We start from the raw sequence: 71,128 nt of genomic DNA, 5'->3' as shown, positions 1-71,128 counted from the left end.
GGGGGGAATTGATGACAGAGAGAGTAATTTTTATTCTTAAATACTGATGAATGAAGAAAAAAAATTGGGCTCCAGCAGAAGGGGCACTTTTGTCATCAAGGGCTAAAGGGCTGGTGCTTGAGCACCACTAGGGGTCTATCTGTGCACGTGCCTGAGTGTATGGAAACGAACCAGAGGCACATTTGTAATTTCAATTTTGAGCTGTACACAATAATTGTTGGTCAGTCAAGCCACCACTTTGGTCCAGACTGAAATATCTCAACTACTGTTAGATGGATTGCCATACAGATCCCTGCGGAGCTCAGATTCCCCTCATGTTTATCCAGCACCACCGTGTGGTTGACGTTTGTGGTTTATGCATGTGCATGTGGGTGAAGAAATACATATTCCTGCCAATGATTTCACAAGTTACTGATCGTAAGTTATGACACAGTCTCACGGCAGTTCGTGAAATAGTCAGGAAATTGATTTGTGTAAATGGACACGAGCTTTCCTTTAGTTTTTGTTTTGTTTTGCTCAGCAAAACTTTCAAACGTATTTCAATTCGGGAAGCTGTGTTTTTTTTTTCTCTTTTGTTATTCTTTTATTCCTCCTTTTGAAAACTCTAACTGCTACATTACTCAACATATAATTAACATAGCATTTATTTATTAAAATGTTCTTTTATCTCATGATATTAGAGTTATTTGTTATGGGTTGAGTGATCATATTTAGTATTTTTTTTGAATGCCTTAATTGATGTCCAGATAAGATGGGCTTACATCACAATGGAAGGACATCCCAGACTCTGCTGCTTGTGAAGGGAACAGCTTGATGTGTTTAGTGGCTGTTAGCTGACTTTTCATCACACATTTAGTGTTGTTGATTTACAGCCATATATGAGGTCACAAGTTTACATCCCATATTGAATTGTTTTTATACGTGAAGGCCCTTATCAGTGACATTTTTTACAAACACGGCTCTGACAACTCACTTTGCAGATCTTAAGTTATTATTACATTACATTGCATATAATTTAGCTGACGCTTTTATACAAAGCGACTTACAATAAGTGCATTCAACCATGAGTACAAACTCAGAACAACAAGAATCAAGAAAGTAACGTTTCTGCAAGAAAGCCAAGCTACAAAATGTTATAAGTAAGTGCACTTTAAGTGCCACTGAAGTTATTAATTAACAGTGGTGTTCCCTCTTAAAATAGGTTTCATATAGGCTAATATTTACACTTTTCACATCATCATATTGTTCATCTGATTCTAACTCGACCCTTTGGGCCTTTCATGTTTAACGATACATGAGCACAAGTGTCCGGCTTCTATGAAATAACAATCACTGACGCTGTATGCTCTTAGAAAGCATGACACTGCCTGAGGTGGTTCTCTCTCTACACTGACTGTATATTGCTCTACTTTGGTCCTCCTCACATCACACATCAAGCTTGAGCTCCTGATTAAAAGTTTCATTAGAAGATTCCTTGTGATTGTGTGGGGAGCAATGTTGACATGGTCCAAAAAAAAAATACTGTGCTTTTTCATTTGTTAGATTTAAAAGGACCCCACAATGACATTTTAAAAGAAATTTCTTATGTACATTTTAAACTTGCTTCAGCAAATTCTGTCTTTTTCGCAATGCCACTACTGTCTGATGATTAATTGACTTGCTCCTTGTCTTCTGAACATGTGCTCTAATTGATGACTAGTTCACGCGTTTGTTACTTCTAGACCAGATCACTGCAACTTATTGTCAGGCTGCTCTAATAAATCTCTTTAGTCCCTCCAGTTGATCCAGAATGCTGCAGCTCGTGTACTCACAAAAACTAAGAAAAGAGATCACATTACTCCTGTATTAGCTGCTCTGCACTGGCTCCCTGTAAAATCAAGAATCACATTTAAAATTCTTCTCCTCACCTACAAAGCCTTGACTGGTGATGCACCATTATATCTTAAGCAGCTTGTAGTACCATATTGCCCCACTAGAGAGCTGCGCTCACTAAATGCGGGGCTACTTGTGGTTCCTAGAGTCCTAAAAAGTAGGATGGGATCAAGCCCCTCTTTTATGGAACCAGCTTCCACTTTCAGTCCAGGAGGCAGACACAGTCACCTCATTCAAGAATAGACTTAAGACTTTCCTCTTTAATAGTCCTTATAGTTAGGGCTGAATCAGGTTTGCCCTGACCGTATGTCAAAAGGTAGTGAACTGAAATGAATCTGTGCTCTTTGTGTTGACTATCTCTGTGACCATAAGTCATAATAATAAGTCATCTGATTTATAGTTATCCCAGACACTTTATCTCGCATGAGTTCTGTCATTCGACTCTGTTTGGGAAGCTGACGTTGACGGTTAGCTTCAGCGAGTACTTAAAAGTCACACTCAGCTGTTCACTCTTCAACTAGCGTGGGTGGGCTGACATGTCGCTGACATGTCGCTGTCATGGGATATTTTTTGTGGTGGCGTCTTCAATTGATAACCTATGCAGTCCCGCGACCCACAGGGGCAAAACTGAAAGTTGCCCTCTAGGTGGAGCTCGCGGCCCCATGGTTAAGAATCACTGCTTTAGAGCCCAACTGATACTGGATTTTGTGGCCGATGCTGATATTTGAGAGTTTAAAAATCTTTAATCTATCAACAATATCCAGTATCCAGTGGCCCGTAGTTTGTTGTTCTTGCAAGTTTTACTGCCTCACTGTTCTTACGATGATGCTGCTGATTGAGGCAACCGTTCCCGCTTTATGACTATTATTGCACATTTCTCTGGGCCATGGTACCTTATGCACGCTTACTGAGTCTTAAGTCCCCAACTGTGAAAATTTAGTTTTTGAAAAGCTAAACACCAACAAATATGTAGCTCAATATTCAATTAAATAAATGAAAGATCTATTTTTTTCAATAGATTTTAACCTTTTAACCCTCCTGTTGTCCCGGGGTCCAACTGACCCGCATATATGTTTATACGCATACACACGCATGTATAATACATCCCTCCCGTTGTCCCCCGGGTCAAAAGGACCCACGTCACAGGGAGCACGTCTCACAACCCTCTCGTCTCACAACCCTCTCGTCTCACAACCCTCTCGTCGTCCCTCCGGGGTCAAACTGACCCACGTCGTAGACTACGTTTCCCCAGTCGTCGCCTTCGGGGACCGGCGCTCTCCCCTCCGGTGAAGCAAGCGCGTCGATTCGGGAACGCGTCGCCCCGGCACAAAGCGCTCGACTTCCAGGCTGCGATCGGAACATCGGCGAGCGTCTCCCCACCCGGCGTACTCCAGGCGAACCGACGACTGACGCTCGACTCTCTCTCGCCTTTGTCGTCGCCTCGGCCTTCTTTCTCGTCGAACCAACGCGTTTGGACTTTTAACGCGGAATCGTCACAGGTCGGTGCATTTACGCCTCCGTCCGCGGCCTCCGTCCATTCCACGCGATCGGACGCGTCGGGGCGAACCGCCGGCTCGTCGTTTGCCCACACCTCAGTCACAGCCTTGGTCGCTGCCGCTGCCGCGGCCGTCGTCGCAGCCTCTTCGGGTACGTTCATCGCGATCCTCAAACTTTCCCCGTCGCACACGCGTAGCATAAATGTACCACGAGTGCACTGTATATAGTTGAATTTTTAAAAAAGCGTTTTGAAGACGACGACCGCGACGACGAGGCCCGCCGAGCCCACGGGGAGGTTATATCGTTTCGGGTAAAACAAAAATGTAATAAAAAAAATTTACAAAAAAAGACTGCGTTCGCGTATACAATACATATTACTAACGGCGTATTCCGTGCACGGTGTCCAGATATTTTCCGTGCCGGGCGCAGGTGGTCCTCTCCGCAGCTCTGCCAAAAAAAAAAGAACAAAAAGTCATCATGACGCCGTGTCGATTGACCAGAAGTCAGTCAAAATGCTGGCGAGCGATGCGTCGCCGTCATTAGAAGGTCGAGGTCGCGGTCCTCCCCGTCACTCTGCCAAAGACATCACGAGAGCGCTTCGCTTCATCAGAAGTCAGGTTGTGGACCCGACAGCGTCGCCTTCGGGAGGAGGAGAAGGAGGAGGAGGAGGAGGAGGAGGAGGAGGAGAAAAAGAACACGAAGAAGATGAAGATGAAGAAGACCAAGAACAAGAAGATGACAAAGAACAAGAAGATGAAGATGACAAAGAACGAGAACGAGAACAAGAACGCGGTGGTCGCGGTGGTCCTCTCCAACGCTCTGCCAAAGACACCGTGACGTCGTTTCGCCAGAATTCAGGTTGTCAAAATGCTGGTCGACCCAGTGCTCGATGCGTCACATTCAGGAGGAGGAGGAGGAGGAGGAGGAGGAGGAGGAGGAGGAGGAGGAGAAGGAGAAGGAGGAGAAGAAGAAGAAGACCAAGAAGTAGACAATGAAGAACAAGAAGAACAAGAAGAAGAAGTAGACGACGATGGGGAAGAAGAAGAAGTAGACGACGGGGAGGAAGTGCGCGATAGATCGTCTTCAGAAGAAGAAGAAGAAGAAGAAGCGGCGGCCGCCTCGGCAGACGGAGACGACGCCTCTCGATGTTGGTCTCGACGGCCGTCGAAACGATCGTCCTGGAGATGACCAATCTGGAGGGCTCGCGAAAATACGGCTGTAACAGGTTTCCCTGTCACCCGGTGAGTCGCGGACTTTAACAGAGGCAGCAACACAGCTTGAGGTAGTTTTAAATGTTCTTTATTCGCCACACACAAATACAGGCTCCGTGACTGCTTCGGCTTCCTCCTCTCCTCTCAGTCCCTCCTGCTCTTATTTGGGGAGAGACAGCCAGATTAACCCCAGCTGAGGCTGATTAACCCTCAGCCCCAGCTGAGACTGATCAGACATCATCCCGGCACTGTTCCCTGAACCACACCCCCGCTCCACCCACTCTACAGCTGAGTCCAACCACACCCCACTGCCACAACGGCGACGACTGGAAAAGGATGGACGTGACCGACCTGCGGGCCTACGTCGGGCTGCTGATCCTAGCGGGAGTGTACAGGTCCCGGGGCGAGGCCGCGGCTAGCCTGTGGGACGGCGAGAGCGGCAGGGCGATTTTCCGCGCCACAATGCCGCTCAAACGCTTTCACGCGTACTCCAGACTGCTGCTTCGACGACCGCGAGACCAGGGCCGCGAGACCAGGGCCGAGAGACGCGCGAAACTGGCCGCCGTGAGAGAGGTGTGGGACGCGTGGGCCGAGCGGCTGCCGCTCCTTTACGACCCGGTGACGGTGGACGAGCAACTGGTTCCCTTCAGAGGTACTCGAACGATTGCGACGACTGCGATAATAATAATAATAACAATAACAATGATGGCGATGATAGATGTAATATACGATAATTACAACAATATTGCCAAAGCGCGAGATGTGGCAACGCAAAAAAATACAATTCATATACGGATAATAATAATATTAATAACAATATGACAGAAATAATTACATTGAAAGAAAATACAGTTGTGTTTCTCGGGACACAATAAAAGGTGTGTGTGCGTGTGTGTGTGTGTGAGAGACGTCTTCTCGTCAAAGTTTGCCTTCACGCCCACCGCCACGCTCGTCTCCTACCTCGCCAAGAAGAGCAAGAACGTGCTGCTCCTGAGCACGCGGCACGCGACGTCAGCGATCGCGCCGACGCCAAGCCCATCATCGTCCTGGACTACAACCGCAACAAAGGCGGCGTGGACAACCTCGACAAGGTGACCGGGACGTACAGCTGCCGAAGGATGATGGCTCGCTGGACCCTGGTCGTCTTCCACAACATCCTCGACGTGTCCGCCTACAACGCCTTTGTGATATGGCGAGAGGTCAACCCCAACTGGATGCCCGGCAAGCGGAACAAGCGGTGGTGCCGCGCGGGGCGGCGAGTAAGCGAAAGAGGTGTCAGATCTGCCCCTCGAAGAAGGACTCTAAAACGTACACCGTGTGCAACGGGTGTAACAAGTACATCTGCAAGGGCTGCTTGCTGGTGTACTGCCCGACGTGCGCGCGATAATCCGGCGAGGTTTAGGGCCCCAATCTGGCGTGAGTGGCGTGAGTGACGTGAGTGACGTGCGTGGCGGCGTGCGCCTGGGAGATCATCCTCTGTCACTCTCCCGGAAGGTTTCTTCCTCCTTTTTTTCCTCCCCCCCCCCTCTATGAAAGTTTTTTAATTTAAATTTTTTTTTTTCCTTCCCGATCAGATGCGAGGTCCTGGGACGGACGGGGATGTCGCTCGCGTGTGTACAGATGGTAACCCTAGCCCCTCTGAGGCAAATTTGTAATTTGTGATTTTTGGTGTGCTGTACCTGCGAAAAAATAAACTTGACCGTTTGAATTGAATTGAATGAGAGTGCGAAGAAAAGATCTCCGTGGAGCGACGGAGAGTTTTTTTTTTACATGTATATATATATATATATATATATATATACATACATACACAATGAATAATTGGAGTAAACTCATGAGCGTGCGTCAATCGTGTTTTTACGCCCCTGTCAATGCCGCACGAGGTTGCGACGTCGCGCGGTTCCTCATCGCAACTGATACGGATGGCCTGATCGGAGGGCCTCGCGATTGAGTTTGTAAGAGAGAGAAGTTTTGATGATGATGATGATGATGATGATGATGACGGTGATGATGAGGAGGATTAGGATGACGACGATGATTTAGAGGAAGAGGTTTTAGAATGCAAGGAATCGCATTTATGAAAATTCAGAATCCGATTATGTGTGTGTGTGAACGCGTGTGTGAGTGCGTGTGTGTGTGCGTGCGTGCGTGCGTGTGCGTGTGTTTTTGTGTGGAGGTAGGGAAAGAGTGGCGTTTGCCGGCAGAGACCGCGTGATCGGTCTCGTCGTCGTCGTGCGTGCTTGCGCTGACGGAAGGCTCCTTAGCGACGTGCGGGACACGTGCGGGACACGGGGTGTATGCTTGCGAGTGAGGACAACACGAGGGTTAAGACCATAAAAATATGGAGCTTTGAGGCAATAAAGTCATGAAATCATCAGGTATTCATGAAAATGTCATGAAACTTGTAAGTATTGTGTTCTGAGACACTTTCTTGAAGAAAATCAAGAAACTTTATATTCTTTAGGAACAATCAGTTTTGTTTATGGCCCTCTATGGCATGACTTTTTATTTTATGGGGTAAAAAATATTTGATCCCAATTTTGGGGAGCTTGGGGCTCCCTTACACAATATCAATCATAAAATGTATGCCCCCCCCCAAAAAAAACTAGATTTGGGTTTGTTGCCTCAGGGCAACAATGTGCTACGAGGGTACTGAAACACCAAGGTTTTCTCTTGTAAATATAATAAGTGAAATAAGTCAAACAAGCAATGTATGGATTTAGAAAGAGTTCATTTGGACAATCCAAACAATGACAATTAGAAAATATCAAATAAATGAAATTACCAACACTGTATGTACAAAATCCACATACAAAACATGTAAATTCATTTAAACATTCAATTAACGTGTGTGTGTGTGTGTGTCCGCGCTTGTGTTTAGTGTGTTTGAGTTTGTGTGGGTTAGGGTTTGAATCAGTGACAAAGAACACATGTCCTATTCTGTCCCATTCACAGTCCAGTCACGTGAACACATGTCCTATTCTGTCCCATTCACAGTCCAGTCACGTGAACACATGTCCTATTCTGTGTGGAACCTCAAGAAGCAGTTATTGCTGGATGTGAAGCAGAGGTGGACACCACATTTCTGGCACTTGGCTTTTGGTGTACCTGTGCACCCTGGTACTTTGCATCTCCCCTTCTTTTCAACCATTATCATCCAGTGGGCTGTGGCATCAAGGCGCACATCAGGGACTGGAATGGGAGCAGCAGGTCCTCTTCTCCTCGTACTCACCAGCAATTGTGGAACTGGGACGACCTTTCCTGCGAAGGCCTTCAGCGATGTAGGATTTGAAGGTGTAAAGCTTCATTTGGTCCTTCTTCGTCATTCCGTTCCCTTCACAATCTCTTCAGTAAAGCAGCCAGGCGGTCACAACGATTAAATCCAAGAAGTGGAACACCAGACGGCGGTACCATTTTTTTAATCTAATTTTTGTGCGGTACAGTGCAATAAGGGAGTCAAGAAGATCCACTCCACCCATATTCTTGTTGTAAATCTTCACCACAGCAGGGCGGGGGACTTTGAGGAGCATCTTCTTCTTGCGATCCCACCTCTGAACCTCTGTGACTGGGTGGGCTCCAGTGTAGTCACTCAGAATAGTGACTGAGCGGTTATCATACCATTTGACAACATGCAAGGTGGTTTCTCCAACCATGGCCATCTTCTGCTGAAAGGATCCACGTCCTGTTCTCTTCAGCTCAGCATCGCTCATCAAGCTGACCCCTGGTAGTCGGTTGCAACGGACAGTACCAATGCTGTGAATTCCCTGTTGTGCCAGTGTGAGCACAAGAGGGACACTCGTGAACCAGTTATCAAAGAAGAGCTTGTAGTTCTCGTGCTTTGGTATAGGCTGGGCCAGGCGGAGGACCACATTGCCGCTTGCTCCTATATCTGCCAGCTCAGGGGGTTGCACAACTCTTCCTGTATAGATTTCAAAGTTATGGGGGACACCGTCGGAGCCAGCCAGGACGAGTAACTTATAACCCCATTTCTTTGGTTTTGATGGCAGGTATTGCTTGATCCTGCTTCTTCCCTTGAATGGAACCATCTGCTCATCAACAACCAGATTCTCGCTCATTGGGATGGACGTCAGTTTGGAGTTTAGATGAGTAACCAATGGTCGAAGCTTATATATTGGATCATTTTCCTCCTGCCTCTCTTCATTGTTATTGAAGTGCAGGGCTTTTTTGATGGCCTCCCATCTATTGAGTGTCATTGTATCGGCTACCTGGGACACTCGGCAGGCCTTGTTCCAAAACATGCGGGTGCCTGGTAATCCAAACAATGACATGTAGACCACAGTACCCAGGAACTGCTCCAGTTCCTGGGTACTGAGGTTAAGGGGCTTGTTTGGGTCACATTGTATGGCATACAAATTTGACTGCCCTACTATATCCTGAAGAATGTCTTCAGAGAAAAAATGCTGAAAATACTCAAGGGGGGACATAATATCATTAAAAATATTACGGCCCTGCCATTCTGGGTGAGCATAGAATGCATTGTGGGGTGTTCTCCACCGAGGTAGGCTTGGATTTTCAACTACAACTTCATCCTCATCCTGATCCACAGACTCACTGTCACTGTCATCAGACAAGCATTCTCCTGAAAGAAATAAGAAAGCACACATTTTAATGTGTCATATTCAAAATGAATGATTATGAATGAATGACACACATTGTTCTACTGACTGACCCCTGACCGACCCCTAATCTCCTAACTGTCTGGTAAACCTGTTTCAGGGATCCACTCTTCCTGACTTCTTTTAAGCTCACTGTCCTCGTTGTCACTGTCATCAAGCTCACTGTCCTCACTGTCAGAGGGAACGGCCCTAGCTGCTTGATCCTGAACCTTTCGGCCATAAAATGTTCTTGTGTCCATTCCCTGTCAATATCAGTAGTTAGTAAAGCAAAAACATTGACTATGGTCATGATTATACACCTGGGCACACATCCCTACACTACAGCATGATAGCCTTAACAAAAGTGGTCTAACTGCACAGTGTTGCCTATAGGCAACGAACCAAAAAACACAATTTTAGTAAAGAAATATTAACAAAATAAGTATTTAAACTATCAAAGATACTTCATGGCATAGTTATGCACATGTAAACATTTTTAAAAAGAAGTTATTTCAATTTAAACAGGTTAAAAAGTTAAATTTATCTTACCGATTTGTGGCACTGTGTCCCATGCAGCTTGGCAGCCTGAAAAGGATGCTTCACCCCAAGAGAAAAGGCCACACCCACTTTGGGCCCTCATTTGATTGGACACAGACATATCTGGTGACATTATAGACATTGTTTTTTTTTTTTTTAATTAAAGGGGCAGTGTAAGGTCCTTGCATAAAAATACGAAGATGCAGCTTTGAGGCAGTAAAGTCATGAAACCATCAGGTATTCATGAAAATGTCATGAAACTTGTAAGTATTGTGTTCTGAGACACTTTCTTGAAGAAAATCAAGAAACTTGGTATTCTTTAGGAAAAATCAGTTCTGGCCTGTTCCAAGGCTGAAACGTCTTTTAAGACCATAAAAATATGAAGATGCAGCTTTGAGGCAGTAAAGTCATGAAACCATCAGGTATTTATGAAAATGTCATGAAACGTGTAAGTCTTTTGTTCTCAGACACTTTCTTAAAGAAAATCAAGGAACTTTGTATTCTTTAGGAAAATTCATTTTTGACATTCCAAAACGGTACTCTGATATTCTGGAATGGAACTCTGACCTTTTGGAACCAAGACTTTTTGGAACCCAAAGATTCCGGAACAGAACCCGAAGATTCCGGAGAAGAACTTTGACATTTCGGAGTTGAACTCTGCCATTCCAGAACACTGACATTCCGGGACAGAACTTTGATTGTCCTGGACGGAACTTTGACATTCCGGCATGGAACTCTGATATTCTGGTATGGAACCCAGACCTTTTGGATCCTGGAGATTCAGGAATAGAACCCCGACATTCCGGAGAAGTACTTTGACATTTCGGAATTGAACTCTGACATTCCAGAACCCTGAAATTCCAAAAATGGAACTTTGATTTTCCTGGACGGAAGTTTGACATTCTGAAATGGAACTCTGACATTTCATAACGCTGACATTCCAAAATGGTACTCTGATATTCTGGAATGGAACTCGGAGCTTTTGGAACCCTTAGATTCCGGAGAGGACTCCATTAAATCAAAACAATCAAAAAGGTCCATCCGTAAACTCAAAGCGTCCCGGAGGAGAAAAGGGTTCCTTTAACCAAAACAAAACAAAAATACTATATCACAAAGTTCCAGTTACAAGATCCTCTTCGTAGTAACTGTTTTACTTTCCTGCTCCACAGAGGCGTCCACGCCTCAATTAGGTGGCTTAAGCACCGGCAGCTGGGTGAGTGGTGGGGCAGTCTGGGAGATGTAGTGCCGCCCACGGCGGCCATTTTGGGGTGTTGGCGCTGATCCTGCGTGGGGATGTAGCGCACCTCCACTACCTGTCCCCTGGTGATGCCACAATATATATATATATATATATATATATATATATATATATATATATATATATATATATATACACACATGTAAAAACTAGTGCTGGGCAAAGATGAAAAATGTTTTATGATTAATCGCATGATTTTTTTGTGATTAACTGCGATTAATCGCATTATGCGCAAAATTCAAGTATTAATTTGAGTGGTTATAAATAACTTTGCTTTTATCAACTACGCCGTCTGGTAGAGATTTTAAATGAAAATGTCGATTTAAAAGTGCATTTCTCTGTGTTCTCGGTCAATGTATAATATTAAGCCCCTCCCAGTGCAAAAAAGAAAAATGCGTTAAGGCATGATAATGCGTTAATGGATTAGATTTTCATTTTCAATAATTTTTTAAGTGAAACAAGATTTGTATTCATATTTTTCCTCCTCAAAGGAAAACATAATAATAATAATCCTAAAACACCCACCAGGGGGTGGCATCTACCAGAGTAAAAGACACAATGTAATCACACAGGCTTTTGGTCTGTTCATGCAGCAGGATGTTAACATAGACAAACGACTTCATCAGTGTAAAAATATGCTTTCATCACCTTTAAAGGGAATACCGGCCTATTCCAGAGTCGCCTTCATCACCAGTTTAGCTTGTCTTTTGTTTGTTTTTAAAGCTGTGCATTGCATTTGAGTAGCATTTCATGCTAGTTGACAGGACGGACCAGCAACCAATCCAACCTGAACAGCAGGTGTTGAAGGAGATTCCTGTCAAAAGTTTCTGTTACTTCCTGTCTGAAACAGTTCAAGATTTGATTATCAAATGGCTGCTTCTGTGCATGTCACCAATAAACAATTCCAACCTAAATAAACTCTCATACATTATCATTGTTTATTTTTGTATTGTGTTCTATGTTCTTAATGTTTCTATGCTGCCTTGATGCATGAAGGATATCCTCCAGTGTAATAAAGATCTCAACAGCATTCATGGAACAAACTCAAATCACACACACATGCGCACACACACAAGCACAGATTATTGATTGTGTTGTTCTTTGCAGCTACACGTATTTCTTAGTTGGCTGTCATTAAGGAAACCGAGAGACATTCCCGTCCAGGACAAAATAACTGCCGACCTGAACGATCGATAGATGTGTATGAGTATTTTCAGATTGGTGATTTATAAATCATTCATTACTTACCGGTGGACTGAAATAGAGTCCTTTAAGTGCGTGCTGCCCGGCCATGAGCTAATAGTGCCGGGAGCCAGTCAGTGTGATGTCAGCGTTTTTTGATCATATTCCTTTCAGATGAAGGAATATGACAAAGCTTGGTATCCAACATCCAACTCAACCGTCACGATCAGTTGCATTCTTCTCTTTAATTGCTGAAGCGGATGGGGGCGCCTGGCATACCGGCCTCCACTTAGAATCCCACTGTGCTTTAAATCAAGTTTTAAAAAAAACTTAATTCTTCTAGATGATATGTTTTGGAGAAGAAGTTATGATTGGCTACTCAGTTTGTGAATAACACTGTGTGACAGCCAGTTGAACAGCGGCACCACAGCTGACTGCCTTTTCATACTTCAGTACACATTTGAGCCACGAAAGTGGGACACGGATCAGCGCGTCCCACCCCGGCTGGAGCCACCGCCGAGGACACTCTGGGTCACGTCCTCTCTGTCTTTTCTGAGAATGTTGGGATTGTTTCAGTGGCCTAATGAGCAAGTTGCATTCTACAGTTTAGACCTGGACGTGGTGGGGGTTATATGTGGGGTTTTCTTTTTTTTATTGTATAATCAGAATCTGAAAAGTAACTAAGAGTAAATGTGGTGGAGTAAAAAAGTAGGCCAACAATGTTTTATATTATATGTTGCCTCTGAAATATTGTGACGTATAAATATTTAGTAGCATAAAGTGGAAGTCATTTCTCAATGTTGTAAATGAAGTTCCCCGAATGGCAACAAAAATAAAATCTTAGCAATTGATGGAATGTAACTAAGTACATTTACTAATATATAAAAAGTGCAATATACAAGAGATTCAGAACATTAATAATATAGCAGGAATTTATATCTATCTAAATTACTGTACTTTTTTTTACTGCACTTTATTTATTTAATTGTGGATAGCTTTAGTTACTTGGTACTTTACAGGAATTATTTACTAATACAAAATATAAACCAACCAATAAGTGATGATGCATTACTATAGCTTAAAATCACAAATTAGTATGGAAGACCAAATCCACCACAGTGAGAAAAAAAATAGGATCCTGTAAATCATAATTCTTGAGATAAAATCTCAGAATTATGACTTAGCATTTCAGAATTATGAGATACTATCTCATAATTTCAATTTACTATCTCATTATAATGAGATACTATCTCATTATTTCGAGTTACTATCTCATTATAATAAGATACTATCTCATTACAGGATCCTAATTTTTTTCCCAGTTTCAGAAATGGGCTTCCATAAATTAGTGGGCTATATAAAAGAAACTAAAAGTAGCTCCGGCTTCACCATCTGCAGCATTAAAGCGACTGTACACATTAACGTGTCAATAATTACAATCCAATAATATAATGCCCGTATAGTACTCTAAAACGGGCCATTCTGCGTTTGGTACTCTCACTATATTGTGATGCTCACGCTTTCACTTCTAGCAGAGCCCTGTGCTCCACGTATTTAGTCAAATGCGGCAAACGGTCTTCACAGGGTGGCGAGGCTCGTGTGATATGTTATTATTATGTTTTGTGGAGGGGTGAAGCACTCAACACGTCTGGAAAGTGCTCCGCTACTCGCATGCTCCGCTACTCGCATGCAGCTTGATTTGTGTTGTCTGGGCGGATTGCGGCATCTTGTAGCTCCGCCCTCGATTACCCAGCCTGGGTCGATTTGCGGGCTCGCTGCGCAGCCAGCGCGTGAGGGCAGAAGCGTCCGAGGGTTGGAGAGCAGCGAAGCGGAGCTCAGACCAGTGCTGCTGTAGATATATAACTAACTATATATATATATATATATATATATATATATATATATATATATATATATATGCTCTGCAGTTTCACACGCTGCGACCTCTGGATTAAAAAAAAACACACACTGCTGTTTCCTCTCATGTTTGACTGGGAGGAAGGAGGGATGTGTGTACGTGTATGTGTGTGCGCGCGCGCGCGCGTGTGTGTGTTTCTCTCTCTCAGAAGTTTTGGACGCGGAGTTGTGAAGAGTAGTTTTCTGCTGGGCTGCCTGAGTTAGCCTGGCTGCCCCGCTACGCTCCATTCCTGCCCCTGGCCGGCAAGCCCCCCTCCCGCTAGCCGCTGTCCTGCTCTCCCTCCTCCCAGCCGCAGCGAATCATGGCGCTCAGAGCCCGGGCGCTGTACGACTTCAACTCGGAGAACCCCGGGGAGGTGTCGGTGAGGGAGAACGAGGTGCTGACTCTGCACAGCGAGCAGGACATCGACGGCTGGTTCGAGGGATCAAACAGCCGCGGGGAGAGGGGGCTGTTCCCCGCGTCCTATGTGGAGGTCCTGCAGAACGACGTCGCCTCCGCGCTCAACAACAACAACAGCAGCGGCGGAACATCTGGGGACACTTACCCGGACTCCCGGTACGCTAACATCCCGCCGGCAGGCTTCGACGACTCGAATAAGCAACCGAATAAAGCCGAGAACTTTTCTAAACCACCCGCGCCCAGTGTCGCCACTTTATCGGCCCCCACGCAGCAGCCGCAGCACACGTACCAGCAGCCCAGCCAGGGGAGCGACGACGACTGGGACGACGACTGGGACGACAGCTCGACGGTCGCAGACGAGCCGGGCACCGTGGGTGGAAGGTATCACGACTTCGAGGGCAACGGGCCGTCCACTTACCGGGTGTCGACGTCCTGCGCGGCAAGGGGCAACGCGCAGCAAGCCAAGAGCTCCGCCACGGTCAGCAGGAACCTGAACCGCTTCTCCACCTTTGTGAAGTCCGGGGGGGAGGCGTTCGTGCTCGGCGAGGCGTCGGGCTTCGTGAAGGACGGTGACAAGATCTGCGTGGTGCTGGGCCCGCACGGCCCCGAGTGGCAGGAGAACCCGTACCCGTTCGCATGCACTATTGACGACCCCACCAAGCAGACCAAGTTCAAGGGCATGAAGAGCTACATCTCCTATAAGCTTACGCCCACGCACACGCAGACTCAGGTGAACCGCCGCTACAAGCACTTCGACTGGCTGTATGCACGACTGGTGGAGAAGTTCCCCGTCATCTCGGTGCCGCACATCCCGGAGAAGCAGGCGACGGGGCGCTTCGAGGAGGACTTCATCTCCAAGCGCAGGAAGGGCCTCACGTGGTGGATGAACCACATGACCAGCCACCCGGTGCTGGCGCGCTGCGACGTCTTCCAGCACTTCATCCGCTGCAACAGCGCGGACGAGAAGGCCTGGAAGCTAGGCAAGCGGAAGGCGGAGAAGGACGAGATGGTGGGGGCCAACTTCTTCCTCACCATCAGCACCCCGGCGGCGCCGCTCGATTTCCAGGAGGTCGAGAGCAAGATCGACGGGTTCCGGGCCTTCACCAAGCGCATGGACGACGGCGCGCTGCAGCTCAGCGCCACCGCCAACGAGTTCGCCCGCAAGCAGATCGCCGGCTTCCGGAAGGAGTACCAGAAAGTGGGGCTGTCGTTCAAGGTGCTCGGCCAGGCCTTCGAGATGGACCAGCAGGCGTACTCCGCGGGCCTCAACCAGGCCATCGCCTTCACCGGCGACGCGTACGATGCCGTCGGGGAGTACTTTGCCGAGCAGCCCAGCAAGGACCTGGACCCAATCATGGATCTGTTGGCTCTCTACCAGGGACACCTGGCGAACTACCCAGACATCATCCACGTGCAGAAAGGTAAACAAAAACACCGACAACACCCGTCATACACATTTTGTACACTTGTCACACACTGGTTCATTGCTTTGCATGTGTAAAGCTGCTTTCACGGACATAAGGACACTTCTGTGTTTCGTAACTTGGTTCCCCCTAGAATATAATGAAAGACTATAGTATTGTTGAAAAATGACACTAAAGAGAAGGCCCATTATAGACCCACAACTCCACAAAGGTGAAGATGATAAATGCAGACACAATGATAACACAACATGGTACATGTGGGATCTTAAATCTCACTCTGCACCACAAGTTTAGCTGATGCTCTGTGTTTAAAGCGATACAGTGTGTTTTCTGGCCTAGGAAATAGTCAAACAAAGTGGCTTTTTGTTTGAATTGCTGTCCACAGCAAAAGGAAGCTGCCGGGTTCCAGGTAAAAATAAAATCTTGTGGCATGCAAAACAAATATGAATGAGCCCGGGGCAGTATGAATGTTGCTTCCCCGTTTTGTCACAACCGTGGGTTTGGAATTTCCCATTACAGGGTGTCCCATCATAAAGGATTAGTGTAGGCTCGGAGGGCCTGAATCCCCCATGTGTCCTTGTGTTGTGTTGTCTCGTGCACAAAAAGTCAGGGTTGGATCAACGTAAAGGAAACGTGCAGCTCCAACCACAAAAATCGCTCCTCCCCACTGTGTTGGGTTGACCGGCCCGCTTTATGGACACTTGTACATGGCTTTGTGCCCCTCCAGTCTGAATATGGGCCACCTAGGCCACCATACAGGAAGATGGGGCTTCATATGCACAAAGGATGGTGTGATCTAATCCTTCTCGTTACATGGCCTATCATTTAGATAATGCTCTAACTTGTATATATATATATTTTTTAAAGGGCTGATTATTCAGTGTGGCACATCGTGAGGCACATGTAATGCGTCAAAATTGATCAATAACAAGCACATCATTTCTCTCAATTTGTCAGAAAGTCTGCTGTGAAATATTTTGGTTGGGGAAATATCGTTTGAAGATTTAGTTTTTACATCTCACTTTACATGATTGTGAAAATATCGTCTTAATCAGATTATTCTGGGTTTGTGTTAGTGTATCGCTGAAAATACAATTTTTTTGTATTATTTTTGACTTGTCAATGCTGCACTAAAGTTCACAATTAAAGGAAAGGATAAACCTTGTCTGATGACATCTCGGTTTATCACTTTTAGAAACACTGGGCCCAACTGTGTTTAGGCTGCAGCTAGGACACAAAAACTTCCCAGTCAGCTCAAAATCAAACACACACACAGCCCAAATAAAGCATACAATAAGGTGTGACAAGCCGAGTCCTGATGGCTCGAAGAAGCCTAGTATATATATTGGATCCCAAATTACATGTTTTCTTTTGTGGGCAGAAGACATTTAGGTCCTCCAGTTCTTCCCACCCCCCTTTATCATTACGCCAGTGAGACTTCTTGGTTACCTCGTTCTTGACAGCCGAAATGGCCGCTTGCTTCTCAAAAATTGCCTTTCGTGTTTCCAGCGAGTGTTTGAGAAGGTACTCGACATCCACGCTCTCCATCTCCTCATCTGGAATCACCCACCACTTGACATTTGTTAACACGCCATGCAGGACTGCAATTAGTAAGAGCAGGTGTGGTTTTTAATTTTTTTTATGAAGCCATAAATACAGATTTTTTACTTGTGTGTCATTGTGTGAATACTTTTGTCTGCCCTTTTCCCCCTTTTTTATATTTGAATAAAACACTTCCTCTCCGCCCCCCTGAAAAACGCGTGGAGAAAAAACGTTCAGGGGTGCCTTTGCTCCGTCACGAGGTGAGCCTCGTGACATTCCTCTCTCCCGGTTTGGACACCCGGAGACCAGAATGCACATTTCCATGACAAAGTGTCCAGCAACCGGCAACGTGGGTCAGGTCGGCTGGGACTCAGCTGTGCTTGAATTGCGCGATAATCAAGATTTGAGGTCAGTAGGGGAAATCGCAGAAGCTTTGTAAGTGCAGGCTCGTGAGCGCAGCCTCCGACCCTGTTTAGGAGGTTATCTCTTCATATCACTGCTCCTCTCTTCATGAGGAAGCCTGCCAAAGCATCAGCCTTATCGAAAACTCAATTCCATTTTCAGCCCCCCTCCCGATGTCTGCCACATCGCGGCCGCAAACAGGTTTTTATTCCTCTCCTTGGAAATGGCCAGCGAAATGGGAGCCGCCCCACAGAGGGACGCCGGACATCACCACATTGATTGCCACCTCCTCGGGGGGCACCATTAGCCATTAGCGTGGTGGTGGGGATGCCCATTATATCGACATCATACCTGGTGTTGCTTTCAGAAAACTTTTCGAGCTCCACGTCTCTTTTATGTTTGGACATTATGTTATTTTTGTCCTGATCTGATGTTGCAGCAGCGGTTGGATCCGGACTGGAGGTTTTGTTGTTGTGTCTGCTTATTACAGGCTCTTGAGAAAGAGGAAGGGAGGCGACGGGGGTTTCATAAGAACTTGCTGTTCGCAACCCAAAGATAGAGTTCACTTTGTCCGGTTACAAGAGAACAATGTAATTTCTTTTGTGCTCCAGCTCACGGAGAGTGTGAAAAACATTGTGGTCACATCTCTGTTTGTCAGGCGAATATCAAAACGCTACCCGTTCTTGTTCAAACATTTACTCAGAGGGTAATTATTGAGGGTTTATTGATGTTGCCTCCAATGTTACCTTCAAGGAAGGAAAAAAAAACGTGTAGTGGACTTTAGACTAGGGCATGTTATCAATTTAACTAAAATGATAGAGCGCTTTATGATAGAGCTGTAATTGAATCAGTTTGCCGTCCATCAAAGACATCGAGGGTGAATCCGTGATGCGTTCGGGTAAAGCTGAAAAGTAAAGCTTTCCTGCTTCGTTCCCGTCGCCTCCCTTTCCTCACCAACTTAAATCTACGGAGCAGATAAAACAATGATCCGGCGAGTTAGGGGAAAGCGCCGGTTCACAAAAGATGTTGTGTTTTATCCTGCTGAGTCACCCCTCTGACTCCCCCTGTGCAAACACAGCGGGGTCTCTCTGGTGTGTTGCTGTCACGGGCCATTTAAATGTCCTCCGGTGCGCGAACGGATGACGAGATGGGCTGGGGGGGATTGCCTCCTGCTGATCAGGTCACAGGCATCGCGGTAGCTCGGTGTTGTGTAACAGTGAAGGGGGGGGGGGTGTAAGAGCTGAAGCCGCTGCCTACTAACTAAGTCCAGGAGGGCCGACTGCCACCTCGGTACGCCCAGGGAGGATTTCCTCTCATCGGTTTTCTTTTTCAGAGCCTGACACCGCAGCATTCTGCAGACCTCATCGGCTCATCACCCCTCACAGTAGCCTGGGGGGGTGATGCTGTGATCCGACATCCATTCCCACAGCGCCATTGTATGATCTTCAAATCTGAAAATGTAATTTAAGAAATTGAATTGATTTAACGTAACCATAAATATGATACATACGCTGTGGGGAGAGACGAGGACGGGGGGTCTGATGAGAGCGCGTTGACATGTTTTTGTTTCATGGTGTAAGGTTAGTCCCAAACAGTCTTAGAATTGGCTTTGAACCGATTCAGGCTGATTCTAAACAGTAGATGTCCTTTGGAGCCATTTTTCCACCATGAAATGTGAATATTAACACAAGTGGAGTTATATTGTTTAGTTTAAGGCTTAAAACATGCTGAAGGGTGCAGTTCCTCTTTAAGTAAGAGATAATGCAGGACATTGTTTCAAAAATGAAGAAGAAAAAACAAATTACCCCGAGGCCCATTTGCAGCCCTGCACTCGACCGACTCTGCGTCTTATTTCCGCTGCAGATAGAAGAATACAGTGGAAACAATGCGGCTGTCTGCATGTCACAGTTTGCTGACACCATGTTCTCTGACTGAACTCTTGGCTTTTTTCATGAAGTCTCCATGGCAACAACCCTTCCGCCTCAGTTCAGCCTTTACCTTTAAGGTAAAACACCTTTGGGGATCGGCATTTAAGTCTTTGGACAGCTGTGTTTGTTCCCGTCTCTCTCTCTCTCTCACACATTCCAAGAAAAACACTAACTGTGTAACCGTGGAAGCACACATGCGTCGGCATTCATGTCACAAGCCCTGCCCGAGAAAGTTGTTTTTTTTCTCCTTTGACACCAGCCGTGACATTGCTAAGTAGTTGGATCAGACAGAAGGCACAACCTGTCAGTTTCTCTCAGAACTCATTACATGCGGCATTTCTTCCATGACTTTTTTTAAAGAATGGCGCTTTGAGCACCGCAAGCCGAGTGCCATCTCGTCCCATAATATTGCCAACAAAATACCCTTAAATGGTTATTTAGAAAAGGCCAATAACGTGACATACTGTAATAGATATTATCAAGAGTCGGGCCCCCTCACATTTCCAAACCATAGACTCTGGATCTCAGGGAATTTGGAACAAACTGTTCATCAAAACTATTTTCAGCCGGTTCCCTGAAGTTATAAATGTACTGTTGAGCTGTGCTCTTGCATCTTAAGAGCCAATAATCTCGAGAGGATTCATTAACTTTCCTGACAAAAAGAGTTTGTTAGACGAGTTAAGTGTTTTTTGTTTGTTTTTTATGTAGCCTACTTGTGAGCTGATTCTCCACACTGGTAAAAATAAAGTAGTATCTGGACGATTCAAAATTAATAAATAAATGACGTGGGTGAAGCACTTACAACAACGAAATGAATCCTGATTCTAGTTTTTGCTTTCTCACCCCTTCCCCACACACACACAAAAAAACAGGAGCCCTGACGAAGGTGAAAGAGAGCCAGAAGCACGTGGAGGAGGGGAAGATGGACCGGGCGCAGGCGGAAGGCATCGACGAGCGCTGCAACATCATCTCCTGCGCCACGCTGGCTGAGATCCAGCACTTCCACCAGATCCGTGTGCGCGACTACAAGGCACAGATGCAGCACTACCTGCAGCAGCAGATTGCCTTCTTCCAGAAAATCACGGGCAAGCTGGAGGAGGCCCTGCAGAAGTACGACGACGCATAACTCGGGGGGGGAGACCTCGGCAATCGATGGCTGCGCACCCGGCCCTGTTTTGGCAAACAACCGCCAGTGCCACACATACTGGTGAAACGCCGTTCAACCAGCTGCAGGGAGAGACATTCTAGGGGATGATGCTCTGGTAATATCGGCATTTCAACTGAATCATTGTTGTGCGTGTTGGCCACATTATTTGTTTTTTGGAGGGGGAGGGGCACACTGGATGTTCTTGTTTAAGAGAGGACGTCTAATTTAATGAAGTAAGGCCAACTTGTAACTGATGGCCGGTGGGGGGGATTAAATCCAATCAGCGCTCAGAGCCTTGTGTCTGCTGCTGCGTACGCACACCAGCGTAAACTGACTGCCACTCCAGGAGCAAACACGCTGCCTTGTGAAAAAAAACTCTCTCTCTCCCATCACCCATCACCCATCCCCCGCGGAGTCACCACTGTCTCGCTGTGCCTTCTGATTACATCTCCGGTCTTCTGTTTATTCTTCTTCTTTTTACTAGCTACTAAAAAGCTTTATATACTGTAAATGTAGAAATATATTCTATTTGTTTTTACAAAGCTACACATTTTTGCAGGCTTGGTAGAAATATAAAAATCAAATGAAAAATCCAAAGTCAAAAATCATGTTGCCACATTGTTCGATTGTGCGGTTTGTCTCCCTCCAAGTGGCCCCGGGATTGATTTTTACCACTCAGAGTGTGACTAAATCAGGATTAAGAGAGGATTACCTGCTTCGACAATAGGAGCCCGTGGCCTTACACGGGGCCCAGCCGGCACCGGTGCTTATTTGAGGGTATGATGGTCATACCTGAATTTGTGTCGACACAACGTCAGTTTTTTTAGGCTTAGATTGTTAGAGGCAGGCTGTTATAATAATGCACTCTTTTTTAATAGCACACTTCTAGACAGCACTGCTGTTTGTTTGTTTTAACCTTTTATGATGTTGGTCGCATCGTAAAGAGATTAGTATAGAAGCAAATAAATTCCTCCTTCACAGACATTTTTTTATTTGGTCCTGTGTGATGTGCTAAAAATGTGAAGGGGTGTGTGTCATGTCAGTGTTTGATGCTAAGCTCGCGCCCTGTCGGCAGATCTGCTGATGGTGCACCAGCCCGGTCAGCCATCTGGGACATCTGGCCGCTGTTAAGAAGTGCCGGAGCATATGACAGCGTACATGGAGTTAACAGGAAAAAGGTCAAAGAATAGCTGGGTGAGGTTTTTTCATGAGCTGTCATCTCTTATGACCGAGATAACAACGTTCCCCTCGCACAAACAGTCTGACTTGTTAGAAAGATTGTCGTCAACAGTTCTGCTCCAAACCATAATAAATACTGATTAAAAGAAAGGTGCATTTGAAATGGACTATGATACTACTTAGTGCTGTGATAAAAAACATTGGAGCTTCTTCATGCGTAGTGATGATCGAATATCGGTACTAAATTTCAAGGCAGATATTTGACAGTTGCCAAGATGCATTTCATTAAAAAAAAAAAGACTTTCATTTCACCCTCTCTGCATGATAATTCTGGATTCAAGCAGCAGACCGACCGGCGGACCGACCTGGCCATCTGTAGACCACTCCACCGCTAGCATACCTAATGATATCCTGTCACGTGGGAACTAGATCCACTTGGAAGCTCTCACCAACTCCATCTCCTCTATTTTTTGTAATAGTTTTTTCCCCGACTTTCTTCACAAACTTGACAAGATGCACACAGCCTCAGGCCTTCCGTCAATACTGCCAACGCCCGGGGAAATGGTTGCTCCCGTTCTCACATTCGTTCACTTCCCCGCCGCAAGCTTGGGTTGTTCTGAATTATGTATGTCGGGCGCACAACATAGCTCAGAAAAAGAATGTGGTTGAGAACATTTTGGGGATTTGCAATTTATGATAAGAACAGTATCGTGAAAAAACTGTCTTTTTAAGGCTTGTGCAAAAACAGACTGTGGTAATTTTAGAGCAGCAACTCAAAAGAGAAACCACAATCTAGCATGCAGGAAACGACGGTGCTCTGTTTCCCTTGAGACAGAACCGTGTCAGCAGCCGACCACATCCCACAGACACAGACGTACAGAGCAGCGCTGGAGATACCTGCCAGAGCTGCAGTGTTTTGCAGGGCAGTGCCATGAACTGAGCCGGACACAAGTGTGATTGCTGAGGGGTGAAAATGTCCAGGGCACAAGAGAGTGAGTGATTTTGTTTTTAGGATTTACTCAGGAAGGGTTTGCTGTCGAGGCAGTCGTAGCATGTCAGCTCTCTTAAGAAACATTGCATGTCAAAAAAACCATTAAAGGGCACTCAAGTCGGGTGCAGACCTCCGCCAGGCGAGTCTGCATCAACCACTGCTGTATTGTGTAATTGATTGAATACAACCCACAATTGTCTAACCCCCTAAGCACTAATGGGCTGTCATGCGTCGTAAAACACTCAAAAACTAAATGTAATCCACCAAGCTGTCTGCCCGCCTGGAAGCGGCTGAGTGGCGGTGAGGTACTCAGCAGTGCATGTACTGGAACTACCGGTACATACTAAAGCAATCCAACTGAGCTGCAGAGCAACGACCGAGAGGTACGCAGCAGTGTGCTCACACTGGTAGTTAGCAATATTAGCTATATTGAGCATGCAGCCATAGCCGGACACCCACGATATTACGCAGTTTGCAAGATTAGACGTGGACGGACATGGAGGTGCACACACATACGTATCTCCGGCCCGCTGCTGCGGAGATAATAGCAAGAGGTCCTCACCGCTTCTCTGAGACTTAACTCTCATTCTTTCGGACTTGCAGTGGCTCTCTGGAATTCACTGACCGTAACCCAGAAGCACACAGTACCTTTTGTCGTCACTAAGTTGACGAGCCAAAAGTGAGAACATCTGGCTGAACCACCCTCCCCAGCTGCTCTCACACATTTAAAAATGGAATAATGCGACAGCTGTGTTTACGCCTCAATCGCAGCTGTAGCAGCAGTTCTCAATCAGTTTTTCACTTCTTCACGCACTACACCGCCTACAAATTGGTTTGTTTTCCCTCTGCTTCAGTAGTTGGCACCAAGAGGCATTCGAGAGAACAGGGTTTTCCCTTCCAATGACGCCATGCCACAACTAACCACATTGCTCTCATAACGACTGAATCAGCGTTTTGAGATTCTTGTCTAGATTACACCCAATTCCTGTTGCACGTTGTTGCAACACTCAGCAGATGCCAAGACACCGGGACTCAAACCTCCTGAACTGGGAGCTCATTTCTGCTTATAAAAGTGAACCTGCTCCTTCAAAATCACTCATCTCTGCTGAGATCCCACCATGGCCCCCTCAGCTCACCACCTCCGTCCTTGCAGTGCTTACATTCCCATGACATCATTTCAAAGTCTGACCTCGACTTCCTCTCACTGCTTCAGCTGATTAAAGCCGTCATAATGCCAGGAAATGCCCACGAGGCAAACCACAAAGATTTCATCCCTCGTATTTCTTCATGTAATATTATGCTGAAATAGGAAGTGGAAAAACATAACACAGGATTTCTGTTCAAAGGAAATGGTTTGTTCGAGGTTGCAGTAACTTATTTCAAGCTAAGGAGGTACTTTAAAAAAACAGGACATTTTGTTTTTTTTGCATGGTGTGTTGAAACAGCTGCTGTCCCGTGCACCGGTAGGATGCACCGGTATAGATGGTCAAATATAGTTGTACATTTCAGTGGCGGGCCACCTATTTGTACTTAAGCTTGTTAAAACTTGCACACTGAGGATTTTGGGGCGTTAACGCAGGATCTTATGACAGTACTCAGGTTGTGATGTAATCCACCAGCAACGTGCAATTTATGTATTTAATTGGCCAATGGCAGCTGGCTCGCCAGATCGCATCGCGTTGACCCCCCGTTTTCTTTTGCCGGGAAACTCATGTGTTGGAGGCCTTGGCCGTGTTAATTATGACAAAATGGATATGAACCAGAAGTCAAACTCAACGTGGCATAATGTGTCAATGAGGACATGTTTATTAACATGTTCATCACTTCAGGTGTGCATCTTGAAAAAGCCCCCGCACATTCAGAAACAGCAGCACTTCATGGTGTCATCACTTCAGGTATGACTGAGTGTTGCTCTTCGGTGTCATGCCGTTAATAGAAGACGAAACATTATGTTCCCATTTTATGATTTCAGGAACTTTTGTTCTTTAGTCCTATTTATGTTTTACAGTGCTGCCACTAAATAGTAACACACAGGTAGATTGAGACATTGCAAGTCCCCCCCCCCGCCCCCCTCCTCTCTCTACATGTAAGACAGAAGCAAACATCAAGTGCTGTTTCTCTCTCATTTTTTTCATGCGTTCCCGCACTCAGCATATTACTGCCGGAGGTGGATTCTGGCTGGATCTGTTTTCAATTACAGCCGGTCTGTACTGGCCTTTCATCGGAGTCTGGGCCGGCTGAGGAAGAGGAGGGGGAAGACCCTGTCCTGACACAGCTGACAGACTCAGGAGCAGAGGGGCTACTGAGCACAGAGGCTCTGGGCCAAACAGATTCTCAGACTCTGGGGAGGAAACACACAGAACCACAATACAGTCTCAGTGGTACAATCCCTTCATGAGAAACAGAGTGTGTGTGCATGTGTGTGGGTTTTAGGTCTTCTTGGCCGTCTCCTGAGACTTGTTTTGAAGTCGGTCTCCTATGACTTTATCATTAAAGTTTCGCTTTTTCTAAATCTTCTTCACGCTACTCGTGGTTTGGAGCTGATAACCTCCTCTTCAACATGTCTGAGTTACCACCGCATGGCTGTATTCAATTCAATTAAATTCAGTTTATTTTGTATAGCCCAATATCACAAATTACAAAGTTGCCTCAGAGGGCTTTACAATCTGTACACATACGACATCCCTGTCCCAGGACCTCACATCGGATCAGGAAAAACTCCCCAAAAATAACCTTTCACAGGGAAAAAAGGGAAGAAACCTTCAGGAGAGCAACAGAGGAGGATCCCTCTCCCGGGATGGACAGATACAATAGATGTCATGTGTATCCCTCCATCCATGTCTGTCCAAAAATGTCATCACTTTATTCTATCCTACTAGATGCTTAATGTATCATAACTGTCATAATTAGCCAATTCATTCTGGAGTTCTCTCTAACCAGTGTAGCATTAAAGTAGACACGCTAGCTAGCTCTCTTCCCCGGTCCTTCATGACCCCCCTGGCGGATGTTGTCGTTATAACAACTGACCCATTTTCTGCTGCTCTTTTCAACCACTGAAAACAGTTCAATGTTAGTTATATTCCTATTTATTACCTATAACACAATGCCTCCAGCTATGACGGTTGCCGACGGGGCGGCATTAAACTAAAACTAAAAACGTCTAGAACACACAATTCACATTTGAAATGTCTATCTATATAGCGTATCTCCACTGGTGTAAAAAATGACATCTCCATTGTTTCCTGTCACAGCCCTGAACCTGTAGCTGTCTAACTGGAAGGGGTTGGTCGCTATGCTTAGCGGCAGACAGCTGATGATTCAAGTGTGAGGTTCCTTTTTTTTTTTTTTTTTAAACCAAGATTACATCATTGTTCTTTTTTCTTGCTCTGTTGTTTAGCTTAGCACGCACCATGTCTGGAATGTTAAACGCCTGTCATGCGAAACTGAAAGCACGTGATTGTTTAAAGAAAAGCAGCGCGTGTCTATCCTGTCGGGGTCACACTGCTCACCGCTCATCACGTCACCGCAATTTAGTCCAAAGATATTCTGTTGATTTTGATTTCTGCAATGTTCATATATATATATATATATATATATATATATATATATATATATATATATATATATATTTATGATTTGCTCGTCTTGTCATAACTATTTTACTGTGTGAAACAACAGAAAGCAAATATCATCTAGAGCCAAGTAAAGATGATATTTCTCAACTTTATCTTGAGGTTCATATCTGTTAAATAAAGACGATGAACCTCCTCCTGTACATCTACAAGCACATCTGGTGTGAAACCAGAAAAGAGCGGAATCTTTTTTTCCTTCTTCTATTTTCTCTGTTTCGATTTGATGCGATAAATCTGATGACACGCACTTCTTGGTTTGGCACGAAGCGTGATGAGACAAACGTGGGCCTGGTCAGCAGCTCACATGAGATCATCCACTGACCTCAGCTCAGCAGCACCCCTGCCCTTTCTCGGGGGGGGGGGGGGGGTGCGAGGCCCTCAGTACTGGAAAAAGGCTCAGACATGCTTATAAAACATTATTTTTAGGCTAAAATCACATTAGCTGAGTCTTAAATTGTGCACTGTAACTCTGACTTAATACAGCATAGGACAGTTTTTCTATGGTTTGAAATTGCTGAAGAAACACAGCAAAAGATGTTGCCTTTGGGTTTGTATGCGTGATGAAATCAACATCCTGCCACAGCCACACCCATTTTCAGTGCTACTGGAAACTGCAGAATAAAGTTGTTTTTTTACAACTAATCAACTAATCCTTTTTTTTTTTGCAAGAAGACTTGTCTCAATTAGTTTTTCCATTGCTGAATTACTTCCTTGTAAAAGTAGCAGCTACTTGTGCTTTCTTTCTTTCTATAGATTTCGCCTGTTCATAGTCCTCAGAGGGTTCATTTTAAAGTTTTTGGCGACCTCCCTGACCTCTTGCTTAAACTAAATATCCAAATCTAATGGCAGATTACTGGGGCATTTTTGTTAGTATTTTCACGTTTGCCAGAGGATGAACCTGCTCCGTTTTGGACACTCACTCTGGGCAAAATGTGACCTGTACAGACAAGATATTGAATATTCTAATTCGCAGGCTTTTTGTTGGAGGCATGCATGATCTCGAGGGGATATACCTGTTTGAACCAGATGCAATTAAAGAAAGACTATTTTCAGCCATATAACTGCTAGGGCATCTCAAAAAAGAAAAAATATATGTATTTGTTTTATCGTGGGATGTAATGAACAAGGATGCCAGCAGCAGGGCTACAAACATGTAGTCTTAGATGGAGCTTTTACCTTTTGAGATTTTGTAGAGCATTTGTATGTTTTCAATCAATGGCTGTGCATCATGGGAATTGTTGTATTTTTTTCAAGGCTAGGAGGACATGCTGGGAGTCCTGTACCTGGCAGTATGTCCAGGAATGTGGGAGCACTCTGCATTCTTTAGCCCCGGTTTTGTTTTTATAGCCCCTCACACAGGAAGCTCACTCCGGTGGGGCCTCATTCATGTAGCCTGAAAAACGCTGACTGCTCCCCTCTCCCTCTGGCTGCTCTCCAAGATATACCCACACAACACCAACACACATTTCTTTTTGTCTTTGTGTGCATTCTCCCCTCCCCCTTCCCCATCAGAGAGTTTCATTTATAGCTTTAATTACAATAAACAAGCCAGAACAACTCAGCAAGAGGCCACTTCCCCCTTCACTCAGGAATAGAACCACCGAACTCCTGTCAATCACACATACCAGGCTATATATGTTCCTTTTGTCAAAATTAACTGTACATTAAAGTTGTTGCAGTAAAGAGCCGGTTACTTGTCAAGGCCATTAGATGAAATGTGAGGATCCCATGAAACATCTGGGTCTCCAATCTGCATATGCTAAAGTCAATTTATAATTGTAGATTGTTTTTAACTGTATTCTAAAAGCAGAATGACTAATTAAGTTATCTGGAGAGGGAATACTTGCTCAAGGTCCCTCAACACTAATGCAAACATTTTGATATTTTCTTTTTCAGAACTGATTAGAACCTCCGTCCACCTTGAATACTTGTTTTGTTTCTCACAAGCTGAAACAGAATGCACGTGTTCTCTTAGAGTTTGCATATTGTAATCTTAAAAATAACCTCTGAAAGAAAGTGAGACCAGAGAAATGTCACTGATTTCAAAGGATTCCCTTCATTTTTCTCTCTGTGTGACTTATTTGTCCTAATGTGCATGGATGGATTACTTAAATGGCTCATACAGTGACAACACACACCTCCTACTCTTACAGGGGCTTTTGGGGGGAAAGGGGGGGGGGGGAATTAACTTCTGTTAATGATCCCGATGTGCAGGAATCTATTCACAGCGAGGTTCCAAATCCATGGACAGCGGGAGTTGACTACGTGTGCGTTTGTGTGTGTATGTTGTTGCTCTGTGTGAATGAGTGTGCCTGAGGCTGTTGGATATTAGATTACACTGATGCACCTTTATGTCCCAGATGTAATTTATTATGAAAAGCAACATTTTGAAGGCCTTGTATGTTGCAGAAAAACACAACTTGGATAATGTCGTTAAATATATTTCAACAAAACAACTTCATTAAAAATGTTCCAACCGTGTTACTGAACAGAATGGATTTGCATTTATAGAGCACCAATCTACTCACACATTCATACTGATGGCGCAGCCTCCAGGAGCAATTTGGGACATTGTTTTGGGGGTAATTTTAAGAGACCATAAATAGGGTTTGTATGCAATTGTATTCAGTTCCAAATTGAAGTACAGATACTAGAAATTGTCATCATATACCTAGAAACTAATGCAGGACCATTACCACACATACATTCTATATTCAGTAAACACCATAGCAGGCCTTACTTTAGATCTGTTTCTCTTTCAGATCAGCCTCGTGCAGAGCAGCTGCCAAAAGGAAGAGAGAAAAGCCGTCTAGGAATCGAGCAGCTAATCCTTCCCCCTGCATACGCACAAGGACCCAGTTTAGCAGCAGATAAAACAGCCACTTGGGTAAAGAGCTCTGGGAAAAGAAGAAGAAAAAGAGACAAAAATAAATAAGCCAGATTGCAGAGTGTCGTCTTTCTATTTCACTTCATCCTTAGCGACCTCATGACTTTCCCCTAAAAGTTAACTGCCGCAGCTTTCAACACCAGCGCGCCACATTCTGAAGCCCTTTGCAGTATTTTACGTGCCTTGAGCTTTTAACGAATAAACTAAATGACACTTTGTGGACGATACGTTCATGGTTCTTCACACAAGTTGTTGTTCTCGTAATGGTTTAGAAGAGGAGTCTTTTTTTTAAAGTCTTTGTAAAATACAACTTGCAGTTTGAAGTGATCTAATTAACCATCTGGGTTTGTCTCAGTGGAACCGTGTTAAACTAAAAGGAGCCGGGACTGCTTTGTCTCGTAGTCTTGTCTCACAGGGCGCCATTGTTCTGCAACCCTCTGCCCCACAATTAGCAACGCCGAAATAACAATGATCACTCTGAGATCTAATATCTGGGGGCAAGAACTCATCTCAGCACTTTTCTCTCCGCCAGTTCCCTCTTCCTGAGACTAGAGTTTGACCAGTTCATGGAAGCACAAACTGATCACGCTTGCACTGTCATGTGTGGCACTGAGTGCCAATTTGGATGCATTATTTTCCAATTTCTTATTTATCAATGGGCACGATGCGAAAAATAGCTTTTTTTAATGAGTTGTAATGGATTGAATTATGTACGGACATGCATGGTTCCCAGAGGATGAAACCTGATGACCCTGATGTGTTTTAGGGAGACGCCATCAGCATCTCAGAAGCCAACACTACTTGTTGTACCGGGTGGAATAGCCGATGTGGCTGTATAAACCTGGGCCCTATTTCTCATACGTGGCTAACATGTTTAACAGGATAATTTACACAAGATTACACAAGCCAGGGTTTTCGGTTCCTCAAAGCAAGTTTGGAAAAATCACCATAGCAACACGTTAACGTTTTATAGGGAAGGAGTTCTTATGACGTGATGATGACTTCCTGTACAAGCGCTATCGATTCTGCCCACAAGGAATCATTTATTAAAGACCTTCTCGAGCCGTACATTGAACACGAAACGCCGCAGCATTGACTGTCTCACAGACTGTTTGCAGAACCTTGTGGTACATTGTTGTACAGTGTCGGCGATGCAGAACATCAGGAAAGCCGCTGTATGCCGTGGTTTTGGTGGAACTCATGGATGTGTTCAATACGTTCCCTGGCCATGTCCGTGTAAATGCAATACAAGTTCTATATGGTCATCTCCACATACATGAATATACACATATATATTATCTACTTGTTCTGAAAGAGTTGAGATAGTTATTTTAGATCTCATTGGATGATGCATTCCATTACACCGACTACCAGCAGGCACATTTAAAGAATGAGGCACTTAAAATGATCCGATACATTTTCCCAACTCTGATGCTGCGTTGCGAGTAGATTCCATGAAAGTCAATGCACAGAAAAATAGATGTGATTTGTGAATAAAGAGGATTTCCATCCACTTATCTAGACGTATAGTCGGTGAAAGTCACCGAGCTGTGTGAGCCTACGGGTGATGTTGTGTATAAATATATACATATGATTTTAATGTTATGAACCCAAACACGAGGGCATTAGATGTTCCGACGTTTGTGGGATTTCCACAACAAGTATAAAGCAAAAATAGTGGTTATTTGTTCCATGGTGAATGGCGGAATACATGTTTCCATCGAGATAATTCAATTCAATTCAGTTTATTTTGTATAGCCCACAAATTACAAATTTGTCTCAGAGGGCTTTATAATCTGTACGCATACGACATCCCTGTCCCAGGACCTCACATCGGATCAGGAAAAACTCCCCCAAAATAACCTTTCACAGGGAAAAAAGGGAAGAAACCTTCAGGAGAGAAACAGAGGAGGATCCCTCTCCCCAGATGGACAGATGCAATATATGTCATGTGTACAGAATGAACAGCATTACAAAGTTACATAAACACATTACATGAAAATGACAATGTATGAATGGAACTCCAATCCATGAAACAGAAGGAGGGGGGGCGGGGCGATCAGCAGGGGCAATCAGCAGGGCCAACGTGAGACCAGCTCACCAGGCACCAGACACCGCCAGGTCCAATGGACCCTATGAGATGTGAAGTCACAACGACTCCGGGGAGGAAGCAGAGTTAGTAAGGTGCAATTGAGAGATGTAAATGCATCCATAAGTAGAGAGAGAAGAGGAAATAGGTGCTCTAAAACATCCCCCAGCAGCCTATAGCAGCATATCTTGGAGCTTGACCAGGGCAAACCTGATTCAGCCCTAACTATAAGCTCTATTAAAGAGGAAAGTCTTAAGTCTATTCTTCAATGAGGTGACTGTGTCTGCCTCCTGGACTGAAAGTGGAAGCTGGTTCCATAAAAGAAGAGCTTGATAACTGAAGGCTCTTGCTCCCATCCTACTTTTTAGGACTCTAGGAACCACAAGTAGCCCCGCATTTAGTGAGCGCAGCTCTCTAGTGGGGCAATATGGTACTACAAGCTCCTTAAGATATGATGGTGCATCACCAATCAAGGCTTTGTAGCTGAGGAGAATTTTAAATGTGATTCTTGATTTTACAGGGAGCCAGTGCAGAGCAGCTAATACAGGAGGAATGTGATCTCTTTTCTTAGTTTTTGTGAGTACACAAGCTGCAGCATTCTGGATTAACTGGAGGGACCTAAGAGACGTATTAGAGCAGCCTGATAATAAGGAGTTGCAGTAATCTAGTCTAGAAGTAACAAACGCATGAACCAGCTTTTTTGCATCTTTTTGAGACAAGATGTGCCTGATTTTTTAAATGTCGTGTAGATGAAAAAATGCAGTCCTTGAGATTTGCTTCACATGGGAGTTAAAGGACAAGTCCCGGTCAAAGATAACGCCGAGATTATTTACAGTGGTGTTGGATGCCAGGGCAATGCCATCTACAGAAACCACATCACCAGATAATTGATCTCTGAGGTGTTCAGGGCCGAGTAAAATAACTTCAGTTTTATCTGAGTTTAACATCAGGAAGTTGCAGGTCATCCATGTTTTTATGTCTTTAAGACATTCTTGAATTTTAGCGAGCTGGTTGGTCTCCTCTGGTTTGATCGATAGATATAATTGAGTATCATCTGCATAGCAATGAAAGTTTATGGGAGTGTTTCCTGATAATGTTGCCCAAAGGAAGCATATGTCCAGACTCTGTCTCCCTCGCCACCTTGAGGCATTGTGCTGACCAGCTGTCTCCGGTGTTCACGGACATCTTCAACACCTCCCTGGAGACATGCCACGTTCCAGCCTGCTTCAAGGCCTCCATCATCATCCCCGTCCCCCCAAAAAAACAGGATCACGGGACTAAATGACTATAGGTCGCTCCGACCACTGTGGTCATGAAGTCCTTTGAACGTCTGGTCCTGGCACACCTCAAAACCCTCACCGATCCAATACTGGACCCCCTGCAGTTCGCCTACAGAGCCAACAGGTCTGTTGACGACGCCATCAACATGGCCCTCCACTACATCCTCCAGCATCTGGACTCCCCAGGAACCTACGCCAGGATCCTGTTTGTGGACTTCAGCTCGGCCTTCAATACAATCATCCCGTCTCTGCTGCATGAAAAGCTCTCCCTACTGCACGTGCCCGATTCCACCTGCAAGTGGATCTCAGACTTCCTGTCTGACAGGAAGCAGCACGTGAGGCTGGGAAAGCACATCTCATCCACTCGGACCATCAGCACCGGATCCCCCCAAGGCTGCGTTCTTTCCCCTCTACTCTTCTCCCTGTATACCAACAGCTGCACCTCCAGTCACCAGTCCGTCAAACTCCTGAAGTTCGCGGATGACACCACCCTCATTGGTGTCATCTCTGGTGGGGATGAGTCCGCCTACAGGTGGGAGACTGACCATCTGGTGACCTGGTGCAGCCAGAACAACCTGGTGCTCAACGCCCTAAAGACAGTGGAGATGGTTGTGAACTTCAGGAAGAACGCAGCCCCACCCGCCCCCCTCACCCTGTGTGACTCCCCCGTCAACTTGGTGGAGTCCTTCCGCTTCCTGGGCTCCACCATATCCCAGGACCTCAAGTGGGAGCTGAACATCAGCTCCATCACCAAAAAGGCGCAGCAGAGGATGTACCACCTGATGCAGCTGAAGAAATTCAACCTGCCAAAGACAATGATGGTACACTCTTACACGGCCATCATTGAGTCCATCCTTTGCTCCTCCATCACCATCTGGCACGCTGCAGCCACTGCCAAGGACAAGGACAAGGCCAAGCTGCAGCGCACCATTCGCTCTGCAGAGAGGGTGATTGGCTGCAATCTGACGTCCCTCCTGGACCTGTTCACCTCAAGGTCCCTGAATTGGGCAAGAAAGATTGTAGCCGACCCCTCTCACCCTGGACACAAGCTGTTTGAGTCCCTTCCATCTGGCAGGAGGCTGCGGTTCACCAAGTCCAAGACTGCACGCCACTCAAACAGCTTCTTCCCGTCAGCAGTCAGGCTTATCAACGAAGCCCGGATCCCCCACTGATTGACTGTCTCTTCCATCCCCTGGTCTACTTACCACCCCTGGACTATTTATTTACTACCCCTGGACTCTTTCATCCCTTGGTCTATTTTCCACCGGTCACTCCTCTGCACATACCAGCACACTTAAATAATACACATGTCACTTTTGCTAAAACATTACATACACTTTACAATTGCACTTCATCATACACTGTACATACACTTTACAATTGCACTTATCTTACACTGTACATTTTATTCTATGTCTCGTCTGCAGTTTGTTGATTGTGTATTTGTTGTCTACTGTTGTTGCGTGTTGTTGTTTGTTATGTTTAACGTCCTATGTTGCATCACCCACCACGCTAAGTTCCTTGTAGGTGTAAACCTACTTGGCTAATAAAAAAGTTTCTGTTTCTGATTCTGATTTCTGATTCTGATATAAGGTAAATAAAATTGGTTCAAGCACAGAACCTTGTGGAACTCCGTGATTAACGTTGGTGGTCATTGAGGCTTCATCGTTTACAAATACAAATTGAGATCGATCTGATAAATAGGATTTAAACCAACTTAGTGCGGTACCTGAAATGCCAATCGACTGATCCAATCTCTGTAATAAGATGTCATGATCAATGGTGTCGAACGCAGCACTAAGGTCTAATAATACCAGTACAGAGATGAGTCCTTTATCTGATGCAATTAGGAGGTCATTTGTAATGTCACCAGTGCTGTCTCTGTGCTGTGGTGTTTTCTAAATCCTGACTGAAACTCCTCAAATAAACTATTCTGATGTAGAAAGTCACACAACTGATTTGCGACTACTTTCTCAAGGATCTTAGAGAGGAAGGGAAGGTTAGAGATCGGTCTGTAGTCAGCCAACACCTCTGGATTAAGAGTGGGCTTTTTCAGGAGAGGTTTAATTACAGCTACTTTGAAGGAACATTAACTATATCCAACAGAGAGGTGCCAATTAAAGGCAACACGTCTTTAAGCAGCCTCGTTGGGAGATAAGAGATAGACGGTTTAGCAGTAGAAACCGTTGAGGACAATTGGTCTAGGTTAATGGGAGAAAAGCCATCCAAATATGCACCAGGGCATACAGCCGTTTCCAAGGCCACTCCTCTTGATGACAGATCGGCAATGGATGAGGGCAAGAGATCATCAATCTTGCCTCAAATAGTTTACATCTTTTTATTAAATAAATTCATGAAGTCATTACTACTGAGGTCTATTGGAATACACGGCTCCACAGAGCTGTGACTCTCTGTCAGCCTGGCTACAGTGCTAAAGAGAAACCTGGGGTTGTTCTTATTTTTCTCTATTACTGATGAGTAATACGCTGCTCTGGCATTACGGAGAGCCTTTTTATATGTTTTCAGACTATCTCGCCAAACTAAGCGTGATTCTTCCAGATTGGTGAAACGCCATATGCTTTCAAGCTTTCAGGAAGTTTGCTTTAGTTTGTGGGTCTGAGGGTTATACCAGGGAGCAAACCTCCTTTGCCTCACTGTCTTTTTCTTCAGTGGGGCTATCGAGTCTAGTGTCATTCTCAGTGAGCCTGTAGCACTATCGACAATATGATCAATCTGGGACGGACTAAAGTTAGCACAGAAGTCCTCCGTCACATTGAGACGTAGTATTGAATCAAATGCAGAAGGAATCGCTTCTTTAAATTTAGCTACAGCACTGTCAGTTATACATCTGGTGTAGAAACCTTTCACTAACGGTGTACACTCCGGGAGTATGAACTCAAAACTTATGAGGTAATGATCTGACAGAAGAGGGTTCTGTGGGAAGACCTCCAAATGCTCAATGTCAATGCCATATGCAAGAACAAGGTTGAGGGTGAGGCCAAAGCAGTGAGTGGGTACTCTCTGACAGAAGCCAATCGAGTCCAATAATGAGATAAATGCAGCACTAAGGCAATCATTATCAACATCAACATGAATATTAAAATCTCCTACAATAATAACCTTATCAGTTTTAAGGACTAAACTTGATAGAAACTCTGAAAATTCAGATATAAATTCAAAATATGGACCTGGTGGCCGGTACAGTATAACAAATATAATTGGCTGTAATGTTTTCCAGGTTGGATGTGAAAGACTAAGAACAAGGCTTTCAAATGAGTTGTAGTTTAGTTTAGGTTTAGGATTCATTAATAGGCTTGAGTCAAAGATGGCTGCTACTCCACCTCCTCGGCCGGTGCCTCGAGGAATGTGAGTATTAATATGACTTGGAGGAGTTGATTCATTTAGGCTGACATGTTCTTCATGGCTCAGCCAGGTTTCGGTAAGACACAATAAATCAATGTGATTGTCTGATATTAAATCATTTACATTACATTACATCACATGTCATTTAGCTGACGCTTTTATCCAAAGCGACTTTCAGTAAGTGCACTAAACCAGTCCAAACTCAGAACAACAAGAATCAAGCAAGTACAATTTCTTCAATAAAGTTAAACTACAAAGTGCTATCAGTAAGAGCCATTTAAGTGCTACCAAAGTGCTAATACGGCGCTACCTTCCCTATTCAAGGTATAGTCGAAAAAGATGTGTTTTTAGTTTGCGACGGAAGATGTAGAGACTTTCTGCTGTCCTGATGTCAATGGGGAGCTCATTCCACCAATGAGGAGCCAGCACAGCAAAAAGTCGTGACTTCGTTGAGTGTTTAGCTGGTAGTGACGGAGCTACAAGCCGCTTGGCAGTAGCGAAGTGAACGAGGTGGGGTGTACGGTTTGACCATGTCCTGGATGTAGACCGGATCCAATCTGTTCGCAGCACGGTACGCAAGTACCAATGTTTTGAAGCGGATGCGGGCCGGCCACCGGTAACCAGTGAAGGTCGCGGAGTAGTGTGGGTAAATTTCGGGAGGTTGAAGACCAGTTGAGCAGTTGCATTCTGGATGAGCTGTAGCGGTCGAATGGCATTAGCAGGTAGACCTGGGAGTTGCAATAGTCTAGCCGTGAGATGACCAGAGCCTGGACCAGAACCTGTGCCGCCTTCTGAGTGAGAAGAGGTCGTATTCTCCTGATGTTGTACAGGAGTGTGTTATTTACTAATACAGCTTTAGATGACAGAGATCTAATATTTAGAGTCCACATTTAATTATCCTGTTTTGTTGCACTGTTGCAGTAGTGTTGTTAACCTGTATGAGGTTATTTTGTATGACTCTGGTTACTTTTGATTTAATTAATTTAAGTTGCCGTGGGACAGACACAGTCTCTATAGAGTTAAGGTTAAGGGTGGGTAACTGCTCGGATGGAAGTGCAGAGAAGGGTGGAAGACTACAACTCTGCTTCTGCTTCCTGATCTGAACTCTGTGTCATGGATTAAGTCGGTTAATCAACTTGGCCATGTTTGCAGAAATGAGGCGTGTATTATAATCTTACTGTAACTACGCTCAGCTTTAGCCAGCAGTTTTAAACAAAATTCAATGTCGCCTGCTCTGGCCCCTTTGGTCCATGGCTTCGCTATCTTCACGTTTCTGACTATGGAGCTACCTATAACCAGAGTGGGTTTCTCAGCGGGTGTGTCGGTGAGTGGGGAAAACTGGTTTGAAACGTGAAGAGGTTGGTGGTGCTCAGTGGGCTTCTGTTTAGACTTAAAACTCCTTCGAACAGTTATCCAGCCATCCGGATGCTCGGGGGCTGCCGGGGAATAGCTACCAGAGGCTACCGCTAGCGGCTCCGTGCGGCTATGGGAGGGGGCGGGCTAACTAACGTAACTGTCTGAGCTTCGATGGTGCGGAGCCGTGCATCTAACCCACTTAGAACTGCCTCCAACCTAGCAAATGAACTACACTTGTTGCATGTACTGTTATCATTAAGGGAGGCAGAGGAATAGCTATACATGAGACTCCCCCGGATACAAGCGGCCGAAATGAGCTTCCTCCGTAGGGTGGCCGGGCTCAGCCTTAGAGATAGGGTAAGGAGCTCGGACATCAGGGGGGAGCTTGGAGTCGAGTCGCTGCTCCTTCGTGTCGAAAGGAGTCAGCTGAGGTGGTTCAGGCATCTAGTCAGAATGCCTCCTGGACGCCTCCCATTAGAGGTTTTCCGGGCACGTCCAACTGGTAGGAGGCCCCGGGGAAGACCGAGGACACGCTGGAGGGATTATATCTCCCGGCTGGCCTTGGAACGCCTCGGGATCCCCCAGAATGAGCTGGAAAGTGTTGCGGGTGAGAGGGAAGGCTGGGTAACTATCCTGTGAACTGACGTCTGGCTCGAATTAACGAGATGGTTTGAGGGCGGGTCAGCCTTTGAGAAACCGGGATAGCCTGATGTCAATCATCTTGTTAATTTTAGCTCGCTAATAGGACATTTGATCGACTTTGTTGAGCCACGTACGAGAAATAGGGCCCTGGTTAGCATGACAACTCCCTGGTGCCCGTGAAAAAACTATTAGTATGCTATTTATATCCGACCTTTGTGTACGTTAGATACTGTGTAGCCTCCCGTAGGTTGGCTATCTATATCTTTACTAAACCTAACCAAACTGCTACAGAAAACTGAAAATAATGATGAAAAAAACAGAATGTTTTGGCTAGCTACCTATCTTGACTAGCTAACAGTTGCTAAATTGGGTAGCATATCTAACTTTTCTGCGTATAATTAGTGTGACTATTCTCACTGTTGTGACAATAATACTGCCGTTTATGGCGGTCATTTTATCTAGCGGCACTCGGTTTGGTTTCTGCAAAACCAACAACGTTCCTATCAAACTCAGCTCCACTTTGTTGCTCATTAGTGGGTGGGTTGGGCTTAAAACAATTAAGGAAACTAAATACAGCGTAAACAACATAACACAAGTACAGAAAGCACTTCGTAAACACCCATCCATCCATCCATTTTCAATACCGCTTATCCTCATTAGGGTCGCGGGGGTGCTGGAGCCTATCCCAGCTGACATAGGGCGAAGGCAGGGGACACCCAGGACAGGCCGCCAGTCCATCGAGGGCACATGTAGGGACATACAACCATTCACTCTCACATTCACACCTATGGGCAATTTAGAGATCAATTAACCTGCAGCATGTCTTTGGACTGTGGGAGGAAGCCGGAGAGCCCGGAGATAACCCACGCTGCCACGGGGAGAACATGCAAACTCCACATAGAAGGACCGCTCCGACCATCACTAATGTAACTCCAAAACAGCACTTTGGGACACAAACGCCTGTCACCTGGTTGAAAGTCCTGGTTTGACTCCATTTCAGTCAGTTTAACTAGTTTAACTAGTTCACTGTTCACTGTTCCCTCCGTGTCCACCCTCTGGACGGCCTGATGTGCTCCACCAGACGAGAGACTGTAAATCGGACACAATAAATAAATTGAGAGCGAGCCTCTGGGTGATCTTTCAGATCCAGTGAGTAACAGCTGTGCATCACTTCACCTCCCTGGCTGTGAGGATGAAGGAGCTCAAACAACATGGGTTTTTTCGCCGCAAAATAACAACGCTGGTTTGGGGATTGAGGTTGGAGCTCAGTTTTGGATTCAGAATGGGGAAGTACAGGGAAGTACAAAGACTGTGTGTTTGTGCGTTTATTTGCATTTGTGTGTTGAGGGAGGGAGCTGAAATTTGCATTTGTGATCTGGCTGTAATCTTAAATTAAAAACCTGTCCGCACATGACAGACACGTCCAGCATTTTGTGGGTTTGCCGTTGTGGGGGATGGGGACTAAATTGGCACGATATAGTAAGTCATCAGTAAAAAAGAGACGCTTGTGTCTTTCCTTAAATCACATTACACCTTTAACCTCGGATTCTTAGCAGACGTTTGGGGAAAACACTCAACACCTCTGTGCCGATCACGTCCCGTCGATTTTAGCTTTTGTGGCTGTGAGAAAACCACTATTAGGGTAATTGCAGGAAACCGGGAGAAGTGATGATGATAATTTATCTTTTTCTAATTGGTCCTCTGGTGCAGAGCATCCTTTGTTGCAGTGAGTGAAGCTCTATTAAGAGGGCAGCAGGCTGGAGGTACAGTGGAAATTACAGTGATGGAGAAAACCGCCACGCACGCAAAAAAGTGATTCCTTTGCGAATGTTTCAAAGTGGTTTATTAAAAATACAGTATAAATAAAAATGACACTTCGTAGGTTACATCATTCAGTACAAAACGATGCTGTAACATTATTTTTGTGTTTTTTCTGCAACAGCAATTCTTTCTCATCTCCCATAACCTGCTGGAACACATGAAAACATGCTGTTTGAATCTTAAACACGGAGGGGCAGGTCCGTAGAATCCAGTGTAGTTTTGTGTCATTGTTTAAAAGATCAGTGCCTTAATTTTTCAGTACGCTCTTTCTTAATATATAAATACTGTGCATAATAGAATTTTAAAAATAAAATTAAAAACAGTGCTACATCATTTGAACCAGTGTTGTTTGATCAGGCATATAAATAACTGTTTTTAATAGCAGTACAGAAACCCAACCGTTTCAATATACAGCCATGCTGGGATAATATTCAATGCTGCTACGTTAAACAAAGACCTCGATTATTGATGATACGTGCAACCCTCGTTTAAAAAAGGTAACATGAAGTAAATGTTAACAAAATACCTGAGTTACAAAAAGTGAATACACTCTAATAGATCATACAGAACAATGATATAAAACCTGCACAATCAATTGAAATGCTCAGACTTTACATATTTGTGCCAGCGTCAGTCTTCAGTAATTTCAAGCTGTTTGTTCGCATGGCTCCTCCCCTCTTACGACCATTACCCAGAATGCAAGCGACTTCGACGTGCATGCGGACCAGATAACAAGTGGCACCGGACACAGTTTATGATTTACCACAATGATGACTCAATAGTGAGTGACAAAACAAACTGTGCAACTGCTGAATAATGTGACTGCTTTCTGCCGTGTCCATCCTTAAAGCTGCTGCAAATCAATCAATTATCAACCACTAGGGGACAGAAGAGAAGAACACAAAAACAAGCCAACACAGCCTTTATAAAGTTGGTATTTGAAAATGTTCAAGCAAACAATTGCTTCGTTGTTCATCCAGTAGACGCAGAGTGAGCGTCATCATCCCATTGGAGCCGTTTATGGCCGTATGATCACCGCTTAGCTCCAGCTCTTCACAAGAATTCCTGATCTTTTGTTTGCTAAATGTTTGCCGTTATGCAGTAAAAACCAACCCAATAAGCTGAATGACACAAGAAGAAAATGTCCATAGAGCTGCAAAGTTAGGTGATAACATTACACATGACACTGTAACTTGCTTGAGTATCAATTAAAAATATTGATTAATGCAGCTTTAAGCTGGTTCGTGGCAGCTTAAAACCACATTTCAATTCGGTAATTAACCTGCATCAGCATTTTCCAGCACATCTTGGTTCATAGATGATCATACCCAGTACTGGTTCGTCTGCAGCGTGGGGGTGGTGGTTCTAATAATTTGGGAAGATGACGCCGGGGAACCGTTACTCCAAGAACTTATGAGCATGTTTGAGTCAATGGTGTCGTACACTGAGGCCTGATTCCATGTCAGTGACCGGTCAAGACCGGGGCTACCTGGGCAGTTGGGGTTCAACGGCGTGACGGTCACGGTGGGAACTGCCGTGCTCCTCTGGGGTTGACCCTGGTAGGACGCACCGCCCGCAAGACCAGCAGAAGGTGGCTCATTAGGCACGGCGGTGCTCTGCTTCCTCCATCTGTGGTGTCGGAAGAAGACAACCAGGACTACAAAGATGACTATGAGCAGCAGCAGGGCCAGCAGAGGTAGGATAACCAGGAGCGGACTGGAGGTTTTTTGAGGGTAGGACTCTACACGTACGGGCGTGTTCCTAAAGGGAAAGTCCTCAGGACCACGCGTTGGTTTGCCAAGAGTAGTGCTGAAAATGCTTGTTCGGTTGGAGTTCCCCCAGCGGTTGCGTGCCTTGGACTTTTGGTGGTTTTTGCTCGGTTGCTGGGTAGAGAGGAAAGCTGTGGACGGGACCGGCGAAGCACTTCTGTTTCTGGAAGCCTGAATCGGTGTCCGAGGAACGGACGACGTGGTCGGGACCGGGCCTTCCGTGGTCGGGGAAAGCACCAGATCGTATGGCACGACAGTAAATTTGAACTCTCCTTTCGCAGGTTGGACGTTCTGAGCTTTCAGTACAAACGCCAGCGAGTCGTTCAGCTCCTGGACTCCGGTCATGTTGGCATTCAGCTCCAAGGCTACCTTCTCCTGCATCAGGTCCTGAAAGGTGAAGGTCTCAACTAGTACAACTTTCCTGGACGCGTTAGGTTTTGTCCAAACCACCTTCCCATACTTTGGATGGGAGATCATCTCAAATACAGGGTCACCATCACTGATATTGGCCAGTTCGGAGGCATTGAGGAAGCTGGTGTCGAGTTTGACTGCAATCCCATTGGGAATCCTCAAACCTTTCCCGACCTGGATCAACGGTCTGACGGTTATGTTAAACATTAGGCCGGTCACATTTGCCTCTGAGGTGAAGGCACTGAACTCAAAGCTGTCCTCTGCAGAGGTGAGGGAGAGCATGTGGTAGGTCAGCCTTCCAGCCTCTAGATCCTCCTGTTCAAACTGCGCAGCCTCTCGGTTGTCCTTCAAAAGTTTGCCAAAGTTGGGAGGCTTTGTAATCTGGTAGCGAATGGTGATGTTTTTCCCGTTGGTCTCGGCGGAAAGGTTGTTTTGGGTCAGTGCCACTGACGTCTTGCCTTGCTCCAGAGTCAGTCCGGTATAGTTGACCAGAGAAATGGTGATTTTGGTCACTTCTAGGTTGAACAGTTTATATATGGGTTTATGATGGCCATCCGTGACACTGAAGTAGAACACCCCCGAGAAAGAGCTTCCATCATGGATGAAATAGACGCTCCCGTTATTAATTTGTGCTTGGTTGAAGGCCACTATTGACTCATCCAAACTTCCTTCCAGAGCTAGGTAACCATTGCTTGGCTTGCTAATCACAGAGAACTTAATGTCCTCAGGAGGATTGTCCAAGTCTTCAACTTTGAGATCCGAGGGCCCGAGGGCTACCGTGTCCCCTTGTACCACCCTTAGACTTGGTGCTTTGGTTTTTAGCAAAGGAGGCTGATCATTCACAGGCACAACCGTGATGTTGAAACACTCCTCAACGACATCCCTGTCGTCCTGAGGGCGCTGCGCAGTTTTGCCTTTAGGATTCAGCCATGCACTGAAGAAAAAAGAATCGTGAGTTGTCTCAGAGTTGTCGTGGTTGTAGGTGATACCGTACTTGTTCACGATGAACTGGGAGAAGTTGGGTTTCTCCTTGGTGAGGTTTCTCTCTCCGACCACGATGACACCGTACTGAGGCAGAGAGGTCACCTGGAACCAGACCTCATTGGCGCTCCGCTGAGGCGTCGGCAGCTTGGACAGCAGGTTGGTGGCATCCAGCTTGGATTCGTCAATGATGACACTCTCCCCTTCTGTCACCTCAGCGCCTAGCAAACATTTATTTAATCACAAGGGACAACATTGCTCAACATTTTTTAAGCAATAACAATAGTGGGGTGACTAATGGCGCCTTTCGTACTTCTTATGCTGCGTTCTCACAAAACATGTAGCAAATTAACCACTATTGCTGCTTTGTGCATGTTGTGGAAGTCCCAGATATCCTGGGAAACTGAAGATTGTAGCTGCAGCATCACCACTCAGAATAACGGCGTATAGGCGTGAAAAGGGCAGCGTCGTTATTGTTTGTATCATATGGTTCATACAGTTTTGTCCGGTGTTTGTACTGTTATGAGGTATTGTAGGTCTGGCTGAACACCAATGACTACTAAATATTTTTCCTCCATTTCTGATCCAACATCAGTGATGACATGACTTGCCATAACCTTTTTAAATGTATGGTCCCATAAGGATAAAAGCATACCGACATTGGCGATTCTCATGACTTAACCTCTAGCGCCACCATGAGGTTGACATTTGTAGTTTTGAGTGAAATTTCTCAACAATCAGCATGAATTTAATAACCCTGCTTTACTCTTGTTCATACCTGTGTTTGTAAGCAGGACCGTGCTGTGTTCAAGTCCTGTATTCTCATAGGAAATGTCGACTTTGAAGGTCTGGCTGTCCAGAGAAGTAGGCGGCGACGCCACCGAGAAGGTCACGGAGTCCATTGCTTCCCAGCCCACAGACTCGACGGGGGTTTGAATGTACACAACCTCTTTCCTGTCCACCTAAGTTGTGGAAAAAAACAACAGGGAACCTCAGGGCAGGAAGGGTTGCAGCTTCAACTGTTTCGGATCCTTATCCATCAGAAATAATTAATTACGTAAAAGCATGGCATGTTCCATTCTGCCAAAGAAACGCAAAGGCTATTTCCTAAATGAGGATGCAGAATATCTATTATTAATACCGTGGAAATTTGGAATCTTTCCACATGAACGTTCTACCTGGTACACATCCAATGTTTTGTATTCTTTAATATTCTTATTTAAAACGAGGGGGGAAAGTCTTCTTCCACTCACCATATCTTGTGTGAAACTGGAGACGTCCACCGTCGAGTTATCCGGCTGCCTCGTCACCAGGCGCCCCAGTTTGGGATGCCGAATCACACTGAACGTAATGACTCGGCTCGAGGTGTTGCTGATGTCATTGGTCACTGCTCGTAAACCCTCACTTGTGATTGGAGCAGAAGAGCCTGGAGGGAAAAGGAGGGAAACTGAGTCACGGGAAAAGTGGCTTGGATAATTGATCATGAAACTTTATCTGCCAAGAAAACAAGTTGTTATTTTTATTGTCTGGTGTTCGGTTCAGCCGTCACCACACCGTTAAAAACTCTTGTGCGGCTGCATCCAGTGTTGAGTCCCCCCGCGAGGCTTTTCACATCTATTTGACACCAAATAATGCAAAAACAAGTGCCGCAATGGGCCGACGAGTCCTTTGATGTGTCAAATTAAAGGCTTTTTTATTTTTACAGCACCGTCCGCCTGCAGTGCGGGTGTTACATAAAAAACCCAAACAAAGAAGTTAAACGTGGATCAGCCTTCTCAAGATGAACCACGCAGACTTCCAAAAGCTCTGCTGCTGCAGGGAAGATTGTGAGGATCCAACACAATTATGGCAGGCAAGACAAGAGGGGGAAGTACAGTGAACAAAATACTTGTTTCAAGGCACTTTATGATAAATATAATAAATGATAATGATGACAATCATTAGAAGAAGACAGCATCATGGAGATGCACAATGAAGCATCGAATGCGCCACGATACTCCACTTTACGAATTATGAAGTGTGCGTCGTTATCCCCGAGGCCTGCTCTTCCACTGGGGAGGGAGGGGGCACATATTTCTGAGTTGCTGTTAGTTATTAATGTGTGCCGAGAGAAATGAGCTCAACAAGCAGCAGCAGGTAGCACGGCGAGCGCCCTCAGTGACTTTCAAACGACGCTGTCCATCTTAAAAGGGATGCGAGTTGTGTAGTGTTGGCGATATCGGCAACAAGGTGTGTGGATTATCTTGAGTTTTGTCAAATTAATTATTTTTTGCGCTTTGAGTACAGCAAGCCAAGTGCCATAGAGACCCATTGTATTGGAGAGGGCAGGCCGGTACATCTCTGATCCGTAGCGCCACAGGGAAAGAGGAAAAACACCTAGTTTAGAAAGATACCACCGACTTTATTTTTTTAGATTTAAAAAGAGAACATGCACGCACGCACGCACGCCCTTTGCGGTGGAAGAAGACACATACATTAGAAACCCATCAAAAAACGTTCATTGGCAGTGAAATCATTCAACCGAATGAATTCAGAGCAGAGGCCATAGTCGGGCTGGTTGAACCGTACGGAATACGTGCCATACACCACAAGACACTGAGAAGATTTACCTGGAAACACCTTGAGCGGACGGTTTCTCTCTAAACTCAGAACTAGGGCTCTGGCGGTGATGCTGAATATCTGCCTGGGAGTGAAGTTCACGCCATCGTTGGCTTGGAAGTTGAATCCCCCTGACATGGCACCTGGAAATGCAGTGAAAACTAAAATATATCTAATAATAATAATAATAATAATAATAATTAAAAGTTAGTTACACTTTGTTTGTGGTTGCATCTGATTTAAAAAAAAAAAAATGAATAAAAATAGGGAATATACAGTGTATACTTGTTCGAGTGTATGTGATAAAGAAAGACATTCATCAACACAAAGTGTGAGTCCTTTTACACACCATCATTGCCAGCTGACTCGAGCAGAGAGAGAGCAACTCAAACTTTTGAGGGAATCGTCAACAGTAACCTCTAGTGGAGGCATGAATGAACGACAATAACATGATGTCCGGAATAAAAAAAAAATAAAAAAAACACATTACATCACTGCATTAAATCCGAAGCATGGTGGAGAATAAAAAAAAAAGCCCATCACTGTTGTAGCAATTCATTACAGGTTATATTTAGGACAAAACTGTGATTGAAGAACTCAATGTCTCAATATAAAAAATAAAAAAACTGTCCCCCCAATATGTTACTGGTTCTTAAAAAAAAAAAGGGACAATTCATAGATATCAGCTGTCTGCCTTATAAAATAAAATAAAATGGGACTATATGGCAGAGTATATATATATTACCATTATATTTGAGAAAAGGCTGGCAACTCGCACCAAAACAATCTAGTGCTACACAGTGTTACAGGTAAGAGGGAAAATAAGTGTATTTGGGATTTTCTTTTTTGGATGGTGAAACTGTTAATGGTGAAGGTTGTTCGAGCCGTATGGGGACCTGCTGAGAAACAATACACACACTTTATTTTTGTATTTATTATTATTTTAAATAGATATATTTCATTGTGTGATGAATGTCCATTATCCAAATACATATTGAAAAAAAGATAGTAAGTGCTGAATTAGTCTTTTTTTCTTCAGTATCTTTGTCCTCCGAAACAGAGGAATGTTTAAATAATTTTATATTATAGGAGTCACATTTCTGATTTTTTAATTATTGTTTCTGTTGTTTTATTAATAGTTTCTGTAGTGTATAGTTTTGTAATTTGGGGGGAGGACCGCTGTATACGCCTATGGCTTCTGCAGTGTTGGGAATTATTTATACTTCAGGAGTTGATGAAGAAAAAAAGAAAAATTAAACCGGATTGTTACCTTTGTGGACAAACAGCAGCTGCCCCTGGTCAATGTGCTCCTGGGTGAAGTTGAGCGCCGCCCTCATGGGGGCGCTCTTCAGGGCCAGGTGTCCGTTGCTGGGCGGGGTCACCATGAAGTGCAGCCCCGCTGGGGGGGTGTCCAAGTCCTCCGCTCTCAGATCCTCCGGCCTGATCTCTGTCATCGAGGACACCCACACCTGGACACAGGACAGGTTTCATCGGTTATCGCCGTGACAACATGGACCTCAGGGGACCTGGAGGCTCATGATGTGTGTGGTAGGTGGGGGGCTAACAGGATTTGACAGACAAATTCCAGTTTGGCATTTATTTTGAGAGAAGGAATAAAATGCTGTCATATTTTGTTATACAATGAGGCAAACGTCTTGGTACATTAAAGTAGTTGTTGTGTTTTTCCCCGAAATCCCTGTAATTCAACAGCACTGCATAAAATGGTCCGGAGGAGAGAACAGGGTCATGCCTCTTTCCTGCTCAGATAGAATACAAGTCCCCGGGCCGTTGGAGTCCCCGCCCCGTGGAGACTCAAAAGGCCTCGAGTTAACGCAAAGGAACAGAGTAACTCAATGACGTGAGAGGCAGCAAAGCCACTGGGCCGGCTACAAAAGGATCAGCCCCGCCACTCCGGGCCGGAGCAAACTCTTGCGTAACATGACGCCGTCCCTCGCGCAGGTTATGACGCCACAGTGGAGGGCGACCCATCCTGAGGGTTGGAGAGGCTCTTTTGACCCAATAGGATACGCACAGGTGTTAATAATATTAACAATGTCTCTGTTCTACCTAGTCTACTACTATTAGTGTCCCATGACACTGAGCTAGCATTAGCTGCAGGGGGGGGCTACAGCTTGAGTGACTGAGTTGTCAACCTTCACCACACATCTTTGATGACTTGACTGCCTCAACTGTGTCTATCCATCTATGCTGCTCTCGCCAAAGCCAACAGACTCCATTAAAAAAAACACTAATTTGATTTTGTAGCGGCTCCTGTGTTCTGTGAGGTAAAACTATTATTATTTTGTTAGTCTGGTGGCTTTGGCGAGAGCATAAATAACCGTTTTATTTCTCCTCCTAAAAAGGGCAGTCTGACGTCAAGGTAAAGAATAAATATAGTGTTCACTTAAACTGATATTGATTGTTTTTTAAGGTGACTAAAATACGTCTCGCTGGCGCCCCCTGTCCACAGCGGTACTTTGCTTTGCTTGTGCTGGTACTCCAAACTCTACTGTCGGTAGACGTACCTCGTCCAACCCCACTTCAACACAGCTCACAGCTTCATGTGACACCGCAGTGCGCTTTACTCCCACTTTCACCCCGACATTCGATTCCTACTAAGGAAACCAGCACAGACTGCGTATATGTCATTGTGACAGCATTCTCTCCATAAATGTTAACTAGAAAGCTTTTGTACTGGGTTATATTTAGTTAGATTACTAAAGTTATTTGTGGTTTTTTGAGAATGCATCCATTCCACACTAGAACATATTTAATCTTGGGGTTCAGCGTTTGCCACATAACTCGTAAAGACACAACCCCTGTGGTATAATTTATGGATGCAAATCAGACGAGTCCTTTCTTTTTTCCAAACACAAACATCAAAGCTGTTCCAAAACCATCACTCTGGTGAATGATTACGGAATTAATAAATCCCTCTGTGATCTTGAGAAGACCTGTTCGTCGAAAACGGTTCCATCAAGTGTAGTGGCAGAGCGCCACCTTGTGGACAAAATCCAGACCTTTCACCTGGCATCTAGGGACATGACTGTAGCTCCCTTTTTAAAAAGTATTATCCAGAGTTTCAATAGCAAAACGACTTTTATTCATCCAGCATTCCTGAGAGGAATTTGTTCAAAGTCGCTCTTCTCCGAGTCCGCAGGATCCCAGAGGAATTCGAGGCAAAGCTGAACAGACAATGGAGACCTATACTTCAGCCTCTCCCCCTCTCTCTCTCTCTCTCTCTCTCTCCAGCTAGACCTCTCCCCATAAGAGTATAATAAGAGTATATAATATTATATAAGAGTAAACTCAGAGAAACCGGGCTGCACTGAGGCCACAGCATTCGCTATTTCCAGCCCATGCCATCATGGCACTCGTGAAATGGACTAAATGCAAGCAACATATTTTCCGCAGCAGGACCTTCTGTCTGCGTCATGCCTGTGGGTTCCCCCCCCCACATTCGATCTTAACTCTTTCACATTCATAAGAAGCCTTTGAATTAATTTCCAGTCAACCCGAACAACAGCAGCTGCCTCTTCATTCCACCGGCAGCCGACCCAGCAGAAAAAGCCGGCCTTACGTTTTAATAGTAGGATCGTTTTTGTTTGAAAGCTCAACACCTTAACAGGCCTTCCTACAAAATCCCAAGAACCCTCAAATGTCTGTTCTGTGCTGCCGGCCCCCCTTGACCCTCCTCCACATAGCAAACATAGTTTCCCTAATCCAGCCAGCTATGGCAACTTGCAGAACTGCCCACATGAAAATTGTCTGACAGTAAGTTATGGTACCAGGCATGCCAGTAAAAAAAAATGTAATATAGAACAGCAGTGCCGACTCACCCTGAGGACCCTGTTGGCTGTAATAACAGGAGGCTCGTCGTTGACAGCTGAAACCTGGATGTACACCGTCTGGGCCGCGCTCTGCTTCCTCAGGCCCGTGTCATTGGCCGCCACGGTGAAGCAGTCAGCTAAGGTTTCGCTGCCGTCGTGGACGTAATAAATGAATTCGTACTCCACCTGATTAAAAGAATCAAAATAAAAGAACCTGAGACCAGACACTCCAGGTACAAGGTTCAATCAGGCACAAGACACTACATTTGCAGATTTGTGACCTCTTATCCACATAGCCTGCACACAGGGCGCAAAAACACATCGGAGCTTTGTGCAATCTTAGAAATTAATTAGGAGCACAAACATGACCATCATAGCAAAACCCTAGAGCCTCAAGGGTCAGACGATAAGGGGAGCAACCCATTTAAAAAAAAAGGCCTGCAGATGAGGATGACATTTTAAAAAACCTCATTGGCAGTAGACATGGCAATAAAATGCAGAGGTTACTTTTTATAATAATATAATATTGCTATACATCATTTAATTAAGAATGCATTCATGCGTAATATTAACAACAATTCAGTTGGACTATATCATATTTTTGGTTTTAAGGTGTTTTACTTATTTATTATACCTTTACTGTGTGATTTCATATTTATTATACTTGTTTTGATCTTGTTTTGTTCTACCTAGGTCTTTTATTTGTTTGGTTTCACTGTCCACTATACTACTGTAATTCTGCAAATTTCCCACGCTGTGGGATTAATAATTATATTATTTTAATTTATGTTACAAAAATTGCCTGTACACTTGGGTCAAATATGAGAAAATAAATGCCTGTAAAATAGCAATTATAAAAATAAAAAAACCGCATCCAAAGAAACATACAGTTCATGTTAGTTACCAGCATGAACAGTATCATCACCACCACACTACATCAAATTATTAATCCAGCAATCAACTCTTTCTGCAGCAACCATCAGAATCTCTCACCTGCCTCCTGGTGAATGAAGTTATGGCCATGCCGGGGTGTCGAGAGTGCTCGACGTGGCCGTGCCGCGGGGGCTCGGTCAGACTATACAGGAAGTTGATTCCCGCAAAGTGCCGGTTGGTGACTTTGAGCACGTCCGGGGTCAGCGCCTTGGACGCGCCCTCTTTTAGCGTGAAATTGGAGACCCGAAGCGGGATGAGGCTTGGGATGATGTCGACGGACATCCTGATACCGTCGACGTCCGTCACCCCGTTGGTGGCATCCAGGACGAAAGTGTCGTTCACTCTGTCGGGCTCCGCCTGCACGTAGTGGATGTTCCCGCCGTTAACGTCCTCCTGGGTAAACGTCCTGACAGGGGACTGCTGGGTTCCGAAGTAGCGCTCCTCCGCATCGTCAAAACGCCGGAGAAAGCCATGAGACGGGGCCACCTTGACTGTGAATGCGATCTCGGATGGCAGGTTGTCCTCGTGGGTGACCTGCAGCGATCAGAAAACATATAGGTTAAATTTGAAATGCTCCATGCGCCAGTACCGCTCAGTTTCCATTTTGGTCTCAATGTGACGTGGCAGACAGTTCCTACCCTTAATAAAGCAGAGCAGTAAAAACTGGTCTTTCACAGGAACATTCTTGTGATATTGTCCTTTTATCACAGTTAAGATTATCTGACCAATGTTGTTTCTCCTATGACACCATAACCACAACATGAAGGTTTTTAATGACATATTTTTAAGAAATTTTGTTTCGTTTTCAAATTAAACATTTTGCTCACATTCTACAAGTATTAATTATAATTCTTAACATTATTAGCCTCTGTAAAAGGTGAGGGTAGTGACAACTGGTTAACTAATAAAAAGTAAAAACAAACATCCAAATGAACTCGAAAAAGTAGATTGTTGTGGTAGACAAATTATAAAAGATGTTTAAAACATAAAAAAGAAGAAGAAGATGGTATTGGCCTTCAAAACGGCCATCATATTATTGGAACCAAAACATAAATTGTTGATTAATAAGGCTCAAACTGACTCTAGTGAAGCACTCACCTCTAGTTTAGTTTCGCTGATCTTCACTGGTTTCCCCTCCTCCACCAGCAGCATGTTGTGATGCAGCACAATGGGTGGCCTCTGATGACTTTCCAGGTACACCTTCACGTTGATCCTCGCTGCAAGTTGGAGACCTTTAGCGTTCACCGTTAAGTTGAAAAAGTCTGCAAGATACTTGCTGTCGTCGTGGCGGTAGGCGATCAGCCCGCTCTTGAAGTCCGACTGTGTGAACGACTCCACCTTCGTTCCATTGCGGTAAAGTCCCCCATACTTAGGAGCCCCATCTAGCTTAAAGATGACCTCCTGGTCGTCTCTGATGTCCAAATTTGACACAACGCTAAAATTACTTGTGGAAAAGGTGACGGACCGGCCCTTCTGAACCAGCAGGCCGGTGCTGATGCCAACTCTCAAGAAGGGGTCATGCGCGCTGACGTCTAAAAGGCTCGATACAAAATGCTTCCCGTCCGAGACAAAGAGCACAAACCGGCCCGTGCTCACGCCCTTGTGAATGAACAGCACTCGCTTTTCCTCCAAGTCCTTCTGTCGAAACTGGAATAGCCGTTGAGTGGTGTTGTTAACCAGCACTAGGTCTCCCATCGGGATTCCACGACGAGTGTAAATCAACTGTCTGTCATCAAAATCAGAGTCTGCATCGTGGTAACGCAAATCCTCCAGAGTGAGTATCCTCTGTCCATCCCTTACTACATGGAACACTTTATCAATAATACGTACAGGCTTTTGGTCGTTCAATAGCTGAATAGTTACGTTGAATACTCCTTCTTTGCAGCCGAAATCGTCTGCTGTGATCGAGGATTTGAACCCTTGGCTGGTGGACGCTATGAAAGTGAACTTGTCTTGCGTTGTTTCACTGTCATCATGGATGTACATGATCCACTCTTCCAATAGATCCTGGTTACTGAAGGTTAAGATGTTATTGTAGCTGGCGTTGGAATTTGACTGGCTAATACGGGCCAGCTTCCCGTGTTCAGGGCTGCTTATTATTGTGTAGTACATATCCTTTGTGCTCAAAGTCTCTGCGAATAGGTGGTCCTTTGTGATAAGTTTACTTTCTCCCTCATGTAGTGAGAGTCCGTCATTTCTCATAAACACGCTGTTGACATCAGCTTTAATAGAAAACCGAAAGTCATAGTATTGTGACTGAGCGTGTTTGGAAATAAGCTGAAATTTAAACCTGTCACTGGTATCTTCGTAGGGCCTGTCAACAAGCTCGTAATGTACTTTTAGACCGGTCACATCTTTTTGGCTAAAGGTCGAGTTCTTCCCCAAGACTGTGGCATCGAGCAGGAGTTTCCCTTTCTTAGGCGTGGTGAGAACGTGGTAATGAATGTCTTCATCCAAGAGGGCCACGCCTTCAGCTATGGCAAAAAGATACTCAGAGTCCAGTGTCACTCTTCTTACTTTATCCAAGTCAATAATAACATTCCTCGCCAGGTGGTACTTCACCCACGTCACAGTGATTGGGAAGAGTATTTCAGTGGTTGCCCTTGCAGCCACGTTAACTTTGCTCCTAAAGTAATCAGTGGCGTTGGAGGTCTGGATTTCTTGATAGGTGCTAACATATCTCAGGCGCTCTTTTTCAAGAAGCCTTTGGGAAAACGAGTCGGTAGGCCTCCATTCACCACTGGAGTGAAGCCGTTGGAGTTCTCCATACTGAGGGGGTTCAATGATATAAAATCGGATGTCTACGACTTGTTTCACAGCATTGGTTTGCACAGCCAGCTGCTTTGAACCGAGTATAGCCGTCTCCCCTTGAGTGATCTCAAGGCCTGTGTTGTTGGCAATCGTATACTCCAGCGCTACAGCCATGACCCTGAGGACCACCGTGTTGCTGACTTTTTCCCCATCACTAACTCTAAGAACTATCCTTGAGTTTCGAACCCCTGCGTGAACATAGAACACCTTCAGTTCCTCCAAGTCTAAATATGAGAATGCCGTCACTGCCTTGCCAGGGTTGTTTTCGATTTCCAGATATCCTGCATCAGCGTTCAAGTTCCCAAGCACGGAGAAGACAAGGTCGGTGTCGCTGCTGTCAATGTCTGTGGCTTTCAAGACATCAGTGGTGAGGAGCTTCTTTGAGTTCTCCAACAGGACAAAAAGATTTCCTTCAGGGAGACTCAATTCAGGTGCATCGTTGGTGGGTGTCACGGTAATATTGTAGCGGTACAATTTGTCGCTTTTCAGATAATCAGGAACTTGCCTTCTACTGCTACAATACATTGAAAGCATGAAGAAGTCATCTGGTTCCTCGGAGCCTCCATGGATATACATCACTCGTCCATGCCAAAGGTCCAACATGCTGAAGGTGTTCTCCTCTTGGTCCTGGTCAACATCAAGCCTTATCTGACCACGAATTGGTTGTTCCCGAATTCGGAACATGATTTGAGAGTGTCGAATGCCAAGCTTCTTGAAGTCCAAGACTACCTTGATGTGTTTGGCCTCGAGAGATGCTCGACCGCCTTCCTGAACCGCAAGGTTTTTGAGCTGCACAAATTTCGAGCCATGCTTTCTGTCCAAGCCCCATGCGAGGGTGGACATGTGAAGTGTTGGTGTCACCAAGCGAAAGAGGGGTACCGGAGCACTCGTTGGACTCACAGTGGTCGAGGGTTCCGGTTCTTTTTCTGGCTCACAACCGACTGAAATATCCTTGGTGACTACAGCTTTGGAGAGACCCATTTTCACTCCATTGACTTCAATATTCTTCACACATCCTTTAAAGGAACCTCCTCTGACACGCTTTCCAGACACAGAGACAAGCCCCACCTTTCTGACTTCCGATCTGGTGCCGTCGTCGATTCCTCCAACAAAAAGATAACCTTTAAGATGAAGCCCCTTTGAACCAGAGCTAATGCTGCTTTTCACCATCTCACCATCAACAGAAAGCTCAAGGCTTTTGGAACTGAACTGCAACTTGACAGAATGCCATTTCCTATCATTGATGAATGTGAGTGATCGAAGCTCGGTTTTGGTTCCACCTTTCCCAACAATGGCCACCGGCAAACCTTCCTGAATCTCCACAGCAACAAAGTCCCCCTCTCTGGCTGAATTATACAAGATGATTCCCTCTTTGGCTGAAGAGTGCACCACACACTCGAATATTGCTTCCTGCTGGGCGTCCCAAGTTGGAAGAGAAACGTAAGCCCTGGAGCTGAAGAAGCTGATGGGGTCCTCCTCAGTGGCAAAGAATTGGGGACTGCAGCCTAAAGACACCTCATGGACATTCTTGAATCCGGTATACGGCCTCAGTGATGACAACAAGTCGTGTTCGTTGAAGACCACCTCATCCATGCAGCCTCGGAAGCCGATAAGGTCTCTCGGGAGGTAAAGTCTGTCCAGGCCTCCCGAGCCTCCCACGTAGAGCCCATCCAAAATGTAGAGATCGTGATTGGACCCGGGCATCTTTATATCTGTGTGAGAGTTCTTGTCGACAGTCACAGTGACGTTCTGCAGCACATGGCAGACCTCCACAGAGTGCCAGGCCAGGTCGTTGAGCTGGGTGCCTCTCTCCGACTGTACCACCACCTCTCCCGATCCAAGGTCCAGTTTCAGCTGAGAGAAGAAACAAAAAGGATTGCAAATTATGCTATATTGCATAAATGAAAAGGTAAATGTACATACTGATCTAAGAAGCAATTCCATTTTAAAATCAGGTTTATCACTTATAAATATTTTTATTTATGTCCCACATTCTGAAATATTGCCATGCTGGCGACGTGCCTCTAGGAATGGAAGTGTTGCTCAGATTGTCCACCATTTAAAATACCTCCAGAACTATTGGCTGATTTGCCATGAATTTATGGTCCTAGACAATGAAGCCTACTGACTTGATACCCTAACGTTTCCTCTTGCAGCACAACACATTTGTTGGTTTTATTTTTGTTTCTTCGTATGATTTTAGAACTGAATCGCCGTTACATTCGGTACTAAAATAGCCTTGACTGCTTCAGATGTTACCGTTTTTAATAAAATGTCTTGATAACTAGATGGATAACTGGATGGATCGCTGTTACATTTTGTAGACGTTCATGAGCGCCTCAGGATGAGTTACAATTACTTTGGGGTCCTTTAAAGTTTCCATCAAGCGTCATTATCGGGTCACGCCAAACTTCTCTGGTGAACATTGCAAAACATAACACCCACGAAACATCAGCATGTTAGCAACTGTAAACATGTTAGACGGCAAAGTAAAGCCTTGCAGTGCCTCTACTCTCTACCGTAGCTGGGGACTGTTTGGTATGATTATGAAGATTGTTTAAAAAATAATTATTATATTTTAATAAACATTTATCCATCATTACACAGAATCTAGAAATATGTCCATGGTTTCAGATGACATAACTGCATGTATAACTTTAAGACTTGGCTTTAAAGACTTAAATGACTATGAATGTCTACTCAGGGAAACACAGAACTTAAACTGCTATACTCTGATGTCACCTGCTGTTATAACAGTGAGTTTTATCTGCGTTTTAAAGCAGGAAGACAACTATCATCTCCACGCCTGCAGCCATGTCCGCGGAGCATCATGTCACCATCTCAAACTAATGCTGCATTTAGATGACGTGCTTGTCAGGGCTTGCTCCCGAGTCCCCGCTATGCATGCGTGGGCTTCCAGGGAGCGACGCTCGTGTCTGACTAACGTGCAATGAGACCCCGAGCCCGAGGAGGACTTGTGCGAGTGAACAAAAACATCATTTGGTGACCTGTGCCAGTTTAGGGAACAGGGACGAGAAGCTCACCCCCCTCATGCTCACGGAAAAAATGCAACGCGGTTGCGATTCATTCCCGGTTGCATTGGCCACAAAGGATTTCTCGAGTTTTGATGCACAAAAGATATAATGCATATCTCAGGACCTTTTGTGTTTCTTATGAAAGTGTCTGCATAATATTATTTTTTGCCTAGCAGAGATGCTCAGAGGATGCTTTCCAAGCAGTCTTGAGGTGACATGCATTCACCTCAAGACAACCCAAGTCCTCCCTGTGAGGCTTGTGTTGTGGGCTAAAAATAGTCATCCAACTTGGGACACACACCAATCCTAAACCTTGGGACTGTGCCAGAGATAAACATATTTTGTCATTAAAATAGAAACAAATTGCCAGAAGTATGTATATGCATATATATATATATATTTATATACTAAATTAGAAAATTCTGAGCATTCTATAGAAGCAAAAAACCTGAGTACCTAAAAAAATATATTATAGCATGTATCATTATATCCGTGCTGAAATTATTAGCCGATTAATAAAAGTAATCTTTTCAGTTACCTTTGGTGCTTTACTTTGTTCTATATTATTTTAAATTGAACACAGTTGGGTTTTGGCCTGTGAAGATGTCATTTTGGGCTCTGAAAAATTGTGATTCTTCAATAATGACAATTACTCAATATATAAAATAATCTTTAGTCACAGCCTTATATGACATAATATTATGGAGTGATTACAGTGCCTACAAGCAGTACGGCTAAATCAAGTAAATCAAATTTTTGGGAGAGGCGGTAGAGAGGCAGAGGCGTCGCAAATCACCCGGCGGACATATACAGTATAACCACACAAAAGGATCCCGCCACTGCTCGAACACAACAAACTGCTTTCATCATCCCACTGTGACAAGTGACTGGTATGGAGTTAATGTGTGTGTGTGTGTGTGTACTGCATGTGTGCGTGTGGATGTGCCTGTGTAGATGTGAGCGTGTGCTTGCGTGCCCTCGCTCATGTGTACTTGAACATATATGCTCATGCGCTGGGGGCCACCAATGTACCCACCTGCAGGCGGCCGCCGTGGAGCTCCAGCAGGAAGTATCTAGTCTGGCCGGCAGCCAGGAACAGCAGGCCGCCGGCGCTGGAGGTTCGGAAGCGGACGCGCAGCGCGTTACGGTCGGACGACTCGGTCGCCTTGAGCTGCACAAAGCCGTCTCCGTAGAAGGAAACTGGAGAAAGAGACATTAGGGAGATGGTGATGGTGGTGGTGGCGGGAGGATTTAAAAAACGGAACAGAAAGTACAGTAGCAGGGAACACCGAGCGAGTAAAGCCAAGCATTGTGCTCTTAATATCGCCCAACGTGTAACATTTAGATGTAAAAGTCAGGCTACTTATCATCCGGGTTGTTCTATACAAGTGGAGCCTATGTGTGCGGGAAGCACTCGCACCCATAAACACACGCACAAAGATAAACACACACATACAGCGCAACAAATTATACCTCACCCCGATTTAAAAGAATGCTTGTAAGATTCTCTGCTGGGTTTCACCCTTCCTGGGTGGCCTGCTGCGTTTGTGTGCTGGTAGTTTACATGTTCGACAAGAGTGCAATGATGAAAACACTTTTAGATTGTAGAGTAATAACCTTCTTTTTAGGATGAAACTAAATAGAATGGCAGGTGGGGTTTTTTTTTTTATGCGCGTCTGCTTGTTTTGTGGCTCTCAGAGAAAGTTGTTTGCCGACCGTCCAGATTAGTAGGGATGATTGTTTTTTACACTTTAAAGGTATTTGACTTTAATGCCACAACGGAGGAGGAGGAGGAGGAGGATCGGGGAGCTCAGGAGGGGAAGTCAGACGTGTTTGGGCCTGTCCTGCCCCGACAGGAACCTTCAACCTGAACATGAAAGGCCCTGACGTCCACGCAATGCCAGAAACAACTGTGGCGGACAGGCCCAGCTGTTTCACCCCCCACAGCCATCTCGCATCAACCCTGTAATCTGGCCTAACGCGCTCTGAAGCGCTCTCATCCGAGCCCTCGTGCCCACGCACCAGCAGCACTCGAGCTCTGCAGCTCCCACGCATATTATGAAAAAAGAACGGTTAACGGACGTCTTTGGCCTCTCGCTAAGAAACTTGAATGATTCATTAATTGGCAAGAACAGCGCACCACTAATGGAACAGGGTGACTCAACGGGGAGGCTGGTTACAGTTAATGTGAGTTAATGCATTGTTGGAACTCCTGAAAAGGATTAATGCACCAATTGGCTCGACTGAATCCAATCTGTACAGATCGAGCAGCGTGAATTAGCTAGCCCTCAGGCCACGTCAGCAGGAGCTGATTGCAGAGAGACTGAAGTGAAGACAATACAGATCAAGTTTCACTCGTGTCAAACATCCTGTGCTAAGAAGAAAAGAAAAAACAGCCATTACAACATACACTTTGACTTATAAATATATATATATATATATATATATATATATATATATATATATAAAGAAAATAAATAATTATTTATAATATAATATATAATATATATATATAATAAAATAAAATAATAAAATATGAGATAGAGAGAATACCGATTGGTAGAAGAGAGAGTGGTTTGTTTCTCCTCATCTCCCAGGATTTCTTGAAATAATTGGCCGATTTGACATTTTTGCTTGCGTGCAGACAGACTCGGCCTTTGTGCATCGCCCATTTACAAAATACGTTTTTTGTAACTTTGAGACAAACAAATCTGCCCCCCAACAGACAGATATATCGGCCCAGTTTCAACACCAGATGGTAAAATCCCACATCATGGGCTTATCTATAAAATACCAGAAAATATTTTTTTACGACAGACAGCGTTCCCTTTACCATTAGACAAAGAAACAGTACATTATCACAACTGAGAAGCTGGAACCAGTGAATATGTTGCTTGAACAGTGAATTGAAATAATAAATGAATTATTAATTTTCCTTCAACTGATTTAACCTTTGCAGCCCTCCACTCCTGACCCCCTCATCCTATTCATGAACAAAATGAATACCTTACCAAGCCCGCAGCCGTGAATCAAAGTGAGCTTGTCTTTTGAGTCAGACTTGTTTAGTTATCTATCACCATGAAATACATTTCTAGTCAAACGGCTTATTAAGTAGCTACATGTTGTCCAATGAACCTCACATGGTCGCTCCCTTCCGCCGGCTCTGGTGGTCATTTGTGCGCACCCAGAAAGTAGCCTTGTTTTGCACCAGTTCACACAGAAATGTGCCCCGGCTGAATAATAAAGTAAAAGGGCAAACAAGTTAACAAGCTGGACAAAGTTGAATATATATATATATATATATATATATATATATATATATATATATATATATATATATATATATATACAGATTTCTTCTCTCTAAATAAATACATTTAAAAAAAAAAAAATTCTAATAATAATAATAAATATATATATATATATATATATATATTTCTTTAGAGAAAAAAATAGGGAATAAGTAACATCATTCATTTCTCTAACTCAATATATACATTATATTTATATAGAAAAATAATAGGATAGTTATTCCTTCTGTTTGTTTAATGAGCTTTAACAGAGCTGTCAGGCGTAATGGGCCTTTAGCAACTGTTAAATCCAGCTGTAAACAAACGTATCGATTGGCCCACAGGAACAGCATCCAGCATTACTCATCCTCACTCTGAGTCAGGCTGACTGCACTTACTGTCCTTTCTCATAAATACATCTTGTTCATTCATCTGACTTGCTCTCTGTAGAACAGTGAAAAGGGTGTGTGGGGGGGGGGGGGGGGGGGGGGGGGGGCTCAGCATTTCCCCAAAAAACTAAAACACTGGCCAAGAGGAATGCAATGACATTTGCTCCCTTAGATTCACAGGGATGGACATGCATGCTCAATTGTATTTCGGTGGTTTGAGCAGTGACGTTAAAGCCCTGTGATTGAGCGTCATGTTTGGTTAGAGCCACAACAAACATAAAAAGGTTGTTGCCCATAGTTTGCTGGATTCTTGAAAAGCTGGGAGAAAAGATGGAAAGAAAATGTCAGGGTCTTTTTGGGCCGGTTTTGTTTTTGGACTTCTCACATGCTGAAACATGGACTTTTTTGGGGGGGAGGGAAGGAGGTGGAGGTATGTAAATGAAAGAGCAGGGTGCACAGACAGAAAACAATACCCACACATAAGCAGAAACACAAGAGGTGTTTGGAGGTTGTTCTGTAATCTACATGTTTGCAGGGGCCGTTTCTGTGTGTCAGGGACATTTGGGTTTTTCTTGGGGGGGATTACACAAACCGTCCATTCAACAACAAAGCCAGTGACCTTTTAGCGAACACACCCGCTTACATTTAATTTGAGGGCTAAGTCCAGTGCTTGTCACTGCCTGTACAGTTTTTGTTGACTTGTCATGCACTCTGGCATGCGGATGCATGTATGGAGATGGAGATATATATACGCACATGCATTGAGGTGAGGATATGGTGAGGCAGAGCCTGCATGAACGCTGAATTTAGATGACACATGCATGGAATCAAATAAACCAGAGAGGCCAATGAATGCCCACATGGATGCAAATAACATACATCTGAAGCTGTGACTCATGAAAAAAGCATCCAAGCCCACCCCGTAGATCTCTCAACGCCTGTCCATTTCTTTGACTTTAATGCGAGTGTAGTGTTGTCAATAAGATGTTCCCACGGGCATCGCAGCCCCATTTGCACTGCTCCTTGTGACAAGGTAAGCGCCTGTGCGTGCACGGATTATCCCAGGTCATGTCTCTGAGATAAATACTGATGTTATTGGCCACATTAAATTGAAAAACTCTTGCAGAATCAAGCTCCCTAAAAAGCTATTTTAAAAAACGACCATCTGTTGTTGCTGTGTGAATGAATGGCTGCAGACAAACAGCCAACAGCCAGACTTCATTCACAATTGTATTAATGTTGTTGAGATTAACTTTTTTTTTAAAAGACCTGAGAACCTCATACGGCGCCACAACGTCGCGTCGAGAAAACATGTAACTATCCTCGGTAAGTGAGTCTGCTATTACATTTCATACAGAAAGTATCTACTGTAGCCTCCATGTGAAGCGAATCACTGTCAGCCATTAAAAAAAGACAACTACATTTACGATAATTTGTCGCGACCATTGAAGTGGTCGTTATAACCCGGGCAATCTCATGTAGCCTTCAGGGTGAAAGTGATTCCTCGGTAAACTACAAACACCTGGAACAACCTCGTCAATGTGATCAAATATGTTGATACGCTAACGGGATTCACACATCGGGACTGAAAACACCATACAATGAGTTTCTCTCTCGTTTGTTTTCTTGTTGAAGACGAAAAAAGAAAAGAAAAGTTGTTACCTCCCGACGCCAGCTCGAGCAGAAGCGACCACCAAAGCAGACCGCGGAGCCACAACTTCGTCTTCTTCTCCTGGGTGTTTTTCACAACAGGGTCCATCTTTGTTCTCCCGGTGGGAACACGAATGTTACAGACACGTGCGGTACATTTTAACAGACATGATTCCCCCCCACTTCTTCTTCGCGCGTCGGTGCCGTCCAACTCAACAGTTGAGCTGTGAAGCTGTTGCAGCCCGAAGTGGACTGGACTCTGTGAGGCAGCACTGCCGTCATGTGAGCTACTCGGTCAAGTGAACCGCCGCTTAAAATGTAATGCACCTCTCTTTATGGTGTTACGGTACAGAGGCTTGTACGTCCCAAAAACACGGAGATAGACCCTTATTTAAGCAATGTTTTGTCAAATTTTAATATAAAAAGTCAAAAACAACATTATTTTGGACATTATATGACATAATATTTTAATAACATATGAAGTTACACTGGCGGCCTGTCCAGGGTGTCCCCTGCCTTCGCCCTATGTCAGCTGGGATAGGCTCCAGCGCCCCCGCGACCCTAATGAGGATAAGCGGTATTGAAAATGGATGGATGGATGGATGAAGTTACACTACTGTACTGTTTTTAATTGAAAGTCAGCTCAAATTCAATGATTCTATTCATAATTTCACAATATTATAATTGTTATTAAAGCAGATCCTTAACAAGTTATATTCTATTTTCACTGGTGTATTGTTCATGAGGTCCCCTGCTATGTCTATTTTATAGAGATTTTACAGTAGTTTTTGTGAAAATTAAAGGCAAAGTTTGCTCAAATGAAAAGATAAATATTCTTAATTTCCCAATATTTGAACTGTTATTAAAGCACATCTTTAAAAGGTTATATTCTATTGCCTCTGGTTTGTTGTTCACGAGGACCTCTTCTATGTCTATGTCTATTTTTATGAGATTTTACTGTACAGTATTTGAGAAAACTAAAGACAAAGTTAGGTAACAAGAAATAATGATGTTCATAATTCCCCAATATTTGAAATTTTTTTTCAGTTCACGCATATGGCGGCTGTAATAAAAGTTTAGATTAAAATGACTAGTGGCTACATTTTCAAATCAAATGGAAATATTAATAAAGCTGAGGAGGGTCTTGCTTTTATATAAGATTCTGGACAGGCGGTGACCTCCGGGTCTGAAAAGCGAAGCTACAGTGAAAGTTCCTTTAACCTGCATTGTTTCTAATGGGGCAACTGATTGGTTGCAAAAATAAGATTGTATAGAAGTCGATGAGAAAATGACTACTTCTCTTGAGGCTTCAAAACGGCATTCCACGAATGTCACGTAAACTTTGTCCACTTCTTATCAACAAGATATGATTCTGCCTTCCTTCATGGCTCAATCCTTTTCATACAATAGATACTAATCAATATGCATAGGGATTTTATGTTATAGCACATGTGAAAAAGGTTGTAGCTTTAGTTCAGTATAATCTGGGCACCACTGACACATTCTAACCGCCAAAGGAAAACAATGAATATTGTAATTTCCAGTTTATGCCCAGTCCCCGCAGCATTTATGTAATAAATGTATATGTATGTATATTATGTAGATACATGTTTAATGAAATGCTAGTGTGTTCAGACTGCATGTATTTTAATGTAGTCATGTGCATGTTCTTACATGATATTGCCTGCTTCAATGGATTTTTGTACGTTTGCAACAAAGTATATTTAGGTTTTCTACCAATTATTACCTACCTTTACTGACGATATCTGTTAAATGTACGGAACAAGCATATGGTAAAAACAATGTACTTTCATATATAAAGCATACAATTGTGATTAACAATATACATAATTTGTTTGTAATTGTTTATATTGGCTTACTGTAAGTGCTGCTGCTTGGCAAACAAATATAAGTATAATATATAGTATCGCGAGAGATTTGTAGTCAATTCATAAAGACAGAACAAATGTCTAATATGAATAAATAGTTAGTCAAGAAAATATATTACAATTTCATTTCATAAAAACATAATAAAAAATGTTTGCAGTGTCATTAAGACATGTCGTAACTGTACTCCTCTTTTAGCATTATGTATTAGTACGCTTCACGGTGTTCTTTCATAATACTGTTAAGAATTCATTTCAGTTCTCTTCAAACTGGCTGACATCTCCAAGACAATATGAGCGTGATGTCAGCCAGACCGCGGTCCGCAAGGAATGTTCTTTCTCAAGAGCGTCGATTCAAAAGTCAATCAGACGCAAACTCTCATATTTACTAAATTATAATCGAATTAAAAAAACATAACTCATGATAATGTCATCCCAATCGAGTAAAAAAAAAATCAAGGCTACGTATGATTCATGTTGAGTTATGAAGAGCAGGCGATATAAATAAAGTAAGTGTATGGCACAACCAGTAAACACTAGTGAAAAATGGATGATCTGACGTGTTGTCAGCAGGCCCCCAGCAGCTTCCTGTACTCCTGCTGGATGCAGCTGTAGATGGGGTGGTAGAAGCGGCGGCCCGGCACCATGAGGTCGGTGACGATCTCGGTGTGGTCGACCCTGGGGAGCAGGTAGAGCGACACCTTCACGGACAGCGAGGTGAGGAGGTCGGAGAACTTCGCGGACGACTCGGCGGGCACGATGATGTCATCGGTCCCGTGGAGCAAAACGAAAGGAGGCACTCTGGCAAGGGGAGGGGGGAGAGAGAAGATCGTGGGTGAATAAAATAAATAAATAAATAATAATAATAATAATAATAATAATAGGTGTTAAAGGTTTCATGAAGGTCTTTTTTTGTTTTTTTCTCACCTGTCCAGCTTCTCCCGGCTCAGCTGCTTCAGTGAGTGTGTCGGTGAGTAGTATGGGAAGTTCTCCACTCCGTTCATGGCTTTATGCATGGTGGACACGTACTCCACTGCTCTCTTCTGCTCGTGCTCATAATGGTCCATGATGTCGTACACGCCACTCAGACCTGTCCGGGAAACATGTAGAATTAACAATAAATAAATACTAATAGAATTTAAAAATGCCAGCAATGAATCCAAGGAAAATATAAGATTGAAAGATAATAACATTTTTCATTGTGAAAAAAAACTTATTAAATAGAATAAGGTCCTCAATCAAAACATGAACATTCATGAGTGCCACAAAGGCAGTAAACGTGTTAAAGTTGAGTTTACTGAAGCACGGAACACGATCCCAACTGTCACTGAAACTAGGGCGGTGCTTACCGATGACTCCTCTTATTGCCACGATAACATCCCTCTGCTTGCTTGCCTCGATGAAAAGCTCCTCTCTTGCATCGATGAGAAACAGCGCGGTCAGTGCGCACAAGTGAGCACCCGCCGAATGGCCAATTAATACTATGTTGTCCTGTGAATGGCAGAAAAAACCAAGACATGTGTAATGGCATATCATCTACACTGAACACTGTACTGTGGATCAGTAATCCAACAACATTAGTTTGTTACTTCATTAGAAACTGATTAGACTGATTGGGTCAAGTGGAAAAATAAATAAATAGGGTTGAAAATGTATTCATGTTATGAGTTTGAACTGTGAGAACTGCACACATAAAAATCGTATTTAGTTATTCAACTTTATTTCTTCAGACACATCAGTCCACACAACAAGAAAACTGTTTGCTAGCTAACCACTGTCTAGTTAGCTAGCTAACATTGACCCCCTTTTTTGGGGGGGTTGTTACACTTTAAATGTTGCATGAAAATTGACTAGTGGTTATCTTTTTAGGAAAATGTAGACTACCTACAGGTATTCATATGAATTTGTGAACCCTATAAAAAATGTTCCTTCACGGTTTTATAATAAATGGTCAATATTACTGTTTTACAATCTGAAAGTTTTCTCAAGCATACATACATATTTCTTACTTTGTCAAAGTTGAACTTCTGTCCACTCTCTTGGGCCCAGACCAAGCAGTCAGCAATATCCTGGACCATGCCCAAAACATTCGTCTGGATCAGCAATCAGATGGAACCAGCAGTCAGTGACATTTAGGATTCAATTTCCTTATCTGCCGCTTTAAATTATACGTCTTTACAATTCTGACCCACATATCTAACAATCCAATCAGAGTACAGTGTGTGCTGTTCTCCCACCTTTGGATAGACGCAGTAATCCGGACAAATGACAGTTGCGCTCAGTTCTTCGGCCATCTGCCTCGCCAGCAGACAGTAAATGGATCGGTCCCCGGAGCCCCATGCTCCTCCGTAGATGAACACCACCAGCGGTGCGGGCGCCTCTTTGGACCGATCCACATTCGGAGGGTGGTATAAGTCCAGCTTGTTGCTTCGGCGGCCGAATGTGATGCCCTTTGTGTCCGAACAGACAAAACTGTGAACTCATTTTCCAGGAACCGCATCGAGTCAAGTGTTGGAATCTGATCAGAAAACCTAACAGTGTGATAATTATTATTCCATTCTAAATACTTAATAAAGTGTCTGACCCCCTACGATGGAAAAGACACTTCTACTGTGACTCATGGTGAACGTACCTTCTCATAGTGCTTGCGGTTATCCTCATTCTTGTACCACGACTTCCACTGAAAGTAAAGTCTCCCATATTGCAGATATTTGAGAGTCTCCAGCACAGCTCTGGTCAAACAGTATATTCGTCTGTTGAAAAGGCCAAAGATGGGGGGAAAAAGAGGGTTAATAACTGACTCTTCTTAATGAGTAAAACAACAGGAAGAGCTCTACGGTATTTTACAAGTTACCGTGGTTTCAGAGCTTCTATGTACTTCTTGTATCCGGGCTTGTTGGGCCAGCCATAAAGCCACTGGGCCGCTAGAGAGATGGAGTACGGGAGGCCCACCAACAGGACGCCCACCGACAGAGGCAGCGACATGTGATGTTTCAACCCTGACCTTCAAAAGAAAAGCAATATATATATATAAATAAATGTATATATATATATATATATATATATATATATATTAGTGTATTACTCAAAAGTAATAACACCCAACACTCTGTTGTGTTTGAGAGGCTCTTACATGTTTTGGTTGAGTCTGTCTGTCCTACCTACAACGAAGAAGAGAGAAACTTTGAAACATTTGTTATATTCCTCGTTATTTTTTTCTTCAGATACGCAACAGGTGACGGGTAAAATGGCCAGTTGTTAACTGCTGGCTTAATACATGTTTAGTAAATAATTGACAAATATTTTATAGGTACGGTATTAATAAATGCTAAATTTGGGGTTGGTAGGTTATCCTCCTTCAGATTGTGTGCTTCTTAGTTGACCAGTTAAAAGTTAAAATTGACCTCTGATTTTGTAGAACAATACTGCAGAGCATCTGGATCAAAAATATTTTCAACAAATTATTAACATTTACAATTAAAGATTTAATGTGATTTACCAGCCAGAGAAATGTGTCAAAAACGGGCAAATGACGTATTAGTAAAGGGTAAAAAACAGGAATGGTTTATAACACCATCATCCATAAAACCTTCATTATGGGCGATTTAGAAAGTGGTACCCAGCTTTCTTTACATGCGTAACGGTACCATGGCGCCCTCTACTGGCTCGTTGTACACCAACATCGTGGCTTGTTAAAAGCTTCATATATTAAAGAACAAAACAAATTGCATAACCCTTGAATAAGGGCCACTACAGAGCGTCACGTGATGAACTGATATTAGCTAGCTAGCTGTGAGCTCCAGCTGTATAAGAGCCAACACGTGTTGTGCTTTCCACAATGTCGGCGTAAAGCTAATTTAAACGTTAGCGACCTATTTCTAGTTGAACGCCGTTCAAGGAAGTGCTGCGAGCTAAGTGGGCTGTGGTGGAAGTAAAGTTCGCTTCACGTTAAATAAAACGCTTTTGTAGCTTAACTTATTATTTGCTTCGGAAAACACCGAAAAGATCAGAAGAAGAAAAAAACGGAAGCCATTGCAAACGCACCAACATATAATCATATGTAGGGCTGAATGGTGAAGTCCGTGTCTCGGGTGAATGTGGTCCAGTAATACATGATTTGATTCGGATGAACCGATGCCGTGGATAACCTCGGCGCATTACCTGTCCTCCAAAAGCCGACGTCCGCCTCACGCGTACAAAGAATAAAAGTATACGGCGGAGCGAGAGGGGTAGCCTCCGTGACTTCCGGTGCTGCTCCGACGCGTTGTATTCCGGGTGAGCAGACCGTGCAGTCATAAGTAAATGTTGCTCTACTTATTCATTGATTCGGCTACACGCGAAAAATGCACTAATAAACGACGTTTTAATGTAGCGGTCTCGGCTTCCGTACCTTCGGGAGAAGGCGGGTTTGGATCTTGTCATACCTATTATCTCTGCTCTGATATCCCGGAAATACATCCAAGAGAATGGGCCCCCTTTTATATAAATAGCAGAAAACCAGACAATGGAAACTGTAATTTGCCCCCCCCCCCCCCAACATGATTGTAACTCAAGGTCAATTATACTAATTTACATTGGAGATTCTAACTACACCTCGCAGTCGTCGTGGATATAGCTAAGTTGCTACATGCAGGGGTCACGTAATGACAATTTATGGCAGCATAATGACACCATCAGCTGTGGAAGGCTGTGTGATGTGACTGGAAGCATAAACAAAATATAAAACAAAAATCCCTAAATGGACCTCAATTCAAGATTATTATTACATTTTAACCTGGTGAAACGGAGCAGCTAAATCACACTGATGTTATATTTCAGCTAATAAGGTCCCATATGGTTTTATTTCAAGGGCCCACAATAAGCTGTGAATGGTTGTAGGTGTGTGGTAAACACAAGTATTGCCACCGTTTTAACTGTCTAATTGGAATCATTCACAACAGATTCCATTAACGTAAAATCCTATTACTGTGTAGGACCAATGTGACTGATGTTCTTTTGAATCAAACAAACTGTGAATTAATTTGAAAGTCCACCGTCTAATTAACTATACGCTGCATGGACCACGCTGAATCCTAGTCTCTGTTTTTTTTACACCGACATTTGTGGTCAATTATTCTCACCTCCAACTTTTTGCTGAACCGATGAATGATGCTGTAAATTCTCTTGGAATTGTTCCACTTAGCGTTCTACGTCTCAGGTCACTGTTTGGTTTCTACACAGTAGTTCGGGTCAACATCATACTAACATTATGTAAAGGGTCTAAAAGACTGTAATAACGACCGTGGGTTTAATCTGTGTGACAATATGCTAGTTTCCTATTTGAATTAATTGAATAAATACATCTCACTGTTTATCTCCATATTAAATAGTGCAACTGTGTAACATTAACAAAAGCACGTACACAATCCTATTTTCTTGTTTCTAGTAATTCATTTAATTTCCGGTGGTCTAACTGTTACCACATTTTTTGTGTTTTATTCAATGCGTTTTTTTTAAATAACGGTCTCCAGTAAAAACAACAACAACAACAACAACAACAACAACAACAACTGCTGAACCTTTATTGTAAGTGTGTTTAGCTTGCCCCAAAACAAAGTTATCAGATTAAATACACTTTCGAAGAAAAAAAAACAGAAATGGAGAAGACTTTCTCAATCTCGTTTGAAAGACAGAAAAAAAATCAGAAACATTCACCAAAAAAAAAGAAAGAAATGTGTTATTGAAGGTGCTGCCTGTTATCAAACATAATTGGTGTTCGAGTTTAGCTTTGAGAGCAGCACTGCCTGCACACGTCCAGCAGAGGGAGGGAGAATACCGCCATTTTCTCCTGGAGCTCTCTGCCTGCAATGATTCCTCCAGATGTTACCCAGCATCAACTGATTGAAGGGGCCTGAACACGAGACAGATGCACCTCAATGTGTTCGAAATGGATTGACTGACCCGATCGCTCTGCAAGTCTGAGCCCTTTAACCTCTGATGTAGATCGTGGCCCAGTCATAGATATAACTATCATAATAACTATCATAATATGACTGGGCCACAACCTACCTCAAGTTTCAAGTGTTTGCAAGCTCATCCCCATACTGTGATGGCCTGAATAAAACAAACATAAAAAAAGAGGCTGCTGGCACTTGTGAGGTGTAGGAAATTTGAAAACCACTCATACGTTCCTCTCCATCCCATTATCGGACCCGCCTATCCTATTTAGGGTCGCGGTGTCGCTGGAGCCGATCCCACCCGACATAGGGTGAAAGCAGGGTTCACATATCACAGGGCTCATATAGAGACAGACAACCATTCACGCTCAGATTCACACCTACGGGCAATTTATGTCTTTGGTCTGTCGGAGGAAGCCGGAGAACCCGGAGGGTAGAATGGGGAGAACGTGCAAACTCCACACAGAAGGACCGTCTGGGATCGGGGTTCGAACCCGGGCCCCTCTTACTGTGAGGTGACCACCGTGCATCTCCTCATATGTTCCTTCTTGCAGAGCGCAGAGCAGCGTGCAAGCGCTGTCCGGCGCCACGAGTGGTTATTGTTATGTTTGGCCCCACCGAGCGGAGAACTCCGGCTCCTGAGTGGGCGTGTGGTCGCTCCTCCATCTGCCACGATGTGGGGAGGCCCAGGTGTTCTTCTTGTTTTCCTCCCAGAGGCCACAGTGGAAACAGAGCCGTTGAGCGAGCGCTAAGTCAGGCATTCAAGCTGCCGGTATGAGCCGAGTCAGCCCGTTTTCGAACACTGTGGTGAGTATTCCCAGCATCCCCCCCACCCCCCACCCCCCTGTGCCTGTTTAAGAATTGTATTATCCTGAAGGGAATCACTGTACGCGTAGCGGTATTAAGATAATAACAACTGCGTTCTGTGTAGGCGTAGAGGAACTTTTCTGCCTGGAAAACTGCGTTCTTTGTGGAAAAAAGTTAGCAAAAGGTCATTTTATTAATAAGAAAACCACATCTGCCCTTGGGTCTGCGTTAAAGACGAGTGCACGGATGAACTTCACTCACGGCTCACCTGAGCCACTCGGAGCAAAGGAGAGCTGGGCAATTCCTGGGGAATGCTGCGGCGGAAGCCCAGTGACCCGTCACGCCGCATGTCCTTCAACACGGAGATCCCGGCCATCGTGGCAGCAAACTACTGACAGACTGACACGACCCCGGAGCAAGATGCTGAGTTACCACCAGCAGCTGCTCCGGACTCACCGGACAAGGTGCAAACAGTATGTTCCTTTCACGGCCCCGTTAAGTGTTTTTGGTTTGAATTATTAGCAGGTTTTTTGGAACTTTGGACCCGGGCTCTGGACACCATTGATCATGACATCCTATTACAGAGACTGGATCAGTCGATTGGCATTTCAGGTACCGCACTAAGTTGG

At 44.3% G+C, this 71,128-nt stretch overlaps 4 protein-coding genes across 7 annotated transcripts; 1 reads left to right on the top strand and 3 right to left on the bottom strand.

Moving 5' to 3' along the window:
* Nucleotides 1–7,384: 7,384 nt before the first annotated feature.
* Nucleotides 7,385–10,019, bottom strand: LOC117736994 (piggyBac transposable element-derived protein 3-like). Its single transcript, XM_034542698.1, has 2 exons — nt 9,746–10,019; nt 7,385–9,180 (listed from the first exon to the last, which is right to left on the bottom strand). The coding sequence occupies exons 1-2, from the start codon at nt 9,873–9,875 to the stop codon at nt 7,928–7,930; spliced, it is 1,383 nt and encodes a 460-aa protein (XP_034398589.1). The 5' UTR covers nt 9,876–10,019; the 3' UTR covers nt 7,385–7,927.
* A 3,949-nt stretch (nt 10,020–13,968) lies between these two features.
* On the top strand, nt 13,969–23,262 carry snx18a (sorting nexin 18a). 2 transcript variants are annotated; one of them, XR_004609958.1, is made up of 3 exons: nt 13,969–15,911; nt 17,424–17,534; nt 20,659–20,765. XR_004609958.1 is itself a non-coding variant. In XM_034541459.1 (2 exons), the coding sequence occupies exons 1-2, from the start codon at nt 14,393–14,395 to the stop codon at nt 20,910–20,912; spliced, it is 1,773 nt and encodes a 590-aa protein (XP_034397350.1). In that variant the 5' UTR covers nt 13,972–14,392; the 3' UTR covers nt 20,913–23,262. The 2 variants fall into 2 exon arrangements, 1 of the variants encoding a protein (XP_034397350.1); XM_034541459.1 differs by lacking the exon at nt 17,424–17,534 and having other exon boundaries at nt 13,972–15,911; nt 20,659–23,262.
* A 16,916-nt stretch (nt 23,263–40,178) lies between these two features.
* On the bottom strand, nt 40,179–62,151 carry cspg4b (chondroitin sulfate proteoglycan 4b). Its single transcript, XM_034542353.1, has 10 exons — nt 61,883–62,151; nt 57,578–57,741; nt 51,794–55,360; nt 50,756–51,229; nt 49,772–49,948; nt 47,203–47,401; nt 45,944–46,075; nt 44,588–44,760; nt 44,113–44,296; nt 40,179–43,555 (listed from the first exon to the last, which is right to left on the bottom strand). Exons 1-10 carry the CDS (start codon nt 61,977–61,979, stop codon nt 41,496–41,498), a joined length of 7,227 nt encoding a protein of 2,408 aa, XP_034398244.1. The 5' UTR covers nt 61,980–62,151; the 3' UTR covers nt 40,179–41,495.
* Nucleotides 62,152–63,718: 1,567 nt separating this feature from the next.
* si:dkey-193c22.1 (uncharacterized protein LOC567837 homolog) lies at nt 63,719–68,220 on the bottom strand. 3 transcript variants are annotated; one of them, XM_034542592.1, is made up of 9 exons: nt 68,181–68,220; nt 66,890–66,917; nt 66,611–66,760; nt 66,389–66,509; nt 65,994–66,206; nt 65,766–65,849; nt 65,106–65,247; nt 64,684–64,846; nt 63,719–64,557 (listed from the first exon to the last, which is right to left on the bottom strand). In XM_034542592.1, the coding sequence occupies exons 1-9, from the start codon at nt 68,212–68,214 to the stop codon at nt 64,323–64,325; spliced, it is 1,170 nt and encodes a 389-aa protein (XP_034398483.1). In that variant the 5' UTR covers nt 68,215–68,220; the 3' UTR covers nt 63,719–64,322. The 3 variants fall into 3 exon arrangements, with proteins under 3 accessions (XP_034398483.1, XP_034398485.1, XP_034398484.1); XM_034542594.1 differs by lacking the exon at nt 68,181–68,220 and adding an exon at nt 67,801–68,173; XM_034542593.1 differs by lacking the exon at nt 68,181–68,220 and adding an exon at nt 67,918–68,173.
* Between the last annotated feature and the right edge of the window lie 2,908 nt (nt 68,221–71,128).

Source organism: Cyclopterus lumpus, chromosome 9, assembly GCF_009769545.1.
Source record: "Cyclopterus lumpus isolate fCycLum1 chromosome 9, fCycLum1.pri, whole genome shotgun sequence".
Classification (NCBI taxonomy): Eukaryota; Metazoa; Chordata; class Actinopteri; order Perciformes; family Cyclopteridae; genus Cyclopterus; species Cyclopterus lumpus.
This window is presented reverse-complemented; position numbering and strand designations above follow the sequence as displayed.

Coding starts and splice junctions, on each gene's coding strand:
- cspg4b (XM_034542353.1), bottom strand. CDS start 61,979: ATGGACCCTGTTGTGAAAAACACCCAGGAGAAGAAGACGAAGTTGTGG. Junction 47,402..49,771: donor CAGCCAACAGGGTCCTCAGG/GTGAGTCGGCAC, acceptor TCCTGTGTCCAG/GTGTGGGTGTCCTCGATGAC. Junction 46,076..47,202: donor GCTGCTGTTTGTCCACAAAG/GTAACAATCCGG, acceptor CTGCATTTCCAG/GTGCCATGTCAGGGGGATTC.
- snx18a (XM_034541459.1), top strand. CDS start 14,393: ATGGCGCTCAGAGCCCGGGCGCTGTACGACTTCAACTCGGAGAACCCC. Junction 15,912..20,658: donor CATCATCCACGTGCAGAAAG/GTAAACAAAAAC, acceptor ACAAAAAAACAG/GAGCCCTGACGAAGGTGAAA.
- LOC117736994 (XM_034542698.1), bottom strand. CDS start 9,875: ATGTCTATAATGTCACCAGATATGTCTGTGTCCAATCAAATGAGGGCC. Junction 9,181..9,745: donor GGACACAGTGCCACAAATCG/GTAAGATAAATT, acceptor TATTTCTTTCAG/GAGAATGCTTGTCTGATGAC.
- si:dkey-193c22.1 (XM_034542592.1), bottom strand. CDS start 68,214: ATGTATTTCCGGGATATCAGAGCAGAGATAATAG. Junction 66,761..66,889: donor GACAGACTCAACCAAAACAT/GTAAGAGCCTCT, acceptor TTTCTTTTGAAG/GTCAGGGTTGAAACATCACA. Junction 65,248..65,765: donor AGAAGTTCAACTTTGACAAA/GTAAGAAATATG, acceptor TGCCATTCACAG/GACAACATAGTATTAATTGG.